Here is a 72,089-nt window from a genome sequence, read left to right as displayed (position 1 = left end):
TTGTAGACGCCAGAGCAAATAAAAGTTTATCAATGCCCGTGAGTTTTTGTTATTTCTGCGATACAATTTACTGCGTTGTAGAAGACAATGAAACGTATTTATAAAAATCTGAATCAGACTTGTTTGACTACTCTCTGGTAAAGTTGGTAGTGATGTAGCACTCAACAGAAAGGTCCTGGGTTCGATTGAACACGGGCCAATTTACGATTTTATAATTTTTTAAATTAGATTTGGTTTAGTCTGTCTAGTGGTAGGCATCGGCCGTGGCTAGTTTCCAACAAAAAAGTACTACTAAGCTACTTACCGTCACAGGTGTAGGTAGAAAAACTTATACTACTTATGTAGATATATTCCAAGTTAAACCGCTGCCATCTTAGACTGCATCATCACATAACACCAAGTGAGACCACAGTCAAAGATTTACTGGTTATTGAATAAAAATAAAAAAAAACTTACTTACTCTACGTGGTAGTAGAGCTTATTGTGACAAAGCTTGTCCGGAAAGTACTACCACCGTACTTATTTCTTTCGCCATTACAATGTTGCCGGTGTAATGAAAACTATAGTTTTCCATTTACCGAAGAAGAAGAAGCTTAGTTTCTTTGCTGCCTTAGCTACAGCGTTCTATCAAAAACATGTAAAATTACATTTTTTTTAACTTACCCCGTTACTTTGTACCTACTAAGTAGGGAAGATACTAATTTCAACTCTCAGTTTTCATCGAATCTCGACGTTTTGATGCCTTAGATAGTTATTCTGACTATTTTTTTATTTTTAAGTAAGAAGAAATGAAGCGAACGTTTTTGCTCTAGGGATAGGCAGGGTGTTCAAGATTGAAGTGAATTTAATTTAGCCAAAGTGAAACGAGCCCGTCTTACTCCGGAATAACTTACTTTTACACCATCTCATAGAAAACGAATTGTAATTTTTTTCACAAATAATAATAACAAAACACATAAAACAAATTAAAATGTACCGTATGCAATCTTTTGCAAACAGTGTCCGAGACCGTCTAGATATCTTCAGTGACTCAATAAGTACTATTAAGACTAGGTTTTCTGAAATATAGATCGATTACTGTTTCACATTTGCTTTTTCTTCATCTTTTTGTTTGTTTGTCTTTTTTCTTTTTGTTTAGAGTAAGTTAATATTTTGTCTTATGTACCCAATTTCAGCATGTTCTGTTTGCTTCAAGTAGGCACAATTACATGAGGATAAATAGAAGCTATTTTTGTTATATGTTAGGTTAAAACATTGTGCCAGTTTAGCAAACCAATAATAATAAAAAAAATAACAAGGCTGTGAAGGTTAGGTACAGTTTTCTAAGATTTCACGTTCTTGGAAATTAAACGAATAATTTCGCTTACGAATTAATTTATCTACGTGACAGAATCCAAATCACTGTCTGTCATTTATTTAATTTCAGAAGTTACATTCATGTGGATTGATAGATAGTAGATACATTAGTAGTGGGATTTAAAAGGGAATGTTTGCTTTTGGTGATTTTATCGAAAACTAAATCGCAGACCTAACAACCATCCGGATTAACGAAAAGGTAGGATCCGATTAATTAAGTCTCGTCCTAATTATTTAAATATGATCATCATTAAACTAAATGAATAAATATTAAATATCGATCAGATATGTGGCAGCATAGAGATACAAAGTGCAAATCCATCCAAGTAAACTGAGAAACGTGCGCTCAATTAGTCAAGAAGGAACGTCCATACAGGGTTATACCATAATTCAATATGCAGCAAGCCATTTAATTAATAGTCCGCCACGTAGTACAGTGGGGCACAATTTGGGGCACAGAGCTCTAGTCTCAGCCTCCAAGCCAAATTAAATAACCCCTGTAGTTGCAAAGAAAATGCAATCACCGCTCCGGTATATTCGCCGATGCAAATCTGAATTTCCGAGTCACTGTGCCCCGCTATTCCTTACGCTAATAAAACGTGCACCCGAAAGGCAACGTCGTGGCCCTTCTCGGGGGAGAGGATATGTGACGACGTTTCCTGTGCTGTGTTCTGGACCAATTGGTCTGTTAATTAATTTATTTATTCCGTACTAGTTGTACGCCGCGATGCGTAGCCTTGATTCATGTGGGGATAATGGGATAAATAAGCTGTGGTGATTGAGTAATAGACATCCTTAAAATAGTCGTGGCTTTTTCTGAATTAAAATCGTCGTTGAAATGTGAATTTTCTCAATTTCTCGTTATGTTTATATTAATTTTAAAGTATAAGAAAATTGACACCATTAAGTATATATAAGCGTCATCAAACAAACACGCAGTTGTAGACTATATTTTATTTAAAAAAATCTATAATGATAACCATATACGGTGCTCTAGTAGAAGTTAGTTAGTGCTATTCGCATGATTTCCATTATCTACAACTTATCACCATAAACTTCGAATTCGAACTATGAAATAATAGTGGTAGGTATCACAAGTTTTTTAATAAATCAACATATTTTGCATGTTCAAACATGTGCCACTTAAATAATATTTTGCAATATTTTGTATTTTATTAACCATAGTGCCTACTCCTAGGTGACAGAATCAACGTTGCTCGATGTATGCACCAAACGGAGATGCTGTTTCGCCCGTTGATGAACGGCAAATGACGTTATGACAGCGCCACGCCGCCATTTAACGCCTATTTGGTTCCAATTTCAAATCTGCCGCGCTTCCCTTCACTCCGGCTATCGCAGCGGGCCATAGATAATACGTTTTTGTTTTTAGCGCAAACAACCATAAACTTTAATGTCAAAATATGTTTTGATGCTATTAAAAGATATACCATGATTTATCTTTCATCATCATTATCAGCCGTTGGACGTCTACCGCTGAACATGGACTTTCAAACACCACGGGCTGACTAGCTCCTTATAATATGTTTGATTTGGTTCACCTACGTTGGTTGGTTGGTTGACCAACGCTACGCTTTTGAAACAGGATCGCCATTACAGCACCTTAGGATGACATTTCTCTCTCGCGGGGTACATAGTTCGAAGACTCTTCTTAATATGTACCCCGTGCAATTTCAGCTTCAGATGAATTTATCCTACTAATATTATAAACGCGAAAGTTTGTATGGATGTTTATATGAATGTTTGTTTGGATGTTTGTTACTCTTTAACGCCGCAACTATTAAACCGATTTGGCTGAAATTTGGAATGGAAATGGACTTTACTCTGAATTATCACATAGGCTTCCATTTTATCCTGGAAAAATCCATGGATCCCGAGGGATTTGTGAAAATTTCACTCGGACGAAGTCGCGGGCGTTCGCTAGTTTTTTTTAATAATTGTATCTCTAACTCGTTGTCTCGGTGGTCCAGCGGTTAGCCTGTGGTTTCGGATTATGAGTTTGAATCCTAAATCGGGTTATATGACATCTTGCGTAATTCTGAGCCCGAAGTGTAGAAGTTACACCCACGTGCCTCGGAGAGCACCTTAAGCCGTCGGCTCCGGTCAATATGAATAACATTTACATAACATTCATCATCATCATCATCATCATCATCATCATCATCATCATCATTGACAACCGATGGACGTCCATTGCTGGACATAGGCCTCTAGCATGGACTTCCATACAAAACGGTCTCGAGCCGCCAGCATCCAGCGGCTGCGGCCATCACATAACATTAACATCTGATAATTTGCTGATAATGAATTTAACAGTATAACCCTAATCCCGCCAACCCGCACTAGAGCATCGTGGTGGATTTAAGTTCCATATCCCCTCTCCTATAAGAAGGGAGGCCTGTCCCTGATAATTTTGAGTGCCACCACCACCCATCAATATACTTATACTGAAATCCCTGAATATACAACATTTAAGTTTGTCGTACTCGTATGTTTTAATTAAAAATGTAGTCGTCCTCATCAAAACCTGTCCACACAAGCTTCTCACATAGGATTCATTGGAATTAAATTTGGATTTGCAAGCTTTGAATTGAGGACAAACAGGAATAAAAAGCCGTGTTGCATGCTGCATGCCGAAAAAGGAGAGGCAAGAAATCAATATCTGCGTTACGATATGCGAGCGGTGTTTGAATAACTTGAAAAATCTGTTCTCTAGGTTGTTATTGCCATGTGTAGAATAGAATAGCACGACACACAACTACAGAATCACAATATATATTTGATCTTTAATGACTCAAAAAGTATTGATTTATTCAAAAAATTTACATAACAAATTATTCTTAGAATTTGTCATATAAATTTTTTTATTAAAATAGTGTTCCACCCCCGAGAAAAGTGTTCCAGCCCAGAGGCAAAAACGCAAGTTGGTACTATGTCACTTTTGTTTCTTAAGGTATTTACCACCTACTCACCAATTTTCATGAAAATCGATGGAGGTTCAACAAAACTTACATTCACTTTTTAATTCATTACATTTTTAATTAATTTTAACTTATAAAATAATTTTAACGTACTTATAGATAATTATGTCATTAGCGCGTCGAAACTAAAGCGAGCAAAGATGGCTAATTGGCTTGATTTCATTTTGTTGCATAGTGAACAACGAATGTTATTTATACAAATAACACCTAAATATTGTTTACAATGACGAGTTGTGTGTTCAGGAAGTGTAAAATAGAATAATTGAGGACCTTTGCGCTTAGTAAAGTAGCTTTTTGATCATTTTTTGCAGTGATTTTATATTTGTAACATGATTTATTTTGTAACATTTTGTAACAACAGTTCAGGTATTTTTTTCCTAGATATCATTCTGAACATCTTCAACGAAAAAATTTGAATATTATCTATATTGTCTTTGGTAAGTTCGCTGCACTACGCGGGGCGATATGCGAATATCCGTTCTGCCATTTTGGCGCGCGGGCGACCGGAAACCTGCGGATATTCAGTTTCGCGGGCCTTTCTGCCCGCCATGACAGTATTCGATATTTTACTCTTATTTACTGCGTTTATTTATGTCGCATTCTTCGCCAGGAAATCGGCCCTTTATATTGTGTTTTGGTATAAACATTTCACTGTATATCTTGTCTAGTAGGACTAGTAGGTGCTATATTATTGCTTTCAACGCTCTGTCTTTCTTAGTATAGAGACTCTACCACCAAACCGAAGTAAAGTAACCACAAATAATCAATATTGACGTTTTAGAAGTTAGCCTACAATATAATTGAATTTTGATTTTGATTTTCTGCCTAAATAAGTCATAAATATGGATTGTAAAAACAATCCATATTTAGCTTGTTCTGGTATTACGTAGGTACCTAAGTATAATCTTCAAAACTTGTAAATATAGTGGTAAAATGATAAACCAAGTGTATTTGTGTGTAGATATACGAGTAGGTACCTACTTAAATTGAAAGATTAGTTTCGTTAAAGAATATTCCTTCCGTTCCAACGTGCTTTCTACTGTCGAAAATGGTAATATTGGTCATAAATAAAGATAAGCATTAGAAATCTATACTAATATTATAAAGCTGAAGAGTTTGTTTGGTTGTTCGTTCGTTCGTTTATTTGTTAATCTCAGGAACTACTGGTCCGATTTGAAAAATTATTTCAGTGATAGATAGCCCATTTACCGAGGAAGGCTATATATGATCCCCGTATTCCAACGGGAACGGGAACCACGCTGGTGAAACCGCGCGGCGTCAGCTATTTTTCTTATAAAAAAAACACTTGTTAGCCACCACTACATCCAAAGCCAAACACACTTCCAAAAGTCGATGAAGTCCACCAGAGACAAATAACCGTACAAGGGCGCATCTATGATTGAATGCCCCCGGCCGCTCTACGTGACCCGACAGTTGAATTACTGATGCTTTTGTGTTGTTAGCTATTTGGATACGTGTGACTATGCTACGAAAAATAACAACTTTAACTTTGCTATAGGTAATAGTGAAGCAAAATCTTTATACCCTGAAATGATAGTCGGACGGAGTTTTATGTTTGGCACAATTAGGTTTGTTTGAGAGAAGTGAGTCAAATTTTTAATTTTGTAAAATAATACTGGATAAAATAGCAATACTGCTAGTATTGGATAAAATATTAAATTATAATAAATGTTGCAGAAATAGACATACAATCAATATTTTGATGATACTCCGACATTTACAGTTTTGCATTTGTCTACGCTTCTTTACCAATAAATGTTTTAGAAAAATTATTCATCGAGTCTCCCTTAGTCCTTTATTTTGCAATCTGTGCCTTGTTACCAATGACCTTTCTAGCAGCGAAATCCACCATAATAATATGTACCTTAATCAACAATTTATTGCCAAGGGATAGCACAGTGCTCCACCGAGTACCTATCCCTTAGTTATCAACCCATATTCGGCTCACTGCTGAGCTCGAGTCTCCTCTCAGAGTGAGAGGGGTTAGGCCAATAGTCTACCACGCTGGCCCAATGCAGATTGGCAGACTTTACACACGCAGATAATTAAGAAAATTCTCTGGTATTCTGTTTCCTCACGATGTTTTCCTTCACCGTTTGAGACACGTGATATTTAATTTCTTAAAATGCACACAATTGAAAAGTTGGAGGTGCATCCTATCCCTTAGTCTTGTGAAATTATGATTCTGTACATTATTTAACGCCTTCTTAAATGAACACGGTGATCCATTGAATCTGCCTTAGTTATGTACTCTATACCTTTGTTAATGCCTTACAGTGATACACCGTATATATCGACTTGTTACCAATGAGCTGTCTACTCTAACTGATTGTATAGTGATCCGCATTGGACGTGGATTATTTATTGGTTGTCCACACCGGCCAAAATGTTTATTAATTCCAATATAACGAAGTCTCTACACATGGACTAGGCATACATATTTAAAAGGGTAAAATCATCAGCATGGCCTATTACATACCGGTCACACGTTGACGATTCTTTTTTCAATGATCCTTCTATAGCAAGATGATCCACAGAATCACACCTCGTTGTCAATAAGCCTTCTAGCACAGTGATCTACCGTATATTTAACGACTTCTTATGTTACCAATGAGCTGTACATAGTGGACGTATTTCTTGGTCGTCCACATCGGTTAAAATTGTTATTAATTCCAATGTTACATCTAGGTGTCCACAATCTAAATGAAAAAGTGTAAAATAATCAGCATGGCCTATCACTTACCGGCCTTACGTTGACGCTTCTTAGTCAACGATTCTTCTATAGTACAATGATCCACCGAATCTGCTTTACTTATCGAATTGTTATCATTGATCTCTCTAGCACGGTTATCCATAAAATCTATACCTTATTTCAAACCTTGTTTAATAAGCCTTCTGGCACAGTGATCCATTGTAAATTTAACGACTTCTTATGTTACTAATGAGCTGTCTAGCATAGTGGGTGTGTATTCTTGGTCGTCCACATCTATATAAGTTTTTATTGATTCCAATGTTACACCTGCACTAGGCGTCCACAATCTACATGTAAAAGTGTGAAATAATCAGCATGGCCTATTACATACCGGTCTTACGTTGACGCTTTAAGAAGAAGAACCACCGAATCTTCTTTACTTATCGAATTGTTATCATTGACCTCTCTAGCACGGTGATCCATAAAATCTATACCTTATTTCAGACCTTGTTGTCAATAAGCTTTCTGGCACAGTGATCCACTGTCAATTTAACGATTTTTTAAACCTTACCAATGAGCATAGTGGACGTGTATTCTTGGTCGTCCACATCGATTTAAGTTTTTATTGATTCCAATGTTACACCTGCACTAGGCGTCCTCAATCTACATGTAAAAGTGTGAAATAATCAGCCCGGCCCATCACATGCCGGTCACGCGTCGTCGTCGCTTCACACAAAGGCCTCAAATTTGCACGTCGCGGCGCGTTGACGCGACATCTCGCATTCATCCCATTCAGCCGCTGTATGCGAAAAATTGCTATTATGGTGACGCCCCGGGCGCCATGACACCGCGCTTTGTCCGAGCTTCACACTTTTGTAGTGCTGTTTGGCAAATCGACGGACCTATGGACTCGCTTTTGGGGATTTGATTAGAACTAATTTAAAAAATGGGAACCTGGGATGAGTTCTCATCCATCCATCCATTGAGAGTTTGGGGGTGGGTTATGCCTTTAGAATTTAACATCATGCTGGTTGTGGTAAAGAAAAATGTATACGTAAAGTCTGTCAATCCTACTTAGTTAATTCTTATTCAGTTATGAGTAATTAATTGATTGATATGGTACGAACTTACGAAGTGGTTGCGATTAAGATTTTTTACAATAAATCTTGCTACATCAATACAGGCATTTTAATCCGTCTAAAATTACCTGTGTGAAACTGTTGAATTCTATTTTCCTTAATAAAATCCGTTAAATATAATTGTGAAACTAGCTTAAAATAAGCATAACCAACACATGTAATTGTTGATTATCTTAATATGATTCATCAGACTTCTAGCTATCAAAAAATTCTGATCAGTTACGAAAGTCTGCAAAATATCTAAAAAAGGGTTCTGATAAACATATACAACGTATTCACAAAATATACCCACCAAATTTTAATCTCCCATTCATGCTAAGCCCAAATCGACTACATTCAGTATCACACAAAGGCGATATGGAAAAATTGACATTCTCTTTGAAGGAGCGGCTCACGCGCGGCTGGCCACAATCGCCGATTAACTCGACAAGCACGCGAATGCTTATAAGCAGACGAGTCCTAATCGGATCAGCGAATAAAAGTCTCACGTCCATACTGAGTATACCGCAGAGTATCTAGTGGCAGGAGCGTGGATGTCTAGCCAAGTGATGAGTCATTTATTTCCTTCTTCGGCAAGTGTTATCTCTTATCTACTTTTTCCGATCGAGTGAGTGCTGTAGGCTCTTTTATGGGACCTCAGCGGCGTCACCGGAGGTTTTGGGCGAGCGTAGAAGCATCGCTTGATGGGACCCGAACACAGAAGCAGAAACTGTCAAAAAGCAGTAATTTCTTCATTTTCTTCTTCTGCTAAGAGGTGGCAGATCTCCTATCTGAGCAATCATTAGGCTAATTTAATTTTGAGACCAGCAGGAATAAAACAGTGATCTGGTACTCATCTTGAACCTTGTTAATGGCGTAGGTTCTTGAGCCAAGATGTATGTCTACGACCATGCCTTTGTTTGTCTGCCATTTTGGTAAGTGAAAATCTTTTTATAGGCAATGATACAAAAAAAAACAACCGACTTCACCTACCTACTGATCACTTTGAAGCCAGTGACGTATTAATTGAGCCGTTTCTGAAAATTTAGTTTTAAAAGAATTGCTAATTGCTAAAGTGTTTAGCTTGATTGTTTTCCATGTTCTAAAGAAACGAACATGTCGGTACTCGTGGAATTTCCCCATAAATTCTTTAGTAGAGATCTATTTTAAAGAGTTCTACTACTAAAACGAGCCTGAAAAATTGTAAATTCCAGATAATTTTTACCTCTATGTAGCCCACTGAATGGCTTTGTACAAAGTGACCGGCACGGCCCGGTGCGCGCGAAAGCCTATCTGAATATAAAGCCTTTACCAGGGAAAGACGCCACTTGGCTTTGAAGAATACGACACGCTTTCTCACTAGAAGCTTTTAGTGTTGTGGGATGTATAGAAAACCGTTCCGGCCTGTTTGTATGAGTAAACCAAGTGTAATATTACCTTAGTAGTAAATTTTGTACTAAATAAATCTATACTAATATTTTAAAGTTAAAGAGTTTGTTCGTTTGTTTGAACGCGCTAATCTCAGGAACTACTGGTTTGATTTGAAAAATTATTTTAGTGTTAGATAGCCCATTTATCCAGAAAGGCTATAGGCTATATATTATCACCGTATTGCTACTGGAACGAGAACCACGCGGATGAAACCGCGCGGCGTCTTCTAGTAATTTATAAAAATGATTTATGGTCATTAGTCTGATTTAGAGAGCACGATCAATCCGAATAATGTTTTTTTTATTTGATTGTTATAATGCTGCGTATGGTCTAAGGTTTGTATGAGAGTTTTAGGTAGCATATTTCTTACTATGCTGAATTGAAAAAGTGGTCAACTAGGCCTAAAGCTGAGTTGGATAAATATTGGCTGTCTTATTCCAGCCAACCTACATTACAGTAGCGTGATGGGTTTAAGTTCCAAATCCCCTTTTCTGTAAAGAGAAATAACTGGCCCTGACCATTAAACATGGGTTTATAATAATAATGATTTCGATCAACACCCTAAGAAGTTTCGCTTAACTGCTGGATCAAGGGTCGGATATAGAAGGCAGTGATTCTTGAGACGGCGCGTATTACAAAAAACTAAAAATGCGGGGGATTGATTTTTTTTTATAAATTTTTAATCATCATTATCAACCCATATTCGGCTCACTGCTGAGCTCGAGTCTCCTCTCAGAATGAGAGAGGTTAGGCCATTAGTCCACCACGCTGGCCCAATGCGGATTGGCAGACTTCACACACACACAGAATTAAGAAAATTCTCCGGTGTGCAGGTTTCCTCACGATGTTTTTCCTTCACCGTTTGAGACGCGTCATATTTAATTTCTTAAAATGCACTCAACTTAAAAGTTGGTGGTGCATGCCCCGGACCGGATTCGAACCCACGCCCTCCGAAATCGGAGGCAGAGGTCATATCCACTGGGCTATCACGGCTGTAAATTTTTAATAGTGTTTTGTATTTTTTTGTATTTATTAACAAAAAAAGGACTAATAAATGAATGAGAGAGACTAAAACGTTAACAAACCTATAAAAATACAAGGCAAATTATACAATTCAATGAAAACTCAAGGCGTTTGTAATCAAAGACCTATCACCAAAATTAAACGAGTAATTTAAAGAAGCAAATAGAGGGAGAATCAAGATTAATGGAATTAAAAAGTTGATTATAGATTAAATTACAGACAAACATCTCGACTGAACACTCGACCGTGCCCACTGAGTGAAAGGAAAATAAGGGTCGTAAATACAACACTTTTGTAAATCGCTCGACGATTTCGTCTTGATACCTACCTACCTATTATATAACGAAACCAACCTATATACAACAAATGAAACAAATTATTAACCACTAGTGGACGCCCACTACTTCGTACGCGGTTCATTCATTCACTCAACACAAAAACGCGGGAACCATTGGTTTTTCCGGTAGTTGGACTAGTAGATAGAGAAGGATATTGAGCAACCTTATTTTTGAGCTCGGAAAAATCCCGGAAAAATGAAAATTCGAAAGATCGAAAACAGAACGACGGCTTCTGTGGCGCAGTGGTATTCGCGATGGATTTACGCGATGGTCCTGGGTTCGATCTTCGGCTGGGCCAATTGAATTTTCTTTATTGGTCTAGGTCTGGCTGGTGGGAAGCTTCGGCCGTGGCTAGTTACCACCCTACCGACAAAGACGTACCGCCAAGCGACTTAGCGTTCTGGTACGATGTCGTGTAGAAACCGAAAGGGGTGTGGATTTTCATCCTTCTTCTAAGAAGTTAGTCCGCTTCCATCTTAGATTGCATCATCACTTACCATCAGGTGAGATTGTAAAGATTTAGAAAAAAAGACCTTGTTTAATAAAGACTACTAAACCCAAAAATATCTTGACCTAGGAATCTTATACAGGACCTCATGATCAGTAACAAACAAATCGAGATAGAGGCACGGTCCATACGTACAGTTTTATAGTTCCAATAAGAATGTTAGTAGAAAATGGAGTTTCTGTCGAGCTTGTTGTTGCAGCCTTCGCTTAGTGTACCTAAACCCGTATTACAAGACATATCTTAAAAACAATTTTGAAGGTACGAAAAAAAATATCTATACTAATATTATAAAGCTGAAGTTCATTTGTTTGTTTCATTGAACGCGCTAATCTGAGGAACTACTGGTTCGATTTGAAAAATTCTTTCTGTGTTAGATAGCCCATTTATCGAGGAAGGCTATAGGCTATATATCATCTCTGTATTCTTACGGGATCGGGAACCACGCGGGTAAAACCGCGAGGCGTCAGCTAGTAAACGATAAAAATAGAATATCAGAAAGAAAGAAAGAAAATAAATTTATTCATATCTAAAAGTTACAGACAGTCAATAAATACCCTATCCTTATGACAGCAAGTCTGTCTGTAACCCTTAAAAAGAAAGAGTGTACAGCTCAGCATATGCTGTGCACTACATACAAGCATAATACATGGACATAATATCATATGGACGGAGTCGCGGGCGTTTAACATAAAAGCTCTCACAAAAGCTAGCGCACACTATTCTCACAACCGTTCATAGTATAAAATGTAAGACGCTCAAGAATAAGAAGTAATAAGCAGTTTTCTTTCGCGCCAAAATTGTCTTCCATAATAGCGCGGAGGCGAGATACGGCCGACGCCATAAAAAGAGATAAACGACCGCACTCTCTATTATTTTTGCTCTTTAACAAAGGCAATGTGTGCATGTACCTTTGTCTCTCTCTAGCCAGCGCTGAATGCGACGAGCTCTCTCGACCGCGAGAGAAAAACAAAAATTTGTCGCACACCCCCTACCCCGCTAATGTTCCGAGGGGTGAGGGGTGAGCGTGAGGCGAAGGAACGCGCCTCCTTTGTAATTTACTTGAAAAACCTAATATGTGTCAATTAAAATTTTATTAAAACCCTCAATTTGGAGCCACTCGGGCGCACTTAATATTTATTAACATTGTAGCTAATAACTCTCGGTTCATTATTCGATACTTTATTAGACGTAGGTATCTAATCTTAATAAATTAATTCGTAGATTTATCTCAACAAAATATAGCCTCATTTTTTATTTGAATAAAACCTCAAACTAGTTCTTAATTGTGACGTCACGTGATATCAAATGACGAAGCAGATGTTAATCCCTTATCTTGGCAGTAGAAACCACTCGTACCTCTGACTGGTTTCTAAGAGGAATCGTACTGGAAAGATATATTGCTTGAAATATCAATTTTAAACGTCCACTGCAGCGACATGCATCCATCCATGAGATGGAATATGGTGGTTAGACCCACCACGCTACTATATTGTGGGTTGATGAGCTTAGCACGAAATGTTTTGACTGTTTGAAAAAAAATATTCTGACGAATTGAGAACCTGCTCCTATTTTGAAGTCGGTTAAAAACAAGAGTGTATAGGTATCTTCTAGGTATGCGTGCTTTTAGATGTTATTTTTATTCAATTATAAGTTAGCGTTTCAGGGTGATCTCACCTGATGAAGAAACAATGCAGTTATGATGAAAGCGGATTTACTTGGAAGACCTTTGACGGTTCCTAGACATTTCCATCGTTCTGGAACGTACAATGGTTTGGTCTTTTGCCACTACCTTCGGGGAATCGAACCCGGGACCTCTCTGTTGAGAATCACAGGACTACCAATTGCACATATACATGCAACATGCACCCCCAACTTTTCAGTTGTGTGCATTTTAAGAAATTAAATATCACGTGTCTCAAACGGTCAAGGAAAACATCGTGAGGAAACCTGCCAGTGAAGTCTGCCAATCCGCATTGGGCCAGCGTGGTGGACTATTGGCTTAACCCCTCTCATTCTGAGAGGAGACTCGAGCTCAGTAATGAGCTGAATATGGGTTGGGTTGGATAGAACATATCAATCTACACATACCATCAAATGAGATCATACTCAAACACACGCCTTAAAAATTCTAAATTTAAAAACGAAAAACCGAGAAAACGAAGAAACGTAGAAACAAGACACGTATCCCTATCTCCACCTGAGCCGAGACGTGACCGTTAAAGAAAAAGGGGCGAAGTCGCGGAAGCGCCTGATAAGCCGCCATAATGGCGCGCGCTGATAACGCGCCCGCCTTTTTCTCCCGCCAAAATACCCGCCATTGTCACACTGAATGCCGACACAAAGGACACCGCCGACACTGCGCACTCGGTGCAAGTTAAGCGCTTCGGAGTAAATAGTTTCACTACTTTATTATGCTTTTCGTGTTTCAGTAGGCTCAAAATCACTCAGCGGGCGATGGAGCGAGCTATGCTTGGAGTTTCTCTGCGTGATCGAATCAAAAATGAGGAGATCCGCTGACGAACCAAAGTCACTGACATAGCTCAGCGAGTCGCGAAGCTGAAGTGGCAATGGGCAGGCCACATAGTTCGAAGAGCCGATGGACATCGAAGCCCCACTAGGTGGACCGAGGACATCAAGCGGATTGCAGGAAACCGCAGGATGCTAGCGGCTCGAGATCGTTATGCTTGGAGGTCCATGCAAGAGGCCTATGTCCAGCGTGGACGTCTATCGGCTGATAATGATGATGATTATGCTTTTCTGTATTTTAGCCCCCCATTCAAAAAGAGAGGTGTTATAATTTTGACGTCGATGTCCGTTTGTGTCTTTCTGTAGCATCATAGCTTTCAAACGAATGGACCGATTACGATGGGTTTATTTTTCATTTGAAAGCTAGTTTGTGGGGGTTTTTAGCTATGTTTGTTTAAAAATCTTTTCTAAAATGAAAGGATCTCAGAGCGCGAAATTTTTGTCAATTGAGCAAGGAGCAAAGAGGAGATTTATTGTAATGTATTAGACAAGTGACAATGTATGCATGATTTACATGACGGAGGTCCTGAGTTCGATCCCCGGTTGGGCCGATTGAGGTTTTCTTAATTGGTCAAGGTCTGGCTGGTGGCTTCGGCCGTGGTTAGTTACCACCCTACCGACAAAGACGTACCGCCAAGCGATTTAGCGTTACGGTATGATGTCGTGTACGTAGAAACCGAAAGGGGTGTGGATTTTCATGCTCCTCCTAACAAGTTAGCCCGCTTCCATCTCAGATTGCATCATCACTTACCATCAGGTGAGATTGTAGTCAAGTCAATTCTTACTTGTAAAGAATAAAAAAAAATACTTGTGTTGTTCGTAGTGACGTTACTTTTTGTCTATTTTATACCTACTCAACAGGTACAATAAACCTACAATTTATTCAAAACTTGAGCATATTATTCCACATCTCTATAATACATTATTCTGAATATAACATTATTCATAGACTCGCCCTTACGGGGAATATTTTCCTGTTACTCTGATTCCTTTCCCCAAAGTATCTGGGGAAGGGCGAGCTATCAGAAAGAACTAAACAGTTACTTAACGCGCTATTGGAGTCGTGAAAACGAAATATAAAAGTGCCGTCAATAAACAAGGGGGTGGGACGAGCGGGGGGAGGCGATGAATGAGCTAATTAAGGCGGCAACGCGAAAGAAAACGCGAAGAAAAGCTGAGAAAACTCGCGAAAACAAGAATACTTCACGCGACCCAGGGACGTAATCAGATTTTTGGTTGACTCTTAAACTCGTGAAACTGTATTATGATATATGATGATTCCGATATCTTCTATGAGTACGATTATCGTTTAGTTCCTACATATAAAGAATTATTCTAATAGATAAACTCCCCTTGAAAATAAATGTTCAAAGATTCCGTCCATTGATAAAAACGGTAGAAAATTAATTCAGTGGATAGGATTTGTTCGAATACTAATAGACCTACTTGCTTTTAAATATTCGTGTTTGAAAAATTGTTTCAAGATTTTGTTTCATCGATTTAAGGTTCCTTCACCTTAGAAATCGACTACAATTTTAAGGATTTAAGGAAAATATATCGATTCTTTCATGATATTTCAAATTCTGAATAAAAAAAAGTAAATTAGGGTTGCTATTTGTATCTGAATTAAAATTCAAATTAAACATTAATTTTGTATATAGCCGGAATAGCCCAGTGGATAAGACCTCTGCCTCCGATTCCGGAGGGTGTGGGTTCGAATTTGGTCCAGGGCATGCACCGCCAACTTTTCAGTTGTGTGCATTTTAAGAAGTTAAATATCACGTGTCTCAAACGGTGAAGGAAAACATGTGAGGAAACCTACATACCAGAGAATTTTCTTAATTCTCTGCGTGTGTGAAGTCTGTCAATCCGCCTTGGGCCAGCGTGGTGGACTAATGGCCTAACCCCTCTCATTCTGAGAGGAGACTCGAGCTCAGCAGTGAGCCGAATATGGGTTGGTATCGCACCCAAATTCACGAACAAAGTTTTCTGCCATTTTCTAAGGAAAATGAGCTTAGATTTCATACATATCTTATACTAAACTACCAGTTATGGTTCGTTTTTTACACCATATAACTACACAAAAATGTATTTTTACGGAGGTTTTTAACCGATGGACACGATTGTAAACTAAGAAACAACTAAGAGACAGTGTTTTTAATCGCATAAGATCGTTGATCATATACTTTGACAGAAAAATAATGTCTCGCGAGGCAGGTCTTTATCTAATTAGTCTGAGGTTGATAACGATTAATTGTGTATATGCCTTCATTTATTGCCTTAAGCGTTGTATCAAACTCGGCATTTCTACTTGCAATTTCATCCAAAAAATAACCTCACATATTTTCATTGGTACCTATTTTTAAATAACCGACCGCAGCATCCGCCCCTGGTCTCGTATCTCGGCTGAATGGTAGCTAACAAACTCTTTCACAAAATGCAATAATTACTTCGAGCGGAATAAAAACCGCTTTCTTCCCGCTGTGCCGGACACAAGGGCCCTAATTTCACCTTCGCACCCACTTCGTGTTTTGTTTCCAAAATGGAGTTTTTAACCTATGAAAAATATTAGATTTATTTGCAAACTAGAGACTTTAAGGAGTTTTAAGCATTATAAGTTTTTCAACAAAGAATTGATATGAAAATAATATTTACTTTAAATTGGATTTTTCCATCCTATGAAAGAAAATTGAGTACTTTTTTACAATCACATCCTTTTACCGAAGCAGCTGATAAGATGTGTGATGCTTTCATATACGAAGCGTATCGTTCTCACAAAGCAAGTAACGGTCACTTTAGACCGTAACTTGCTTTGTGAGAACACTCCACCATTGACTTGACTATTTAGTTCGATATCTCTGGATCTTTTTACCTTACATCTGGTAATTACATATCTCCCGATGGACCTTTTTACCTTCCGCCGGGCCCTATATCCAAACGTAATTATTGGTAAGGCTAGGATAGAATCGATTAATCGTCGGTTTTCAATTCACGGATTCCCATTAAGAGTTCCAAGTGGTGTGAAGCGATCAATTAGATGATATCGCTTTCAATCTGTGGAGTGTACCGCTAATTACTGCGAGGCGCTGCCTCCTATCAAACTTACCCCATTAGATGCTCAGCTCAGCTTGGAGGTTATTACAACTCAAGGTTTAGCTGCAATGCTCATCTTGGAAATGATCTTTGACGAGCTGAGTTTGTGACTTTTCTTTAAATTAGGACCCAGTATTTAAGTTAACTGAAGCAAGTATAATTTCTAAGGCTAAGGTAAGGTACATGGAACACTTTTAGTTCCAGTGTTACATTTACCAAACGACAAATTCGACATAATTATGTAGCTACGAGTAGGTATACCTTTTCGCCTCTATGAGTATATCTCTACGTAAGAAACGTTAGCGACACAGTCCAGCTATTCTGAGGTGACTCTTAATACTGTGGTAACAGCATTCGGTGATGGTAAACGAGTTTTTTGTAATAAATGTGAGCTAGTAGATACCTATTCACTTTCGCCATAAAGGTATTCAAATGCAGGTGGTGGAAATACAGACCCTGAAAGGCAATTCCACACTTTTGCTGAGCTACGAGATTACACGTTTTAGTTACTAGTATATAAACTTAACTTTTCTAATTTATAAAATTTGAATATGAATAACAAATCAAATTTAATTTTGCGTTAAACACTCTCGAAGGAAAAGCGTCTAAAACACTGAATTTTCAATATTATAATGACAAACATTACTTTCTCGACTACTTTAGTTCGCTGTGAAGTCGTCCAAATGAGGCTCTTTCAAGGGGCCATTTGAATTTCATATTTAACTTTTATTTAACTTTTAAATAGCAATAGACCGCGCGGCATCCGACCGATATCGTGGCGGTTTATTTTGCTATTTCATCTTTTATACTGTTTGATAAGTCTTTATTGTGGAAATTATTTCAAGTTGTTGCATTTACACCATCGCTAATATCTGTAGGTACCTTTGATAGGAAAATGAATTTTCATCAGACTTCTAAAAAGGCAGAAAGTCTCAGTTTGGCGCAATTATTGTTTACATCGATTTCTCTCATATTTCTATTAAATTTACTTTTAATTATACTTCTATCTCAGTGGTTAAATCATTCTGGACCATAGAAATAATGGAACTTTGATAGTGAAAAGGTTTAAAAGATAGGTACATTAAAGTGTTGTTTAGTATTATGTAAGGAACACGTCTTACAATGCGCTGACCTCCCTTCGACTTGAGGCATAGGGATAGGTCATAAGCCTCATATGTCTATAGTCACTTCTATTCTCATACCCTTCGGACTTTGACTAGTGGGTGGCTTCAGCCGAAGCGATTTAGCGTTCCGGCACGATATCGTGTAGAAACCAAAATGAGTGTAGATTATCATTTTTTGCCTAACAAGTTAGCCCGCTTCCATCTTAAATTGCATCATCACTTACCATCAGGTGAGATTGCAGTCTGTGGCTAATTTGTAAAGAATAAAAAAAAGACAAGAATACTAAAAAGGAAACTGTATTTTTTTTATTCTTTACAACTAAGCCCTAGTTTATATTTAGTCACACCGCTGTAGCTGTAGACTCGTAGCCAACGACATATTGTACCTACGGTACGTCGTTGCTCGTAGCAGTACTACGAAAGTCGTAGATGCTCCAACGCTACATTGCACAAATTCAAATCTACAAACCATTTTGATTTGTTTATATGGGAAATTAGTTTTTTTTAATTCTTTATTTCTATTAATTGACCACACCGCTATAGTTAAGAATCGTAGCAGTACTACGAAATCCGTAGACGCTCCTTCGCTATATTATACAAAATTAAAAAAAGTACAAAGCATTTTTATCATCATGTAAATAATGGAGACAATTATTTACTTTTCATTTGAAGTTGCTGTCATATAATGTTTGTACTATAGAACGAGAGCCTGGATTGCCAGACCTCCGTGATTTTAAAAAAGCTGAACGATTGTCAGACCTTGTTCATAGCATAGCTAAGTAGTTTAGCTTATCCCAAATACAAATTAAAAAATAATAATCAAAGGTCTGGACTGAACCCTTTAAAACCTGCTATCTCCAAAGCCGCCTCTAATCTCATTATACCTACTGCATGGGTATAGATTATGCAAGTGTGGATGTGACTGAAGATCAGCTTTCAGCTTTTATAAAATCACGAAAGTCTGACCCTTACAGGCTTCCCCACTAACAACGCAATAACAATTTAACTTATATCAACTTTCGAATGTTGTAGGTACGTTTAAAATTTAAATTAATCTAAAACAGCATCATATAAATTAGCCGGCAACGCGTTTAGTTTCACGATAATCGTGTTTTATTGAAAAACTTTGCCCGCGGCTGATTAAGATTAGTTCGCAAGTTACACAATAATTTAGATTGAGCTACCCGCGTACGGAGACGACGCGCCGGCATCGCGATTCGCGGCCCGAAGATAGCGAAACACTTGATGCACTAACTTTGTGGAATTTTGTATCTTCGAGAAGTTAATGAGTTTTGGTAACTTATCATGAACGCTGGTAGCAGAGTGCAAGTAGATTACTTAAACCGCAGTCCAGAAAAAATAAAGGTTTAAATTTTTTTTATATAATATATCAAATTGATATTTTATATAAAAAAAATATTATAAGATTTTTGTTTTTGAACACGCATTTTTTTTTTAAATAAAATATAATGCAGCATTGGATCGAGGAGTGAGAACAACTAGATTCCCTAACATTTTGTATTTTCGAGAAGTTTTTTTAATTGAGTAACTTTAAGAGAGTTTTGATAACTTATCATGAACATGAACGATTTCCTACTGGAAAAGAAAAATTAAGATGATTTGCAGATGCTATGATTTTTTTGATCAAGGATCCGCAACCACTTTATACTAAAATATAAAGTGCTTGCAAAACATCTTAATTTTTCTTTATATTGTATTTAAATATTATATTATTAGTAAGTGAATTTCTTTCACCATTAATAATAATAATAATAATAATAATAATAATAGCCTTTATTTCCAAGTAATTACAAAAAACATATAATAAAAATAAAACATTTCATTTCAATAATTATTATTAAACATGTCAATTCTTAATTTGATTAATATTAATTTCAAAGAAAAATGTTTGTGTCAGAAAGAAAATTCTCAGTCATTATTCATTATCATTTCGTCAATTTTTATTTTTAATATTATATTGTCATATTTATTCTTGGAACGCCCATTTTTGGGCATAGGCCTCCTCCATTTTTTTCCATCTGTCCCTGTCTCTCGCCAATCTGGTCCAAATAGTCCCCGCTGTGTCGACGATGTCGTCGCGCCAGCGTCGTCGCGGCCGGCCTCTCGACCGGCGCTCTTCACGTGGGTACCAGTGCAGTACCTTTTCTATCCATCGCCCGTCTGATGTTCTTGATATGTGTCCAGCCCAACGCCATTTTAGAAGACATGCCAGTTTTGCCGCGTCTATGATTTTTGTCCTTTTTCTTATTAATTTGTTTTTAATTTTATGTTTAATTTTTAGGCCTAGCATGCTCCTTTCCATGGCTCTTTGGGAAACCTGTATTTTATAAATTATGTCTCTAGTAATCGGCCACGTTTGACAACCGTATAAAAGAGTTGGCGTTACTATAGAATCCATTGCCTGTTTCTTCATTTTTATGTCCATACGTGACTTAAATATATGTTTTAAGGACCAGTATGTGGCCCAAGCTTTTTTAATCCGCCTTTCGACTTCATCAGCATAGTGTCCTTTGAAGGATACGTTTTGTCCCAAGTACACATACTCGTCTACATATTTAATATCTTTGTCTTGTATTGAAACTTTTAATTGATCACTATTTGACATTACGCAAGTTTTTTCCAGGTTCATTTCTAAGCCACACTCTTTGCTACGGGAATCTAGAGTATTAATCATATATAGAAGCTGTTCGTGATCTTTTGCTAATAAGACAATGTCGTCGGCGAAGCGAAGATTGTTTAGATATTCTCCATTTATATTTATTCCTAATCCCGTCCAATTTAAATTTCTAAAGATATACTCCAGGAGAGCAGTGAAAAGGTGAGGTGAGATTGGGTCCCCTTGTCTTACTCCCCTTTTTACTTCGAAGGCTTTTCCTCTTTCACCATTACTTTCGCTTAATTGTCAGCAAGCAACATAAATCCACGTACTCTCACGGGAGCTATGTCGGGCGTCGGCATAGAGTAACCCACACAAAGCGTAGTAAAAATAATCCTGCCATTGTCCATAGACCTAAGTGCCACATCCAGTCCTCTCTATTCGCACGTACAAACATCTTGTGAAGTTGTGCAACAGCTTAACACGCGTCGCAATGAGCCGCTAATGAATTAAGCTTTGCTGTAAATTTACTTACACTTCGCGACTAACTCGTACCTACTCCGCGAGAGCGGGAGATAAGCGGAATTAAATTATGTCGTAAGATTTGTGTACCTGATTTCATAAGTCATAACAATTAAGACTGTTACTCTGAGTTGTATATTTTGTACTTATGTCTATATATTATAACTAGACGCCCGCGACTTCGTCCGCGTAAAACCCTACCGCGCTCGCACCCTACACCTACCCTACCAAACCCCTAGTCACCCTACCTCTAACCTATCCCTATCCTACCCCTACCCTAAGTATCATGTGTATCCTGGTTCTAAACCCCGGTAAAAAACGGTCCAACCGGGCTAATCCTTGGAACTGTCGTCGGAACACACAGACAGACAGACAGACTAACAAGCAAACAAACAGACAGACAGACTAAATTTTTAAAAAACCTTGGTTGTTTTTTTGGAGTCGTGTACTCCATATTAATATTATAAATGTAAGTGTGTGTGTGTTTGTTTGTCTTTCACGGCAAAACGGAGCGACGAATTGACGTGATTTTTTTTCGTGGAGATAGTTGAAAGGATGAAGAATGACATAGGCTACTTTTTGTCTCTTTCTAACTCCCCACTTCCCTAAAATGGAGGGGTTGAAGTTTGTATGGAGCATTCCGTTATTTTCAAGATAGAAAGCTAAACATTGATATGCAGACTATTCGTGGAGTGGACGTCTATCGGCTGATAAGGTAGGGTAAGGTATATTTTGTTAAAACAGTTAATCTGAAATCACAGACAGACATATAAGGTTGTCCAATAAGTCAATATAAACCCGTATTACACTGTGTTGAAACCGCGAAGGTAAATAATAAAAAAAACTACTACTTCACACCATTTTATTGTTAAACAAATCATAAAATGCATAAAAACAGCAACATAAAGTGTTTAATAATTCATATACAAATATCACCATTTACATTACAAAATGTACATTCCTAGAACCATTATCCTACTGATGGCAGGCGTCCACTGATCCACATCGTACGTATCGCATCAAACGAATTTTCAATTTTACGGAAGATAAAATACGTTCGATGCTACGATCGAGATAATGTACCACGCAATTTGTAGGTCATTGTGGCTGTTACATCTTTTCGTAAGAAATTCCTCATTGCCTGACGACGAAAGTCTCCGAACAGTGTGTGTTGCCAGTGATGACGCTAACTATGGGCCTTATTAGAAGGCTCAAAGTCACTCAGCAGGCGATGGAGCGAGCTATGCTTGGAGTTTCTCTGCGTGATCGAATCAGGAATGAGGAGATCCACAGACGAACCAAAGTCACTGACAGCTCAGCGAGTCGCGAAATTGAAGTGGCAATGGGCAGGCCACATAGTTCGAAGAGCCGATGGACCTCCCAAGGTGCTGAAATGGCGACCCCGCACCGGAAAGCGCAGTTTGGTCGACCCCCCACTAGGTAGTAAGGAGGTCCATGCAAGTGGCCTATGTCCAGGAGTGGACGTCTATCGGTTGATAATGATGATGAATGATGATGTTAAGTTGTATAACTATTAATTAATCAACAGTAAAAAACAACTTTTAATAAACTACCCTCCTTCCAACTCGTATCAATAACGACGGTATTTGACAATTTGTTATACAATAATTGCTGTGCTTGTAAAATAAATTTGTTAATTCTAAAAAAAAAGAAACTAAAAACCAAAGTTGTTACTAACCAACTGTTTTTTTTTACTGATGCTGATCAGTGGACGCACTTGTATAACTTTCTATACAAAGAATACTAAAATTCGTTCGATGCGATGCGTCAGATACGATGCGGATCTGTGGACGCCTGCCATTATTGTAGCTACTTATTAGAAATAATTTACTAACGTGTCAAGTATTTGTTTCCGAAGTCAAATACTTGACTTACTTATCATCTTGTTACACACATAAAATTTGCAAAATTAATAAAATAAATAAAGTTACATTAACCGAAGGCCTGGCGAATGTTAGTCTACAGTGATGTCATTGAGTTATTAAATTATTTGTGACATTTTCTAAGTTTCTTTACATAACTGTAATATTTTTGGAATGCATATTCATACTAAGCCAAAGTGACTCTCTGTTTGTTCATAATCTGAGACAGAAGCCTCTGTTCCGGCGGTAAACTTTCTCCTCGGAATCTTTTATATCTGTGAAATAAAAAAAAAAGATATTAAAATCAGTATTCAATAATAACTTCATTTTATTGTTTGGTGTCTGGTTTTTTTGGTGGTGCCTTTCCTATATTTGATGATATTTCCTATATAATCTATACTTCATATAAGAATGAATCTTGAATCTTCCTAGCGTTCCTCCTGGGAAGGAGTTGGGTAGGGTAGGGTAGGCGTAGAGTAGGGTATAGTTATGAAACTCACATCATGTCGTAAAAGAGCCTCTGTTCCGGCGACAGCGACGGCTTCGTCTCGTCGAGCGCGCTCTGTATGTCCTCGGTGTGCACCACCACCGTCTCCACGTTCCGGTCTGCACTGGCCACCTGCATTACGTACAAATATATCAATAAACTATCTACAATCCTTATAAAACAGCAATAGTCTGGCTGACGAAACTTAAGTGCTAAATATGAACCTTAAGAAAACCTTGAATTTAAGTGTTGCTTTATTTAAAATTAAAATCAAAGAACTATTGTTAAAAAAACGGTATTATACAATCAAAGACTATTTAACTGTCAAACAATAATAATTAACGTATAACGGACATAATAATAAATTAATAATTTTAACATCTACATTGTAATTATTTGTAATTATTGAACTGAATACACTATAATTATTGAAATTTACTTAATGACTATAAGTAAATTTCAATAATTATAGTGTATTCAGTTCAATAATTACAAATAATTACAATGTAATTTAGTTATAAGATTATTTTTAAATTTGCATGCTATTTTGTAGCAAATTGTATGCCAACATTTATATCAAGATCTGTAATTAACAATTTGCAAATAAAGAATTATGAATTATGAATAAGATGCTATCAGATTTCCCAATATGACACTACGCTGGTTAGGTTTAAGCAGCGCCTGCAGGTCGGCACACAGTACATACCAGCTGCCGCTCCAGACTGCCCAGCTGCGCGGTGACCAGCAGCGCCTGCAGGTCGGCACACAGTACATACCAGCTGCCGCTCCAGCCTGCCCAGCTGCGCGGTGACCAGCAGCGCCTGCAGGTCGGCACACAGTACATACCAGCTGCCGCTCCAGCCTGCCCAGCTGCGCGGTGACCAGCAGCGCCTGCAGGTCGGCACACAGTACATACCAGCTGCCGCTCCAGCCTGCCCAGCTGCGCGGTGACCAGCAGCGCCTGCAGGTCGGCACACAGTACATACCAGCTGCCGCTCCAGCCTGCCCAGCTGCGCGGTGACCAGCAGCGCCTGCAGGTCGGCACACAGTACATACCAGCTGCCGCTCCAGCCTGCCCAGCTGCGCGGTGACCAGCAGCGCCTGCAGGTCGGCGGGTGAGTATCCCTCTGTGCGCAGCGACAGCTGGTGCAGGTCCACCGTGTCGTCGATGCTCACGTTCTTACACAGCGTTTGCAGGATCTCGAGCCGGTCCGACTGGAGCGAATAACATAACAATTGTTTCGTAGTAGCTAAGGTCAGACACAGAGCATGACAATGTTCAAATAACCTAGTAAAACACACAGCATGATAATGTTATATCCAAGTAACCTGGTCAGACAAGGTAAGTATATGTCGCCGAGTGACTTATTTGAACGGTTAGCAAAATCTACGTTAATTATTGTGATAATATTAGAATCAGGTTTCTTGTAATTGGGATTTAATTATTTACTGTTTAAATAAATAAGACTTTGAAAGATTGATCACGTGACTCTCGTCCAATAGTATTGCGTTGAAATGGCGAGTAGGCCGCTGAAAAGTACGCTTTACGGAGTGAAGGTGCCCTCTGTAGTCTGTTGGTTGATTAGTTCAGTGTAATCAAGTTCTTGGAATGGATACTCGTCTTCCATTTGTTAAACAGTAATGGTGCAGTGTTAAAATAGTGATAGTGTTTCCGAACTTCAGTGGGTGAGTTAATAGAAGTAAGGCCATTGCATTGTTAATTAATTAGCTGAGAGCCAACTGTAGAAGACATATCAGAAGTGGAATATAGTCGATGCCCCGATATATACATTGTTTCATGTAGTAAGTATCCTGTAAGCATCCAATTTATCTATCTATCGGATATCCGATAAATCATTCCCGTACAATTGAAAGAGAATCCATGTGTAAGTTGGCTGGGGCCGATGTTTCTTCAATACCTGGTCCGGCAGGGCGCAGTAGACGTGCGTCTGCAGCCGGCCGGGGCGCAGCAGCGCGGGGTCGACGAGGTCGGGGCGCGAGGTGGCCGCCAGCACGGGCCCGCGCGCGCCGCCCTCCGCGCCGTCCATGCGCGCCAGCAGCTGGTTCACCACGCGGTCCGTGACGCCCGTCGAGTCGTGCCCGCGCCTGGTGTAGCAAAAGTCAAAGTACAGCAGCCCTTATTGTCATGCCAGCTAAGCGATAATAGGGATGATGACAGTTTTTTAAATTGTATACAAATTAAGAGTATACCAATAGTAAAGCAATTTTGTAAAAGGAACAGGGTATCTGTGATCATTACTTTCGGAGCTACAGGGATTTAAAGAGTCAGATTTGCGGCGCTGCCGCGGATCCCTGAAAAACGCCCCATACAAAATGGCTCGAAATAATGACGTCATAGGCAATGCAATGATCGTTAGATTTGTATGCGCGTTCAAACAAAATTACTAATATCTTTGTTATTTGTGCGTTTATGCTTATAGTTCATATATTAAAAAATGTCACATTTAATGTAAGGAAGCTAAAACTGTATAAATTTTCATCTAATTACGATAAAATATTTTTAATAGTTTTTGAAATTTTATAATCTCATTTATTTTGCAAATATCCAGACAATCTTTGCTTTTTATGTATAAATTAGTTAACATTAACCTTATTTACCCGAATGTATCATAAAAATCAATATATTCAAACCTAGTCATTATCCCCATTCTGTCGCACGTTGGCCAATGCATTTTAAATTAGTCAATAGAGTGTTTTTCAGCTAGGAAGGGTACGGTGACGTTTAAGTTTTGTCGTTACTGGTGATGTAGTAAAAAAATGGAATGAATGAAAAAATCGATTTATTCGATCCTATCGAGATCAATGCTGAATGAGAATGCCGAAGTAAAAATATTCTTAATCATTTCCAGATCTTCACTTAGGTTCACTTCAGTTATAGAACTCAAAAGTGATTACAATAATAAGAAAACTAATGTCGAACAAAGGTTATGATTCACAACACTTGTCAGGAGAACTTAATTACAAATCAAACTGTAACTAAAACCCTAGAATGGCAGAGAATGAACTTGAGTGAAGTCACGCACTTGTGAACGATGTGTGTAGGGTTAAAAGATCCTTTGACTGTTAACAAACACTACCCTTTTCCACTCAAGTCACTCTCCCCGCCTATCCCAAGTAACCCATAAAGAATTACACAACAAGAGATGTGGACGGCTCGAACGCCACGAGCACACTGAAGCCGTCCGTACCTCAAGTCGTTGCAACGCGGCGATAACAATTTCTGTTGCACGTTGGTCAATGAATTTTAAATTAGTCATTAGTTGATTTTCTACTAGGTTCGTTTCGGCTCCACAGTCCGCACAGCACGTAATTAACTTTAACTCTACCCTACCCAAGCTACCCTAACTCTACCCTACCCATGCCCTACGTTACCCTTACCCTACCCTAACAATGAACTTTTGATCAAATAACCAGAGAGGGTCGCTTTAAACTGGGATCCTATACTATTAGTACGACATCCGGCATAAGGTATATATATATATATACCGTCATCTGTTATTCCTTATGCGGAATCTTAGAACATATAACTCGTATAGCAGCGCAAAGTCATTGACAAATGAATGATGATTGGTGAAAAGCGTAAATGTGGGTACTTACAATATTACACTTACTTGGGCGCGAGACTGTCGAACTCGTCGAAGAACAAAATGCACGGCCGCTGCATGTCCGCCCTGACGAAACATACAAAAATATACGCCCTTCAAATTTGGAAATAATAATAATTAAAATTGAACTCTTTATTACACCAAAAGAACAAAAATTACATTAAAATAAAAACTAAAAACAGTTGTAAAGTGGCCAACTTTCTTATAAAAAATCACACACAGCCAACCACCATACTTTTGAAGTCAAAAGCTGTCTTTATTCGATAGAACTTATTACTTCGTTTTGAATTATTGTGATATATTTGTCATTATTTTCTACATTTATACTTCTATACTATACTTCGTTTATTATAAAGAGGTAAATTGTGTGGTGTTGCAAGGGGTAATTTCCTGGAACTACTGTAGCAATTTTGAAAATTGTTTAACAACTATATTAACTAGACTAATAACGTGACTACGTTATCTGTGAGTGAGACGAATATCTTAGCATTCCATGGATTCACCGTGCAGGTGCCAGTTCCATCGCGTGGTAGAGAGAAAAACACCAAGAAAAGTCCAGGACTCGTTACTACTGGATGTAAGGTTAAGGAATTCCTTGACAATCGATAAACACTCCCCTCCTCTGCTCGTGTTGTTCTCCCTGCCTAGCCAAATTTGGTAAGATCCTATTAGAGCAGCTTTAATATGAATATAATTTAATATAGTTCTAGAGAGGACAAGGTCTTTAAGCAAGTTATAGAGAGATTTTGCTGGTAATCCTCTCGCACCTACTTCTACGGCTTACAGACTAACTACATAGCCATTTTTAGTTATTTTCTATTAGGTTTCATTTGTTAGGTCATAATATTTATTCACTTTTATACTATGGTCCTTCGGAATGTTAGTCTCCCACGGCACAGTAAGCTCAACAAGTACTATACGCTTAGTTTGTTTGGAACAAAGGAAAATGTCTGGTCTAGATCTTGAATTTTTTGTTTTTCATATGTATCCATTAGCAAAGTCCAATCCGGTGCAGGACCTAGGATTGAATAGGGTTTACTAGAGGTAATTGATTTTGAGCCTGCTTTGCATAGGCTATATTTTATCCCCGTACTGTCACGGGAATTACCTGTCATTTTACTCACTTATCAAAAATATCCCGGACAGCTTTTTCGCTCTGGCCGATGTATTTGGACAGCAACTCGGGCCCTTTGACGGTGATGAGTCGCATGTTGTGCAGTTTGGCCAAGCACGAGCCGATGTGGGACTTGCCTGTACCGGGGGGCCCGTACAGCAGTATACCACAGGATTGGGACGGGAACAGAGCTGGGTACTAAAAAAAAGAGGTCATCACCTTTACTTTATTTTGGATTTACAAGAGGCCCTGGGTTTGAAGATGAAAGCGGGCCAACTTTTTACGAGGAGCATGAAAATCAAAACCCCTTGCGGTTTCTACACGAAATTGTACCAGAACGCTAAATTGGCGGTAAGTCTTTGCCGGTAGGTTGGTAACTAGCCACGACCGAAGCCTCCCACCAGCCAGACCTGGACCAATTAAAGAAAATCTCAATCGGCCCAGCTGGGGATTGAACACAGGACCTCCGTCTTGTAAATCCACGGCACATACCACTACGCCACAGAGGCCATCAAAAACATACGAAAACATATCTGCGCCTATCAGCGTATTTTATTATCAGAGCGGTCTATATGTTTGGCGTATACTTTACAGTTTTCAAACTAATTGTAGAAAAAAACTTTTATAACACTAATATCTCTCTGAATAGAGCCTCAATAGCTCAACGGTAAGAGCGGTTGAACTCATCACCAAGAGGCGCTGGTTCGATCCCCGCCCTGTTGGTCTATGTCTATTGTCGTACCCACTCCTAATATACTGTCTTTCCCGACTAGTTGGAGGGGAATTGGAATATGGCAAATATTGTTTTAAAAAAAATTTAGTCACCATAATAGGCCAGAATATGCTCTCAGCGATTTGCCGCTTGACGTCCCTCATTCCTCCCATAGCCTCCCATACGTCGAAGACTTTGGACTTCTCAGAGTCTATTGTCACGTCCTCCACTAGGCGTGGCTTGTCTATAGCATGGGAATCTGAAAATAAATTTGAGATTTAGAAAGAAAGAAATATTTAATTTATTGTTGTAGAAGATGAAAATTAAATTAATTTTGTCAGATTTGAATAGTTAAATTATCATATCATTTTCTATTAAAAAGTAGTAATTGCTCACTTTTCTTCTTTACTGCCTTGAATATCTTCTTGTTGAGGTAGTCCACCAGTTCCCTGACGGTGCAGCCGGCGGTGTCCATGGCCAGCCTGGTGACGTCGTCCTCCTCCACCAGGAACGAATCCCGGACTTTGTCGTTCAGCAAGTGTTTGAACAGTTCCGCCCTCTCGTCCTACAATTATACATTATTTGAACAATTATATAAGGGGTGTGGATTTTCATCCTCCTCCTACCAAGTTAGCCCGCTTCCATCTTAGACTGCATCATCACTTACCATCAGGTGAGATTGTAGTCAAGGGCTAACTTGTAAAGAATATAAAAAAAAACAATTTTTTTAGGAAAATGGATGATAGGAAAATAGTGAAGGACACTTAGAGAATTTGCAATTTCCCTTTTTTTTACTTTTGACTTGAAAATTGGTTTTTACTTCTTGTGAACTTTATTTAGGATATTTTTATTCTAAATATGAAATTAGGGTGCTATTTGCTTACACAATAGCTATAAGAATATTAAAGCCACCTAATCTTATTGTGTAATTAACTAGTAACTCTGTCACCAATAGCTTTCTTGCATTTCTTCTTGCAAAAAAGCCTCAATAGCTCAACAGTAAGAGCTGTCATGCTCATCCCCAAGAGGTGGTGGTTTGATCCCCGCCCTATTGGTCTATAATTGTTGTACCCACTCCTAGCACAGTCTTTCCCGAAAAGTTGGAGCGGAATCGCAATATTGGTCATATTTAAAGAGATATGACAAATATTCTTTTAAGAAAAAAATTATAAAAAATTAAAAAAAAAAATGTAACTGTCAAATCTGTTTCAGTCAAGTTTGACTGGATCCACTAGTTCGGCAGTAACTCGTCTATTTTTAGCTAGACTCGGGCCTAATCTTACTTGGTTCAACTCGACGATATCAAAATGTGCAGTAAACAACGGTTTCCCACTGAACTGCCTCAGCGTAGGGTGCAGGGCTTTCATGTTGAGTGACGTCATCAGCACGCACACGCCCGCGCACGTCTGCAGCATGTGCTTTATCACTGTCGCTAACCTGGAATCAAAACAAATCTATACTTTTAGCGTTTTTACGTCACATAGGGTATATTATTTATTTCCGTTTTCTAATGTGAACGAGAACTACGCGGATTAAAACGCGGAGCGGCAGCGACTAGTCTATACTAATATTCTAATGAGTTAAACTATGTGGTATTGTAGTTAATCTCTGAACCCATCTTGAAAATACTTTTACCACCAGAAAGTCACGTTATTTGTGAATTGTGAGTGTCATAGTTTTATCCCCGTATTTTTACAAGAAAGGAAACTAAGTGATATAAATAAAACTGAAGTATCTTTCTGTCCGCTAGAGTGTAATTTTTACTCAGTGGCTAGGACTAAATTTTAATGTAGTTATTTTAATGTAAATACCTATAATCCATTAGAAACAGGGCGAAATCTGTCATTTGAACTGTTTTCTCAATTGCTTATAATTATTTACACGGGTTATTAAGAAGAATCTAATAATTTATCTCAATTACGTAAATCCGTTCAGCGATTTGGAAGATACGAGGTAATAAAGCATATTACATACATACATACATATTACATACAAGATACGCGCGAAAAACATAACCAGCAGTCTGGTAATAAGACATACATCAAAATAAGTTTTTTGAGTACTTCATTTTATTATTTACCTTTGATAATATGCAATGTCCTGGGGAGAGCCCCCCTCCATATTAGGCGGCACCAAAGCATCCACATCATCACATATCAGCACAGCGGGACTGTGTTCCTGACACAGCAGTATCGCTTTACCGAGCACCTCAGTTATGTCCTTCCTTCCCTTGAGGGACCGGCAGTGCAATATGTGGGACCATACTGTCAGTTCTTTTTGTATGATATGGCAAATAGACGATTTGCCTGCACCACTTTGACCTGAAAGAACACTATTTATTTATTTATAGTAGTTAAATTTTAAAATATGGGACCCTTAGTGACTGGTTTAGATTGTGCCATGTTGCAAGAACCAGCTCATAACTAAGGGCCCCGTATGGGTTCGAAACTAGTTGGGCATACTCCGATTTTGTATCATGTAAGTTTAAATTAATGTGTATGTCTACTTACCAGTAATTAAAACATTACTCTTTATTTCTGAAACACCTTTGAAGCTAGCTTCCCTCTGTATTTCAAAGTCAATATGTGATATTACCTTTTCAACTAATTCTTTACTTGATTTTACTGTTCTACAATAATTTTTATAGTCATACTCAATTTTTGATGAGATAGATTTTGGTAGAGATAAATCTGTGTCATTTAAGCACTTTGCAGACACTGTGCACGTTCGAAATGATTCAGAATTCATCATTGTGTATTTCAATTTCTCAGGTTTAAGCTTAAATCTTAAGAAGCCATTTGTTATTTGACTATTCTGTTTTACCATTCCATCATTTATTAAGAACTTTCTCCCCGAATGTGTGCTTTTGACTACACAGTTCTTAAATCTTTCTATCACATCAATTTCAGTATTAACTTTTTCTGAATATGTTATAATCTCTACATGCTCTGGTTGCTCGACTTCATCGCCTATCACATTAAACATCACTTTCATACCATTTTCTATATTGATTATCACATTTAAAGACTTAGGTATAAGTACTGTAGGTATACTTTTATTATAAACTTCTCTAGACAAGCTCCTATATACCACACTATCTATAGGTTTTATTTCCACACACAAACCATCAATTTGTATGTTATTTTCAACTTCATCTTCATCTGAAATATCATTAATGATGGAAGGTATATTCTTCATTGTACCAAGAATAATCATTAGGTCTTTTAACTTATCATCAATCAAGTCTTCATGAACAAATACAGTGTATGGATGTATAAGGTCCTTTTTACCATCACTATCTATCGGTAAAGCTCTTAAAACTAATCTCTTTGGTGCATTTAAATATGGCTGAAGCAAGCCTCTGTTGATAATTCCAATATTATTAAATTTATTATTGCCTTCTTTTGCTACATTAGTATTTACATATGAGTTTGTAAGGCCACCACAAAAACTATTAAAAGCATCCACTTTCACAATTATTCTACTATAGTTTACAAGCAAACCAGTCTGTTTTGGTGTAAAAACAATTGGAAGAGAAGTTGATATCCATACTACAGCTTTTTGGTTGGCAACTACAAGTCTTAGTTGATCTAGTACTCGTAGTTGCAATATTTCTGCATTATGTTCCTAAAATAAAAATATAGTTTTAAGCTAAGCATAATTTTTAAGATATTTCTGTGTATATAGACAGTAAATGCATATTTTCAAAAATGATTTTTTCGTGTTCTGCCACTCTTAGAACATCATGAACAATTTAATTGCTCAAAGTAATAGGTACAAAGTATAGACATGAATTATATTACTATAGGTTGATTCTAAACCCTGTTTAACACTCATTGGGTGGGTGGAATATTTAATTGATCATTAAATATTGCACCCCTAGCAGTGTTAAACAGGTTTTGGTTTCAGTTTGATTTACATGTTTACATTAGAGCCCAAATAAAAATTTTTATGAATATAACTTGAGAAATGTAGAAGATTCAAACAATTTATCATCTGTGGGAAATTAAGACAACTAGCCTATGTTTCTCTGAAGCACAAGATGTCTTAGTTGTACAGATAAATGTATATTTGTAAGTTAATTTATTGCATTGTTAGGAAAAATACTAGAAGAATTATTTTTTATATCTCACCAGAATCTCCTGATCATCTGGACTATCTGTATCAACATACAACTCGTCGAGTACCTTTATGTCACCATATGGAGCCACAAATACCTCAGTACCCTCCTCCAAGCACAGCTGCTTGCTGTAGATAGGGTTACAGGCTATGTGACCTTCTGGAACATTGCTGCTGAATACCACCCAAAGGAGAATCTGTTTCTCTCTTGACAAAACTTGGACACATATTGACTGAAAGTAAAAAATAACACCACAAATTCAAATAGAGCAAAAATATTGTTTTTATTTAAGGTTTCCTTAATATTTTTTATGTAGATATCTGTGGACTATTAGATTGTGAATATATGTGGACTTAGCTGATCTCTTCCTACTTAAAACAACAAATATAATAAAAGTAAATAAATGCAGTTTAAATTTCAGAATATTCTTTCTAACAGAGTATCTAAGTCAGTATTCACAAAAGAAAACTATTTTCAGTTTTATATTTCAGATGTATTTTGACATAATATCAGTGAGTCAGTTATCTGTATAAATATTTTAAAGATTATTATAGATAAGATACATGTATAATATATTCCATTTTTATTTATATATTTAGGTATTGATTATGTGGCAAAAGTTTGAAAAAATATATTAAACATTGGACATAACATAATATGGACTAAAGGTTATGATAATTTAGCTTGTAATACATGATAATGTGTGTCCCTTTACCTTTGCTAACAAATCTTTATATTATAACATTGATGTTGAGATGTAATTTGTTGTTTTAGTCAAAAAATTCATAACACCTTCTTACACCAAAAATTCAAAACTCAGTGTCTTAAGTGTACAATATTTTTAACATTTACTTACCAGTTTCCTAACAAAAACAAATACTTAACCTCAAAATACTCAATTACCAGGAAATACCTAATTTATAGATATAAGTTACAAGCATTTGATAAGTTCAACTTGTAATAATATTTACCTGTTCATTGTTTGTGCTATATTTTGGACTAATATATCCAAAACATGATCTTTCATGAGTAAAAGATACTTTTAGCTTTACACCACCTAACATTGTAAAAACTGTATTATATGAAGACGAAATCTGAAAGCCAACTTTATGCTTACTTATTACGACATTATTAAAACACTGGTTAAATTTTTATATTAAAACAATGCGACTAACGTAGAAGGAAAAATGAAAATAAAAAAGGAAAATTTGAGAGAAAAATGACATTGACGTTTATCTGTTGACAGATAATTTTGACATAGCAAACGTTTTTTGTTTCTTTCAATGCAATAAAATGCAATCGTGCTTGAACTAAAAAATAATTTAAAATAAAAACATAACTTTAATAAGTATTTCAAAAAAACTGTAAATTAATCATAAAAATCAAATCATAATAGTTTCTTGTAACTACAGACGTAATATTCATCTATATTACGAAAAGTAACCAAAATTGTCTAATCCCCTACCAACAACCAACTTGATAACGGAACGTCAGGTGTGCGATCGTCTCTGATTGGTCAAACGATCTAACAAAGCTGCCAATAGAAATTCAAGAATTAATGCAACGGTTTTTGTAGATTGCACTGTTCGGTTGCGAGTTGAAATAACGAAATTTGGACAAAATATTAACTTTTAATTTGCTGTTGTAGATCGTGTGAATTCTAAAATAAGTTATTTACTTGTAAAACGGCCGCCCCCATCTACACAGCGTGAGTATATTTCGTATTACGTTAATATTGATATGACGCTGAGTCGAGCAGTCGTTCAGTTGTTTTGCCTCCATTTTTGGTCGTTGGCATGAAACTTTTGAACCGTTGTTGACTATTTAAAGCTTTTATTTCCTCTTTATTCGACTTCAGTGCAGTGTAGGAAGTTTGTTAATTTGTAACACGTGACTCGAACGTATTATTTCCAGTAACTAACAATGGCGCCAACAAGGTTGACATCGAAGTCAGTCGGCGTCAATGAGAACCTGAACGGCATCATGAGCCGCGGGATCACGACGAGGAGTAAACAGCTGGCTACTCTGAAAACATACAAAGACAGCTTGAAGGCGCCGAACAAGCGAAAAGCCGATAGTCCGGTAAAGGATACCACGGCTAAAAGGGCAGCCTTCGGAGACATCACCAACGCCTTCAACAAAGCCTGCGTCAACACAGACAAGGATAAAGCCATGGTCGCGAAAAAAGTCACTGTAGAAAGCAAAATGCTTCCAATTCTAAAGGTTAACATTTATTTTTTGCATGGGTAAAGGGTACTTTAATTATTTTGTCTTGATACAATTTCAGGAAGTTATTTACTATTTCATTGATTCTTCTCGATGTCTACGGCTGATTTAGCTGATTCTTGCAATGTTTTGACTTGATATTTGCCAATATTTAGGGTCAATGAACTTTCCCTCCAAAAATGAACTTCAATAAAAACTTACTTAAATAAGTAGGTACTTGGTGAATGATTGTTCTGTTTCTACCTATAAAAGTATTATTTTCAACAAAGCAACATTGTGTTATTTATATTGTCATAATTTAACCTAGAACTTCAATTATAAATTTGTTTGAATTTATTTTTATACCTACATTTTGAATGTTTGGAATTCTTCTCTTTGGATCTAAAGAGAAGGAATTCCAAGAATAATAGTAGGAAGTATTGATAAGAGACATCTCTCCTAACAATACTGATATAAAACATAGTTCTTTGATGTATTTTAATAATATTGTATCATTTTTTATTTATTTTGAATTCAATTTCATGATTATAAAGATTTCTGCTTAAAGGTAAATGGAAACCGTTTATTAAGGCGAAATTTCAGTCCAAAGCTAGTCATTGATAATAATTAATTAGTTGTGATCTCTTTAAATACCTTATTATTTACATACATGGAATACATTGTGCAGGAGTATCCTCCATCCAGTATCCTCTCTGACGCTTTTGGTAATGCTTTGGCTTACAATATAGCGGCGCTTAATCTCTGGTTAAGTCTGGTGGGTGGGTATTGTATTGTATTGGCTGTTGATAGGTAACTAACTTATTAGTTCCCTTTACATATTATAATCGAACTCTTCAGCTTTATAAATGTTAGTAAGTTCTTATTGAAACTTGATGTTTATTTTTAGTTTTTAATGTCTATCCATTTATGCTGAGTTGGGGCCATTTTCTGGGTCATGCCACACATTGCAGGGTATTGTCCTAGATGACGCAGTATACTGGAGATGTGTAACATAATTTCGAAATAAACAAATTTTTCTTTCTAAAACTATGGAGAGGTAAAGGTTGTGTTGTAGGGGGTATTCTCTGGATCTACTGAACTGATTTTGAAAATTCTTTTACCTCTAAAAAGCCACGCTATTTATGAGTGCCATAGGCTCTGTTTTATCCTTGTATTCAAATATGTTTACAGAGTAGGTATCTATTATCCAATGTCAATCCAGGAACAAATTTTATCCAAATCTGCAGCCATTTATGTGTACTGTGTGTATACAAAAATGGCTGCACAGTTTGTCTGTACAGTAGCAAACATCCAAACATATTATTTCCTGGGGCTTTTCCGCACTTGGCCACTAAGGGTTGGCCGTTGTACATCAGTACTTTGGGATCTTATGTCCTCTATATATCAATTAAAATAGTCATTGTATAGTTATTTTGAACATCGAAGCACTAAAGTTACAAATCATCCTAACTTAGTATTTTAAAAAAAAAGAAAATCTACATTTCACATTGCTGTTAGCCCTGGCCAGACATGCACATGGCAAGTTTATTCTTTGAAACTGTGTTAATCATGCTAATTACAACTATTACACAAATGGCACTTTTTGATAAAATTTTTTGTTTGTAAAATATTTTGATAAATTAAACTCTAAATGCCTAGATCTTGCCACTACACATTTAAAACACAATTAAAATTGCTAAATTAAAACAGACAAATTTCTAAAAACTACTTTTTGGGCTCTGTAATGATTTGTTTTTGGACTAAATACCTACTATGTACTTTATTGTAATTGTTAGGTTTTTTTGGTAGTTCATGTGTCTGTACATGAATAAAAAAAACGAACGAACCTGTTATAATCTTATTGTAAGCGGATTAAGTTTGTGTGTCACAGTTAGCTTATTGGTTGCTTGCGTAACTTTTAGCAACAAGCGCGCAAAGTAAGCGACAGTTTAGGGTAGGGGTAGTGAAAAAGTCCTCTAGTTTTAGTCTATGTATAGAAGTACCATAAAGATAACTTCCACAATTTTAGAACATCAAGCCACAAACCACAACATTGAATGGTAAGGCATCCAAAACAAAGCAGCTACAAAAAGCTGCCACAAACGCCATAGAGACAGTACAGAAGCATTTTGCCAAGGATCCTCCCAAACAGATAGCCACCAGAGCACAGAATGGCATCCTCAAGAACATGATTAGACGTTCCATGGGAAAAGAAAACCAAAGCACTGCCAGCTCTAACTCTGCGAAATCTGCTAGAAGTGATGTGTCCGGCGAACCTTCTCTCTATACGACCGCTTTGGAAAATATGTAAGTATAAAATGTTTAAATATATTAGTAGTTAACCAACTTTGGAAAATTAAAAGGAGGAAGAAATTTGACCCATACATATCAACTTTGAAAAATGAGAAGGAAGAGAAAATTTAACCTATATGTATGTTTATGTATGACCCATATGGATGTATATGAAATATTGTCAGAATTGCAGTTATAATATATTAGTCTATATCAGTTTTTAAACATGTAACATTTGGACCTGTTACCAAACAAAACAGAACCCTTATCATAAACATGGATCCTTATAGTTTTGTCATGCCGTCTGTCCATCAGCCTGCAATTTAGCTCAGATACTAGTTATATTATATGTATTAAAAGCTGTACTTGGAATGTAAATTTTTTAGTCATTTATCTCCTTATAGGCATGTTGCATAGGTCTTTAAAAAATATAGTTGTATTATCATCACCTTTCGATTTAGGGATCTGTTTGTGATCTGTCTAGCTGACTTGTTAGTAATAGTAGTAGAGTTTGCAATAGTTTAAGGATTGTGAAATTTCAGAAAATTGTATATAAAATATCAAGGGAATACTGTCTCAGCTAAGAAGTCAGCATTGTTGACATAATACTGTGGTTCAGTACACTTCGACACAGTCATATTTTTTTTTATATTTTTTAGCACTTGATTCATTTGTTTTCCATATCTGAATACCTATATAAAAAATTAATTAATTCTACAAAAAAAAACCAACATTTGCAAATCATATGACATGTTTTCAGCAGCCCAAATGAGGCTACAAAAGAAGGGTACAAGGTGATTAGCGAAAAACTCGACAAGGTCAATTTGGATGACTCGCACCGATCTTTGGACGAACAGACTAACTGCAAGCTCCCTGATGGAGTGGTGGACTTTGACAAGGAGAACTGGAATGACCCACTGCAGGTGTCTAGATACGCTATGGACATATTCAACTATTTGAAGAGCAGAGAAGTAAGTTGTTCTTTGCTGCACAACTATCTAATTACTGTAAATTAGAGCATTGCCCCTTGACTTTTAATATAATTGACATTGTCAAAAATAATGATACCTAAATGTGACTTAACTTTTTCTCTTTTTAGCCACATTTCCTCATTGACGACTACCTGCAAAGGATGAAGGGAATCTCATCTTGGATGAGAGCTTTGCTTGTGGACTGGATGGTGGAAGTTCAGGAGAGCTTTGAGCTGAATCACGAGACTCTGTACTTGGCGGTGAAGCTGGTGGACCTGTACCTCACCAAGTCCAGCCGGACTCAGCCTGAGAAAGACCACCTCAATAAGGAAGAGTTGCAGCTACTTGGTGCCTCAGCACTGTTCATTGCAGCTAAGTTTGATGTAAGTGCTAATGTTTAAGTAATCTAAAATTTTATACAGAGTACAAATCAATCAATTTTAATAGATCCACAGTTACGCCAATATCAATATGTCATGGTCATAATATTATGAGTTTGATCACAGCCTGTTTGAATTATTGTTGATGTTTGTAAAAGTACTTTTAAAGTTTTGTTTTATGTAAAAGATTACTGTTGAAAAGAATCTAAATCATAAAAAGATATTAATGTTAATTGCCTATGAAGTAGTGTTTCTCGTAGGAGATAGGTGTGAGACCTGCAAATGGCTTATTAAAAAATGTGCAGGTGGTGATGATAATAAAAATATAATATAGTAACAGATGACTATGTCCACCCTTAACTCTCTCAAGTTGAAAACATTCCAATAGAACTGATTCTATTATGTTATTTTTCAAGAACACTAAACTCTATGCCAAAATTAAAAATCGGTACTACAGTACAACGCGCGACTGGCGCCTCTCTTTGATGCCATCTTTATTGATCTCTTCATCAGTTCTGATTGTGACATTTATTTTGTGCCACTATAGTGTATTATCTGTGCAAATTTAACAGACATACATACTTTCGCATTTATAATAGTATGGAGGTATGTACTGTGAGTGTTTGTATGCACAACTATTCTTATAAGTTAATTAAAAATTCTAATAAGTAAAATTTTATTTTCCAGGAGCGCATCCCTCCTCTGGTGGACGACTTCCTTTACATTTGCGATGGAGCCTACTCGCTCAGCCAACTCCTGAAGATGGAGATCAGCATCCTGCGCATCATTGACTTTGACCTGGGCATCCCGCTGTCCTACAGATTCCTCAGACGATTTGCAAGAGTGAGTCATTCATCATCATTATCAACCCATATTTCACTCGCTGCTGAGTTCCAGTCTCCTCTCAGAATGAGAGGAAGAATGGAAGGAAGGAGAATGTGGATTGGCAGACTTCACACATGCAGAGAATTAAGAAAATTCTCTGGTATGTAGATACCAGCTCACGGCTCATTCTTTTATTTAGCATACAGTTGCCTCAATCTTACACACAAAGTAATGCTACTATAGCTTGGCAAGTTCGAAGCATCTCAGGAACTACTGTTCAGATTTGAAAAATGTTAGATAGCCCATTTATCGAGTAATTAAATTATATAAGAAATTATTTTATCCCCGTATTCCTACGGGAACAGGAACCGCGCGGCGTCAGCTAGTTACTAAAAAAACGTTTTTAATTCTTAATTGCAGTGCGCGCGCGTGTCCATGCCCACGCTGACGCTGGCGCGGTTCGTGCTGGAGCAGTGCCTGCTGGAGTACGGCCTGCTGGGGCTGCCCGACAGCAAGATGGCCGCCGCCGCGCTCTACATCGCGCTGCGGATGAAGTCGCTCGGCGGGTGGACGCCCACCTTGCGCTATTACACAGGTCAGTGTACACTGCTGCAGTACTGTTGACAAGTCTCAATGTAACTTTTGTTGTATTCATTCCAAAACTGAAGCACCAGTGGGTAAACAAGGTAAACAAACACACCTCTGCATACCTCTGGTTGCTACATTTAATCTTCGATTGCTAACTGAGGTTGGATCACTTTTGATAAGTATTGTTCTATATCTAAGGGTCTATTACATTCTGGCTAATAGTTAGGTCAAACAATAAATAAACATAGGCTCTACTATAAAATCGCTTTAATCTCTACCGCCTTATGCTAACCTGGGACAACTATCGCACCAAGCTCAAATAAATAACATCATACAATTAAAATGCATTTCACATAAACGAATACTGCACTCCAAGTTCATTTGCAGTTGACAATCTATACTTGCTAGTATTATAAATGTGAAAGTAAGCCTGTTATCTTTTCACGGCTAGATGGCTGAACCGATTAAGATGAATTTTAATATAATGGTTAATGGCACCTTGGAGCAAAACATAGGATACTTTTTGACCCTAAAATAAAAATAGAATGGGTTAAATAGGGGTTGAAAGTTTGTATGGAGAGTACTTAATTTTTAGAGTTACAGTTTTAAAAATTTGTTCATAGATCATGGAAAAAATACGAAATATAATGTGATTCAGTAATTTTTAAATTTCAACCTCTAAAGTAGTGAAATAGGGTTTTTTTTTTTTATTCTTTACAAGTTCGCCCTTGACTACAATCTCATCTGATGGTAAGCGATGATGCAGTCTAAGATGGAAACGGGCTAACTTGTTAGGAGGAGGATGAAAACCCACACTCCTTTCGGTTTCTACACGGCATCGTATCGGAACGCTAAATCGCTTTGCGGTTCGTCTTTGCCGGTATGGTGGTAACTAGCTACGGCCGAAGCCTCCCACCAGCCAGACCTGGACAAATTAAGAAAATCTCAATCTGCCCAGCCGGGGATCGAGCCCAGGACCTCTGTCTTGTAAATCCACCGCGCATACCACTACGCCACGGAGGCCGTCAAAGGAGGAGGAGGGTTTGAATGTTTACATTGATTTGCACGCGCACGAAGTCGCGGGCGTTCGCTAGTCATCATCATCATCATCATATCAGCCGATGGACGTCCACTGCAGGACATAGGCCTTTTGTAATTACTTCCAAACATCACGATACTGAGCCACCTGCATCCAGCGCTAAGTTCGCTAGTGCCAAACTTAAATTGGTTGTTCATTCTAAATTAACTTCCAAAGTATGTACTCAATGTTCAGTGGCATTTCTTTCAGGGTACACACTTAAAGAGATCCTGCCAGTGGTGCTGGCACAGAACGCCACGCTCCACAAGAAGCCCAAGTCTGCCATCAGCACCGTGAGGAACAAGTACTCGCACACAATATTTTTCGAGGTGGCCAAGATACCCCTAGTTGAAGACTCTGTACTGAGTGACGTCAGCTGAAATACAATATGGCGCTTTACTTAAATAGGTGGGTCCAAATTTAATATTAACTTATGACTTTTGTGCAGTGATCTGTGGGCTGTTATGCTATGACAAAACAACGTATCTTGAGATACAGTGTTTTGTCATGTTGCAGCGGCGGTTAGGATATAAATAACTAAAGCTGAAAGATGTTATGTGCAGTTGTTTTAACCAAAAAAAAATATATGAAAAAATACTGTTCATTATTCCTCACTAAAATTTTAATGTATATTATTTATAATAATATATTGTTTCATTAACACTTTATCCTTGACTTTAGCTATTCATTCCCTAGCTGCTATGTGTGATTTATTAGGCTAAAGTTACATAACACAATAATGCCAGAAACACTTATAAGACATGTTTTAAAAATGTGATAGTAAATGATCTGCAACAACCTTTAGAATTGTTGTTATTTGGCTATAAATGTAACTTTAGCCTCATTTGATGCGTTGTAATTAAAATGTAAATGAATGAAATACGGAGGGTGTACTTTGTATTATAACTTAATTTGGTGGAATATGTCCCAATAAATTATTTATTAATTTGACTTTATGACAAATTTTCTGTGTGAGCAGTTTATGCGTTACGCGATCTAATTTCTATATAAGTAACCTTTGTTAAAACCATTTTCAGGACAGTATTGAAACATACATTTATATGATGTAAAACCGTTTATATACTAATTTGTAACTTATTGGGATAATTTACCTTGAAAAAAGTAAATAGTCATTATTTTTTGTAAAACTTGCATAAGTTACATTTACGACACTAATGTAAGACGCCATAATGGCTGCCTATTAGATAATATAAGTAATTTTAGAATAATTGTCGGCTAGAGAACATTTAGGACAATCTAGACTAATTTAAAAGTAGGAGATTAAACGAGTCGACATAATTATGTGTTATGATGACATTCTCTTTGTCGTGCATGTTACATAAAAAAGTCGCATATTGTATATGTGAATTATTTATGTCGTCCACACACTATTCATTTATGTCTTTTGCTTGTAGAGACTACAGGTCATATTTATAAACTTGGCTTCAATTTCATTTCCATTTTAAGAAAATTTTAGTTTTAATATATGGTACAAAAGTGTCTAGAAGCCAAGACGTGAGATAAGCGTGTTCGCGTCAACCAAACAAACAAACTCTTTAGCTTTATAATATTAGTAATTAGATACAATTCCAATGCGTTAAAGTGCCAAATAATGTACATTTAACTTCACGAGAGATGCAATCTCTGATCGAAGTTACATTTTTTTTTAATTTGTATGTATAACACGCGGAAGGTTCCAATATACAATAGCACTAAGACGCTTTGTGCGCTGACATAACACTGTATCTTCAGTTTCTCAGATACAGTGTTTGTGTTGAAGTAACAATGGTGGCTTGTACTGGTATGGTAAATATTTTTCAGGACTTGTAATTACTATAGATATAGAAGTTCTTAATATACACTTATAAGAGAGCCAAGCCCAGTGGATATAACCTGCCTTCGATTCGGAGGGCGTAGGTTCGAATCCAGTCCGGGGCATGCACCTCCAACTCCTGTTATGTGCATTTAAAATAATTAAATATCACATGTCTCAAACGGTGAAGGAAAACAGAAAAACATTGTGATAAATCCTGCATACCCACCTAAACCTTCTCATTCAGAGAGGAGACTCGTGTTCAACAGTGAGCCTAATATGGGTAAAGTGTATAATGATGAATATACACTTTATCTCGGAAAATTTGTTTTTTTAATAGTGTTTTGTCAGTATGTATGGCAGAGCAGTAAATGGAAGCATTTATTTTGAATTAATGTTTACTTAGTTATAAGTATTTTTAGAGTCTAAATTTTTCGTACCATATTGCATTTAACTCGAACGAAATTCGAACCTTATAACTTGATATAGCTGATTAAGTCAAAATTAAAAAAAGACATGGCATTGAAAAAACATTTAAAAACTGTCACTGTCTGTAATAGTCCTTATTTAACACAAAAAAAATTAAGACTGATGTAATAATGTTGTATTGGTATTACATAGACCTACTACCTACTACCTACCTAGGTGTGCTTTCAAATTTTTTTTATTTCATTCTAAAAAAACAAAATAACTACCCTGAGATAACATAACAAATGTATAACGCTTACCCTAATTGCAAACCTTGTGCACACCGCTATTTAGAACTTAGTCTAGATGGTGTAGTAATGCCATTAAATGGCACTCACTTAAAATACCACTGAATTGATCTGAGGTGGTCATCCTCAATGGAGATTCGTGTAGAACTATTTTTCTGCAAGCATTTTTTTTTTATCTAAGCAAGTACAATGTGAATAATGGGACTAGGTCAAGTACTCAGGCTAATTGCATATGGACCTGCCTCGCTAGTTAATACCTGGCACTGACTCTGACATCATCATCATCATCATCACCATCACCATCACCATCACCATCACCATCATCATCACCATCATCATCATCATCATCACCACCACCACCACCATCACCACTATCATCGTCATCATCCATCACCACCATCATCGTCATCATCTTCATCCATCCCCACCATCATCTTCGTCATCCATCACCACTGTCATTTTTTTTTTATTCTTTACAAATTACCCCTTGACTACAATCTCACCTCATGGTAAGTGATGATGCAGTCTAAGATGGAAGCGGGCTAACTTGTTAGGAGGAGGATGAAAATCCACACCCATTTCGGTTTCTACACGGCATCGTACCGGAACGCTAAATCGCTTGGCGGTACATCTTTGCCGGTAGGGTGGTAACTAGCCACGGCCGAAGCCTCCCACTAGCCAGACCTGGAAAAATTAAGAAAATCTCAATCTGCCCAGCCGGGGATCGAACCCAGGACCTCCGTCTTGTAAATCCACCGCGCATACCACTGCGCCACGGAGGCCGTCATCTTCATCTTCATTACCATCACCATCGTCGTCGTCGTCATCATCATCATCATCATCATCATCATCATCATCATCATCATCATCATCATCATCATCATCATCATCATCATCATCATCATCATCATCATGATTCTCTTCTTCATCACCATCATCACGATCATCGTAGTCGGCATCATCACCACCATCCATCATCGTCGTCGTAGTCATCATCCAGCATCAAATCAGTTGATGGACATCCAGTGCAGAACACTGGTGGTGGGGGTCGATCAACACTGCATTTTGTAGGGCGGTGTCGCCATTCCAGCACCTTGGGACCCCAATGTCCATCGGCTCTTCGAACGATGTGCCCCGCCCATTGCCACTTCGCGTCGTGAGGTTATACCTGCTTAAAAATCTCAAACTTCAATTAATTTTAACAGTAATAATCTTGATAAAACTGACTCAGTCTTAGCCTGGTAGAAAAATAGACTTCAGAATTACCAAAAGTTTTTGTTCTAATAAACACAACCAAAAGAAGACCAAATCACATCACTATGCGAGCATTTGTCTAATTAAAACCTCAATAAATTTATGTGCATTCCAATATCTAAGTAAAACCAATGCTTTTTACGAGTATGTGTATTGTGTAGTTATAATTTTATAAATACAGTCTTCCTATATTATCGAAGGTTTATATGTTTGAGAGGTAAAGATTTGTGTATATTATACTAGCGGACGCCCGCGACTTCGTCCACCCTTAGACCTCTTTAATCCGGCCCCATCGCAAAATCTGTTCTTAGTGGATACCTACTAAATATAAACTACCTCCCTGCCAAATTTCAGCTTTGTACATAAAGCTATTTTCGAGATTTCGTGATGAATGAACTTTTTGAATGAATGAGCATTTATATATTAAGATTATTTAGCGGATGGTCGCGGTGTCGCTGTAGTTCCCGTTCCCCTGGGAATACGGGGATGGAATGTAGACTGTTACTAGCAAATAATGTAGTTTACCATTGGTGTAACAATTTTAACAATCGGTTTAATGGATTAGGCGGTTAAGCGTTACAAACAAATTCACATTCGAATTTATGATATTAGTTTTGTGTTCCAGTTCCAAAAAACTGCAACAAACATTTTAATATTTTTTAAACCATATTATGTCGTGTACACAACGCGTCCTCTATAATTTAATTGATACAAAAAACACGTGTTTGGATTAATTATCAAGTATATTTGTTTAAATATTTTCTGCAAACTGAATTCTTATACATATTAATAAGTAAATTCATTTGTTATTTAATTGACGTGTATTATCATTAATGCATGTAACTAAATAAAACTTTGTTTAATTTAATCGGACTACATTGTTTGTGAACTGTAAATAGACACAATGTTTTTTTTTTTAATTTAACAATTAATTGGGGGATGCAATCCTTGAAAATGTTTAATGACATTTTAAAACGATATCTCTCTGAACATTTTTTATAATCTTATTCATACTTGATTTATGTTTGCTCTTTCCTTTAAAGGAAACCACGAAAATGGTGATTTTTGTATGGATTTATACTTTCTACATTAACATGAAGCCTTAAATCTTTGTACAACACATTTTTACAATAATTTCGGCGATTTTTTTTGTATAATCGTGTTTTACATTTCACTCTCTAGGTAAAAGCACAGAATACATATTAAATGAAATAAATATCGGTTTCTTTTAACTAATAATTTGAATGAAGAAGTTTTATTAAAACTAAAAATAGTAAAAGGTAGTGTAATGTCACAAATTGTAATGTAAAAGGTGATATTTACTTAAAAAGTGACAATAATGGTATCAAAGGTAGGTATCGTAAACATTTTTTGTCTGCGATTTTAAAATTGTGGCAATTTGTGTTAGATATATAAAAAAATAATGCTAAACTAAGTACTTTAGAATTCTTTAACTTTATTTGAATAGCTCGCTGCCGACAGGGCAATTCTGTTTTGTAAATGATATATGTTCATACATTTTGGCATACTTTGCTAACACTGTTTTAATTATAATAATTATTATTATATTTTAATTATAAATGGATTTTGTAATGTTTTAATTAGTTTACATAGTAATAGTTGCGTGATTGAATCGCAATCGATGTCGTGTTTTGTAATTTATCACATTTTAATTTAAAGAGTACAAAATATTGGAATGTTATTATAATAAATGTTGTTCACTAATGCTATAAGTTTTTAGAATAATAATACAATTTTTTAATATTGTTTTTTTTTATTTGTATTTCGTAATATCGTCTCAAAATATACAAGGTCATGTGAAACTACACTGTGTAAATAAAAGTGATTTTGGTTTGGTAAATGTTTTTGTTTTATTTTATTTTTAACCAAGTTTCCATTCTGTCCCTTAACCCTGATAAGGGTAAAGATTGCAATAGACAGCTGTTAGATTGAGAGTCAGACCTAAGTTTGTAGGACCCGTTTTGGCTGGTGGGTGGCTTCGGCCGTGGCTAGTTACCACCCTACCGACAAAGACGTACCTGTAGGAAAACTTACAGTTTTGGCGGATCGCTGGGTTTCACCTTCAGTTAAATACTAATTATTATCACATGCTTCGTGTCACGTTTTTTCTTGCGCCGGCCGGCTTCTTCGCGGGTTGGTAGATACACTTCTTGCGGTTTGTATATTGTAAGTTGTAAGATAGGTTTAGGCGATCAGCGGATATGGAGCTCCAAGTGAAATAAAAAGGACAATTTGCGGATTAATCTGATAGAGGTTGTTGAACTTGTGTAGGTGACGCGGAAGTGAAGTGAATCAAAAAGAATGCGTAGTGATTTCATAGACTAAATGTCAATGTTTCATAGACTTTGTTTTTTTTTTTTTTTTGATGGACTCGTGGTCGAGCTCTTTGATATTAAGAATCTTACAACTCCCCCGGGCGTAGAGGTACCCTCTACATAAATTAATAACTGAATTATAAGGTTTGAGCGTTGAGCTTGAAGTATATGTGAAAATATATTTATAACTATAATGTACTAAATAAATGAATTATCTTTAATTAAAACAATTTGAATGAAATTAAATATTATTGCAAAGGTAAGGGACTAATCCGTACAACAGGACGGATATAGCTTCCGGAGTGCGTTCTAACTTTGACTGCTCTGACTATATTATCCTTCCCTGGATACAATTGTTCTACTATTCCTAAAGGCCAACATAAAGGATGAGTATTAGAATCTTTGATCAATACAACAGTTCCAGTAGTAATAGGATTAGAAGGTGTATTCCATTTCTGTCTCTGTTGTAAAGAAGTTAAGTACTCTTGACTCCACCGTTTCCAAAAGGAATGAGTGATCTTTTTTAATAATTGATAGCGTGATAACCGAGTGTCAGGTATGTCAGTCAAGTCTTCTGATGGTAAATACTTCATAGGAGTGATGTTGAGAAAATGATTTGGAGTTAAAGCAGATAGGTCTGAAGGATCAGCACTCAAGACGCACAATGGTCTACTATTTAACAGATTTTCAATTTGAACTAAAACTGTATTTAATTCTTCATAAGTTAGAATTTGTGTACCTATAACTTTATACAAATGAGTTTTTATACAGCGGACGTTAATTTCACTTAGTCCATTAAAGTGTGGACCATATGGTGGGCTATGCTTAAATTGAATTCGATGCTCTGCTAGTTTGTTTTCAATATAATTTTGATGAGCTTTGGACTGTATGAGAGAATAAATTTCATTTAACTTGCGCTTTGAACCTAAAAAATTTGTAGCTCCATCACTGTAAATTAAGCTAACAGGTCCCTTTCGTGATATTAATCTTAAAAAGGCTGCTAAAAATAAATCTGAACTTAAATCAGAGACCAATTCTATATGTATTGCCTTAGTAGTTAGGCAAGTGAATACACAAACATATGCTTTTTGGCTTTTTATGCCTCTACGGCGTATATGAGTAACGAAATAAGGTCCCATGTAATCTACAGAGCAAAAAACGAAAGCTTTGACTTGTGCTACTCTAAATGCGGGCAACTCTCCCATTTTAGGGTAGGTAAATTTAGGATTAATGCGATGGCAAATGTTGCATTTGTGTACACGATTACGAATCAAATTTCTAGCACCAATTATCCAGTATTTCTGTCTAATTAGTGCAAGTAAAAGAGCAGGTCCTGTGTGCAAGTTAGTTATATGATAAAAATCAACAATGAGATGAGTAATTCGTTCCTTTGCAGGTAAAATAAAAGGATGTTTTTGACCAAACTCTAATTGTGAGTTGGACAAACGACCACCAACTCGAATGAGGTCATTATCCATAAAGGGGTTGAGATTTAGTATAGCTTTAGAGCAAATTTTGTTAGTATTAAGAGCGCAAATGTCACTTGAAAAATGTTTATTTTGAATGTAACGTATAATATAAACTTCAGCAAATTCCAAATCTGAAACTGAGACGAGTCCTCGAGAGCTAAGACGTTTTGAAAATCTTAGAATATATACTGTAATGCGGAGTAATTTAGACCAGCTTGAAGAGCGTTCGGCTAAATTTTCAATAGGATGTTGAGAGTTGGGAAGAGAAACTTCAACTTTTAAAACTGTTGTTTTTGATTCCTCAAGGTTTTCATTATTACTTCCAACAATGAACGTTTTTACAGGCCATTGAGAATTAGGGTAAGTAATCCATTGTGGACCTTTAAACCAAAGGTTGCGTTTCAACAACTCTTTTGGTGTTATAGGGCGAGAAATTATATCGGCGGGGTTTTCGCGACCATCTATATGAAACCAATGTTTAGAATGTAATTTAGAATTTATTTCTGTTATTCTATTAGCAACGAATGTATGAAATTTATAAGCGGGTGAATGTATCCATGTAAGCGTTACTGTTGAATCTGTAAATGCATATATTTCATTTAATTTACAGCGTTTAGTTAGAACCTCTCGTACAGAGTTAATTAAATTAGCTAAGAGTAAAGCGGCGCAAAGTTCTAAACGGGCGAGAGATATTTTCTTAAGCGGTGCTACTCTTGATTTGGAAGTGAGTAAATGAACACATCCCTGAGATTGTTCATTAGAGCTTACACGTAGGTATACCGCGGCTCCGTAGCATTTCTCACTAGCGTCAGAAAATCCTAATAGTGTGATGTGTACATCAGAATATATACCTACATGACGTGGAATTTGAATTTTTTCTAAATATGAGAGTTCATTACAGAATTGAGTAAATTGGTGGGAGATTGAGATGGGTACTGGAGTATCCCAGTCAAGATTTAACTTCCAACACTCTTGTATAAGAAGTTTCATGAAAGTTATAACAGGGCCTATAAAACCTAAGGGGTCAAATAAACGCGCGGTTATAGAAAGAATTAAGCGTTTAGTGTACTGTGTGTTTGAGTAAGTGTCATTATTTAAACTAATTTTAAAGTTGAATGTATCTGACTTAGGATGCCATTGCATACCTATAATCTTTGTAACATCTTGAGAGTCTGAGTCGAAATTGATAAAATTTTCATTTTTATGAGCAGAAGGAATTTTAGCTAAGAGTTCAGTGTTATTAGAGATCCACTTTACTAGATTAAAACCACCGGAGTTGAACATTTTAACCATTTCTTGATAAGTTTCAAAAGCTTTATCCAAGCTATTGACTGAATTTATGTAATCATCCATGTACATATTATTATTAGCTTCAATTGATGCAAGTGGATATTTGTCTTTACTATCTTCAGCTAACTGACGTACAACTCTCATAGCAAGGTACGGTGAGCTTGACACTCCAAATGACACAACTGTAAAATTATAAGTATCTATTGGTTGTGTAGAATCAAATCTAAAAAGAATGCGTTGATAAGCGTGATGTGCGGGTGTGAGATTTAGTTGAAAATAATGTTTTTCGATATCTGCTGTCAAGGCGACAGAGAATAAACGTAAATTTATCAATAATTCAAATATGCTATTTTGTAAATTGGGTCCTGTATATAATAAGTCATTGAGTGATTTTCCTGATGTTGTTTTTCTTGAAGCATTGAGTACAATGCGAGTTTTAGAAGTTTTTTTATCTGGGCGATAAACAGCTCTATGCGGAATGTAATAACAATTAGTGGTGCGTGATGGATCCTTTACTTTTGTGAGATAACCTTTGTCAATGTATGACTGAATAGTTGCGTTATAGTCTGCGCGAAGAGCGGGTGTAGAGTCTAACTTTCTTTCCAAGTTTGTCAGAGAGCGTTTAGCGTTTATGAATGAGTCACCTAGTTTCGCGGGATCTTCTTTGAAGGGTAAGTGTACAGTATATCTACCTGTTTTATCGCGTGAATATGTATGTTTAAATATGCGCTCACAAGTCTCCTCATCTGGGCTTACATGGTTTCTTTGAGGAACATTTTCTAATGACCAAAAGCGTTCTGTTAATTTTTCAAGTAATAGTGGTTCTGTGTTGCAAAAAAATGCTTTACTGTTAGATTGGTAATGATCGTTCATGACACAATTAGCTTTCCCCATAAGTATATAGCCGAGCGTTGATTGAATTGCAACAACAGAAGAATGCGGTGAAATAATTTTATTACTCCCAATTAAAAATGGAAACAATTCATTTCCAATCAAACAATCAATTGGGCCAGGAATATGATAGTTATCATCTGCCAACGGCAAAGAGTGCAAGTGATTTAATTCTGAGACATTAATATGGGCATTAGGCAAGTGGTCAGTTATTGTGTCAATGACCCTAGCATTAATTGTGTAAGAACAACGGTTATCAAAACGAGAGTGAATTTTAAATGTAACGAAACCTAATGAAGTACTTTCGGTTTGACCAATACCCTTTATGGTAGTGGGAGCAAATTTAATTTTCAAATTGAGCCTTTGACAGCAGTCTTTACTTATGAAATTGGTCATCGACCCAGTATCTAAAAATAGGCGTATATAATGGTGTTCATTATTATTGTAAACACTAACAGCGGCTGTGGGAAGCAATACTGTTGTATGATTAATGTTACTGTAAGTACAAGCTGATGTTGTGACAGAGAGAGCTAAATCATTTGACTTTTGAGGTGGATTTTGATTTTCAGAAGTATGTTGAGTTTGAAAACTTGATGCTAATGGTTGAGCTATTGAATGTTTATCAGATAAGTGAGTTGAAGTGTTATTAGTTGATGTGTCCCTATGGTTCAGTGAGTGAGAAGCGGTATAAGAACGTGAAGTGCCAGGTTTAGCAAATGAGTCACATAACAGAGAGTGATGTAAATTGGAGCACTTCATACATCTATTTTGACTGCGGCATTGGAACGTCTTATGAGATCCTAAACAATTTTTACAATATCCTGTCTTATTTACTATGTCAAGTCTGTTTCTAGGATCTTGATTTATGAAGAAATCACATTTATATAATGGATGAAAATCCTTACTTTTACATACTAAACAAGAGCGTTGATTAATTTGAGAATTTGAAGAATAAGTATTACCACACACTGTACTTGTGAACGTTTGAGGCTTAGGCTTGTAAGTAGTGTTGGGTTTTCTGTTATAGTTTTCAGTCTTAGCATATGACTGAGTAGTTTGTGCGCGCAATGTAATTATTTTAACCTGTTCTTTAAGAAACTTATTTAAATCTGAAAATTTAGGAATTTTAATGTCCTTGTGAGTTTGTTCAAATAAGATTACAGTGTCTTTATTTAACTTTGAGAGAGCGATATGAGTTATTATAAAATCTGCTAAATCATCTATATTTAAACGTCTAAGAGCAGCTTCTGCTGAACAAAACTGTTCTAAAAATGATTCTAAAGAAAATGTATTTTGTTTGTAATGTAGTAGGGATTCTACATATTGAGACGCCAAGACCCTTGTATCCTGATACTTTTCTACAAGAGAATTAAAGATTATGTGGTAATTTTCGCCAGTTGGCCTTATACTGGCACAAATATGCAAAGCCTTCCCAGTTAAGCATCCTGTCAGATACTGGACCTTTTGCATATCTGAGATTTGATTATTGTTGTGAATTAAACTTAGGAAATTTTCATAAAAGACGGGCCAAGCACTGGGACTCCCATCGAACTTCTGAAGTTGTATGGGTGGCAATTTTGAATTCAACAAGTTATATTGCTCTAGTCCTTGAGATTTGCTTTTTACATTGGATAAAGCTTGTTGAATTTCACAATATAATTGATCAAATGCTTCAAGCGCAGCATAATTTGGTCTGATGTTCTCATCTTCCTTGAGTTGCTCAGTGACTAGCTCATCTACCGTGTTTATAAATTGTTGCCTAGTACTTTCTATTGAAATGACTCTAGTTAAAAATCTACTTCTGTTTTGATCATCGTCTAAGCAGCGGCTCAAATCGTATAATTGTTGTATTATATTAAACAGGCTTTCTTTGCGTGCTTCTAGTTTTAATATATTTTTATTTAGCTTCGACATGTTGTAAGCTCAGGAGTTGTAAGAAATGAATTAAATTGTTTATAGATATGCAAGTGTAATATTTTAAGGTTAAGTAACTAATTCTTCTTGTTAATAGATATATGTATGAGAAAAGTAAGCGGTAATTTTTAGAAAAATGTATTAAAATGCGTGTATTGCGTTATAATCTGTAGGATGCGATTGGATTACGAAAGATGTGAAAATAAGAACCGGTCGAATGCAAGATGGCGCGTGTTGTCTTTGTGTAATTGTGTGATTAAGAAGGAATTTAGATTGAGATTACGGGATCCGGGAACTCGAATGGACCAGAAAGGTTGTAGGAAAACTTACAGTTTTGGCGGATCGCTGGGTTTCACCTTCAGTTAAATACTAATTATTATCACATGCTTCGTGTCACGTTTTTTCTTGCGCCGGCCGGCTTCTTCGCGGGTTGGTAGATACACTTCTTGCGGTTTGTATATTGTAAGTTGTAAGATAGGTTTAGGCGATCAGCGGATATGGAGCTCCAAGTGAAATAAAAAGGACAATTTGCGGATTAATCTGATAGAGGTTGTTGAACTTGTGTAGGTGACGCGGAAGTGAAGTGAATCAAAAAGAATGCGTAGTGATTTCATAGACTAAATGTCAATGTTTCATAGACTTTGTTTTTTTTTTTTTTTTGATGGACTCGTGGTCGAGCTCTTTGATATTAAGAATCTTACAGTACCGTCAAGCGATTTAGCGTCCCGGTACGATATGAAGAAACCAAAAGGGGTGAGGAATCCTCAAGGTATGCTTTGTTTAAGCATTTATGAAGTGCACGCCACTGGTGATGGCCAGACCTGCGTTATTAAAAGCTGAAAGAAAGGACTTGCCACAGGTTACTGAGGAATTTATACTGGTAGCTTTGGGAAGTAGCTGGTAGTTTAATCTAATTTACCGATATTTTCCATGGGACATCATGAGAAATCCTGTCACAGTCGGCCAACCACTTATATTCGTAACCTTCGAGAGAACCTTAAGTTTTTTCTACTCGTTACAACAGTTTGATTTCTCATATTATGTAGAGAAAAATATATGAGTTCTGAACTCTTAAGACCTCCCGAAGCCATTGTAGAAGGGTTTTTTTTATTTTGTATTCTATACAAGTTAGCCCTTGATTACAAACTCACCATTTGGTAAGCGATGATGCAATCTAAGATGGAAGCGAACTAACTTGTTATGAGGAGGATGAAAATCCACGCCCCTTTCGGTTTCTACACATCGTACCGGAACGCTAAATCGCTTGGCGGTACGTCTTTGTCGGTAGAGTGGTAACTAGCCACGGCCGAAGCCTTCCACCAGCCAGACCTGAACCAATTAAGAAAACCTCGATCAGCCCAGCCGGGGATCGAACTCAGGACCTCCGTCTTGTAAATCCACCGCGCATACCACTGCCCTACGAAGGCCGTCCTGTGTTAGGAATCGGTACGACAATAGGCCAGCGGGGCGGGGATCGAACTCGGTGATCAGTCCGACCCCATTACCGTTGAGCCATTGAGACTACTGAATATTAAATTCCCAATATATATATTTTTTTAAAGGAAAAGGCAAGGGAATCAAGGCAAAAGGGGATTTTGTCAGTTGTATTGTAAAATAAAAAGTTCTTAATCATGTCTGTGATTTAATCACACTTGAAAATTTATTATTTCTAGAAATCGTAGGTTTGATCTGTTACATTCCCACTGCTGTAAGACTATAACAGACCAAGCCAAACCTTCTTGACTCACTTAACGAATTAAATACAATAAAAATTATATTCCTCAATATATTTTATACAAATAAAAATGCAGACAATATCAACAATACAATAGGTAAACGCTTCTATGCGAGGAATATCCCAAACATTCTTCATGTTAAATTAATTTTATGCGATTAAATGAATTGGTTAAAATAACCAATTTTAACATAACAAACTATTGAATTAAATCATCTACTTACAGATTCACGATCAATATTATTAAGAATTTTTTTCTTCAACGAATAGTGAGATTAAAACTTATCTGGCAAGTTAAATAATATTTGTTGATAAATACATGGCGTTAAAAATTCGAACAAATAATGGGTAAGGGTCTATAGCCACGTGACGTCGATTTTATTTCTACAAACGGTAACGCTTCGAAAATTTAAAAAAAATGTATGGGAAGTGCAGATGCGATCGATAACTTGATCCCTTGACCTGTCGATAGGAAATGTCATTCCCATGCATTTTTGAAGTGTTAAATTATCAGGGGAGGGTAAACCGCTTCGTAACGTAACGCGTTACGGCGCCACTCTGCCTGGCATGTTTCCCTTTCTCTCATGTTTACGGCAGCAGGTTTAAATTAAAACTTCTGTTGAGCGTCCCTAGACGCACACATTTCTTTTGTTAATATTCAGGGTCATATAAAATGACAGGGTCACGTGATCAAGTTGTTGACCGGATCTGTCATTCCCATACATTTTGTTAGTTTTCAAAGCGATAGCGTTTGTAGAAAGAGAATCAATTAGTTTATTCCAAATTAATAATGAACACATTACAAAAAACTAAAATGAAAATGATATTTGACACACTGCACTGCAGTGATACAATAAATTATTCAATATATTTTGTTTCATTACAATTCAAAAGTTTCATTAATGATTAATTATATTATTATTGCATGTCAAAAATGTACCATGTCGCGTTTGGCCACATTAAATTAAATTAAATTACAAATGGCGGAATAAATGAGCAAATCTTGTTTTTATTAAAATAAATTATTTTATAAATTGATTTACCACAACACAATAGAGCAAGCGATTGTAAATAATTGAATAAAAAAAACATAATATTCCTTTACCATAGCATAAAAAAACTTTACTATTATTTTTTATCATATTATCCTGCCAAATGATATTTTTTGTCTTTTTTGCAAAATTCGTCAAGGTGAATAATTAAGGTTGTATTTACGTATTAGAAACGTAAAAACAACCTTAGTTAGGTACTCAAATACTCTATTGTGTTTCGGGACTGCCCCCCTAGCCAAGTGGCACGTCGATTCTCTTTCTACGATCGCTAACGCTTCGAAAACTAGACAGATGAATGGGAATGACATTTGCTATCGACAGGTCACGTGATCAAGATCTGTCATTCCCATACGTTTTTCTAGTTTTCGTAGCGTTAGCGATCGTAGAAAGAGAATCGACATGCCACTTGGCTAGGGGGCTGTAAACATAAAAGCGTTACCAGCGACGATGAGACTAAACACTACTTTACTTGATGTAAAGAATAAAGGCGGGATGAAACGAGTCTACGCGACTCATCGAATGAGCTTACAATACAATAAGTGCTGATTTGGCTAGGTACCAATCCTAAGCCAAACGAAGTCATATTACGCATAAGTTTGTATGTTTGTTACACTTTCACGCCGAAACTACTGAACCGATTCGGCTGAAATCTGGAATGGAGATAGATTATAGACAGGACTATATATATTTAATATTAATATATATTTAACGGTAGAATATTTAAATTGTAAAATATGTAACTGAAACCCTATTACCCTATAAAGTTTAGCAGAATATGGACACCAATGTCATCTTTGTGGTTGTCTGTGTTTATTTTTTATGAAGGTTAGATTTAGGTTTCTATATACAAAAACAATTTGGTTTTGGTAAAGTCGGCGTCTTTAGCATTTCGGCTCTTCGTGCCTGATCCGCAATGCCAAGTTATGGAATGCCCTTCCAGCTTCCGTTTTCCCCACCACCTACAATATGGGTATCAAGTCAACAGTGAATAGGCATCTTCTAGGCAAGCGCATTTACCATAGGCTGCATTGTCTAGCATGATTGTAGCCAAGCACTCTAATATTTAATTTAATGTAAAAAAATAATACTAGGCTAGTTCGTAGTTTGTCTTAGGATTGGTCGTAGTCAATCGGCACCGATGGCTACATTTCACTTACTATACTAAAACTATATACAAAACCTCGAGAACGCGTCTAACATATATTTACAATAAAGTTTTGGATGCTTTGGCTATTTAAAGGGCACTCGCTTTATATTTCTACGATTTTTTAAGTTTCCACATTAACAGATCCAGTATAGTTGCATGAAAGTAACTTTGAAGCGTACTACTGTGGTACTTTTATGATTGTACCAGTTTCTAGCTGACGTTTATTGTAAAAAAAAGTTGTTCAAAGACTCTTGTCTATTTTTGGAAGACGTGTTAGTCTTTGGACGTGTGGTCTGATGAAGAAAAGTCAGAAATGAACAAACATATCCATCGTTTTTTATTAAAAAAAAAAAACTAATTGTATGTATTGATTTTGAGAATTCCGTTTGTTTGTTGTGCACCAATGTTTTACTTCTTACTTGTATATCAGATCTGATATTGTGGAAATGCCTTATGTAATATGCTACCATTTACAAGTTCACTATTAGGAACTATATAATTCCATAGGGACACTATATTCATTATGTCACAAAAAGGTATACCACCAGTACCAGCTTCCATATTGTAATAAACAAATTGAATATAAATTTGTGACGTAATCAAGATATGCTCCACATAGGCTTCTTTGAATGCACCTGTACTTAACTGATCATTCATTAGTATAATTTCTTGTCAAAGTGACATATTGTAACAACAAATACTATTACAATGTATGGAAGAGTTCAGAGACTTGACAATAGTGACAATTAGTTGTAGCAAATGAAAGCATCTACAGTAGGGAACATACATGTATTTAATTTTTATATTTTTAACCAAATTGTGACAGAACAAACTATGATAAAAGTGAAATTCCAAGATATTATTACATTATTCTGCATTATAAATTCTTTAAATATCCAACATATTTCAACCTATTTTAATGCGCCATACTAACATGTACTGTGACGTAACAAATGTCAAGACTCTTTTCTATGGGTATTCAAAATTTGACAACACGTAAAATGACGTCACTTCTCAAACGGACCAATAGCGAACGTTTAACTATTATTGAATTTTTCGGAGGATTTTTCACACTTTTAAATATCTATTAATTCGTAGCAATAAGTAATATAATTACGTGAAATTATCCTTAATTTGAAACATGCATATTCCCTGATCATGAGAATTTAAATTAAAAGCATTGAGAGATAGACAGTGACAAACATCACAATGACAAAAAATCATAGTAATCAGTCCTTATGAAACAACACTGCACTTTACAGTTCCATTTCCTTCAAAAGTTCCAACGACGTTTGCAATAATTGCACACTATACACACATTTCAGCAGCTTTTCACATATTCATAAGTTTCTTCCACTAACCAAATTCACATTTTAGTGTCTATATCTTTTGTTTAACAACAAAATTATACTTTAATGTGTAATTCCCTCTTTCTGTAATATCACTGTACATTTCTACATCAATTATCACGTTATGAGCACACAACCACGTATCAGGCCCAGCTTACTACTATTTAGATGAAAGCAAATGACTAATATAGGAAAACATTCTCTTGTTATACCTATAAACTGCTAAATCAGGTTTTCGAAGGTAAAGAACCATTATGCACAAATGAGCAAAGGACCTCCGCCTTGAATAGGGATGATAATAGTTTTTTAAATTGTATCTAAATTAATTATGCTAATAGTAAAACAATTTTGTAAAAGTAATAGGGTATCTGTGATTATTACTTTCGGAGCTACAGAGATTTAAAGGGTCAGATTTCCAGCGTTGCCGCGGATCCCTGAAAAATACCCCATACAAACTGTTACGATACTGATCTGATATGATATGATACTGATCTTTAGATTTGTATGGGCGTTGAAACAAAATTACTAATATCTTTGTGATTTGCACGTTTATGTTTATAGTTCATTTATTGAAAAATGACACATTTAATGTAAGAAAGCTAAAACTGCATGAATTTTCATCTAACTACGATAAAAGATTTTTAATAGATTTTGAAATTATTTTGCAAATATCCAGACAATCTTTGCTTTTATGTATAAATTAGTTAACATTGACCTTATTTACCCGAATCATAAAAATCGATATATTCAAATCTAGTCATCATCCCCATTGGTATTTCCCATTGTCAGATTATTCAATGCAATATGGAGTATATTGCATTCCATACAATATAAAGTAGCATTTAGCATTTATAAAGTAATGCTCTCTCAAGATGAAAAATACAAAAATACAATCGTTATTTTACTGCAGTTACACATAAGAAGATTGTTCATTTTACTGTAGTCTCTGACCAATTATGAAAGGATCAGTACTGCACCCATATTCACAAATAAAATTGTCTCTCATTTTCTGTGGAAAACGAGCTTAGTTTTAGTATATATTTTATACTAAACTAGAAGTTTTTGCCCGTTTACACACTATTCAATTACACAATAAGGTTTACTAATTTTTACGGAGTTTTTTAACCGACGAACACGATTACAACTATAAAACATTGACTCTATAGAGACAGGTTTTATAATTGCATTAGATCGTTGATCATATACTTTGACAGAAAAGTACGTTACTTTTCTAGTGAGGAATATCATATACAATAATTGGTCTGAGACTATTATTCTACACTATTGGAGATAAATAAATTTCATTGGGTTTACTACTTTATCTTTTTGTCAGAGCGTTATCGTACATCTTATTTCATAACAATTGTCAATAATACTTTGTAGTTTTCTATTGTTATACAAAGCACCATAAAACGATGTTTATTATCGCAAATTTTGACCTTAAAACCTTGCTCTTTTGTGTCTCAGAAGATCTTAACACGGGATAACCCTTATTGTGCTCTTTATCCAGCAATCAGGGCGTATTCCATACTATTTTCAGCCCTTTATGCTATACAGTTGACAATTCACCTCTTGGTTCATGATTCTTTGAATTTCACCAGTAATTCATTTCCAAGATATAACCAATTTAAAGTTTACATTCTATTAGCTCGGGTTGGGTGACTTGTGGTTTTCGTGTATGTCGTGCGACTCGTTGGGTGACTCGTTCATGGGGATGGACCGGGGTGACACTGGCCTGAATGTGCATTCTAAGGAGTCAGAGTCAGGTGTTCCAGGGGTTGAAGGGGTGAGTCGGTCGGTCGTGCACATCCGTTTTGAGAATGGGGTGTCTGAGTCGTCGCATCGTCTCTTCCCTATCAAAACGTTGGGTCTGCTGATGGGGCTGAAGGAGGACGCTCGCAGTGCTATCGGCGAGAGACTCCGTCGCGTCGTGAATTTGGGTTGCGAACGCGTTGACGACGGTGACACCGCTGGCGAAAATCTGTGGAAATGTAGATTTATACATTTAATATGGTACCAAGTTATCACATAGTATAGTTAAGTTTCTTGAGATTTCAGAATGCACCTGCACTGAGAAAAATGAGTCTGACAGATGAGAGAGCTCACCTGGGCACTCTGGTGGGCGAGTTGGCTAGGCCGAGGTCCTCGTACGACTGGCCCATCTGCATGGCGGTGTGCACCTCGCGCTCGTGCGCCACCTCGCGCGTGTTGCTCACGTCCGCGCACTCCTCCGCGCGCAGCTGGTTCACGCGTGGAGTCAGCCGCCGGTTGCAAGTGCTCTGGGAAAGGGACCGATAGGGTTTAACCCAGCGATTTGCAACCATATCCCGGCCTACTGGCCTATAGGTCTACACTCTTCGGCTCCAACGCCAACCCAATGACCCATTGCCGTTTTTACGGCTGGCGTCTGATACCACGGCAGAGAGACTACCTCGAAACCGTCAACCCCACACCCCGACGGGTGTGAGAGAAGAGATAGTGATTCACTGTCGTGAATTTCTCGCTGCACAGTTCTGACTTCACGTTAACCTTAGTCAATAAACAATAATTCAATCAAGACAAATATCTTATCCCCATAGTAACACCAAGTACTTGGCCTAGGCTACAAGAGAGTAATTTGTCCAGTAAAAAGTATTGCTGTGTAAACGAGCAATGCAGAGCCCTTTGGACATGTTCTGAGGAATGTGCAACGCTTGGGAGGGGCACTTCAAAAATAATATTGGTTAAGATTTTCTTTTTTTGTAAAGAAACTGCTGGGCAGACTTCAAAAATTCTCACATGAACACGAACTACGCGAGAGAAAACATGGGTAGTCCACTAGTATAATAATGGAAAAAAATCATTGATTATAGCTATTGAATTCATATACCCACTGAAGCACACGCCTTAACTTTTTACTTTATCTTCGAAAATAGCAATGAAGTAACACTAATTAATCAAACAAATATCACATTCTTAATATTAATCTGAGTAATACTTTAGATAAAATTGACAACATGACTGTATCAAACACTACAAGTATTTATTGCTCCACCCATAATATAATGATGAAGAATGATTAATGGTAATGCTTTTTGGAAACCAGGAATTTGCAGTGCACATCTTGCATAATAATAGTCTAGTATTTGCTACTACTTAAGATGCTTAGTAACAGAGTTTGTCTAGGGAAGTGCAAGTGTGAGATATTGGCATTGCAGGGTTAAGGTAACTTGATGTCCTAAGCAATCTACTTTTATGTTATAGTATGTTATTATATAGTTGTTCTTTGTAGTTCACTTAAGGATAGTGGGGGCCACTATCATACTATCAAAAAAAACTGAATCTAATGTGTTATATTCCTTCAACACCCCTTTAATGAAAGGGTTAAAGTACCAACCTGCAGGGTGGGGATGCTGACAGCCGCCGACAGCGGGCTACAGCTGATGCTGTTGCTGCGCGTGCGCGGCAAACTGTTGTTGAACATGTTGAAGAATGACGTGCTCCTGGTAACAAAGTACAACGGTTATTGTAGAATATTCGGTGAACATCCTTATTTAATTTATATTTAATCTCTTAAAATACACATTACTGAAAAGTTGAAGGTGCCATGCCCCAGACCGGATTCGAACCCACGCTTTACGAATCAAATTCAAAAGTCATAACTACTGGACTATCATGACTCCTGTAACATGCTGGGCCCAAAATGATCTCCTTTTTAACAAAATATTTATGATGTTTTTCTTTTCAACTTTATTATTACTTAGTGTTGTTGACATTTCAAAAGTGCTTGAAAACTAAGCCTACCTGAAATAAGTGAATTTTTAATATAATATAACTAACTGAATTTGATAATCCAATGGTTAAAACTTGAAACCTCTCAGACTTAATCTAGTCCCATAACAATTGAGCTACTGAGGAGTTACAATTATTAACTACATAATTAATACAAAGAGGTAGTTTGTGAGGTTGTAGGGGCAGTAATATCTCCGGAAATCTACATTTGAGAAGACATAGGTTAGTATTATCCCTGTACTCCCTCAGGAATAGGAACTAATTAAAAGGTTAATTGTCTGCTGGTATATAAGATTTCCTATATAAATAAACTTGCATGTTCTTATCATACCTGGTTTCAAAAGATGGCTGAAAACATTTAGGCAATGATAAAAAAAAACATTAGCATAATTCATATCAAATGTATATTAAAACAGCCATTGTATAATACAATAACTATAAGATGTTTGTAAGCAAAAATCTACAGATTGCTTATCATGCAATATTGATTACAATACACAAATAAAATCTTACTAATAATACGTAATATATATATAATAATAATAACGTAATATGAAACTTTGCCAAAGCAAAAACTGTGTGTATTCATAATTTGAGACTGCCAACATGTTATGTAACTTTACCAACTTGAAATGAACTGTAAACTGATAAATATAGCTATATAGAATATGGAGAATGTTACTTCAGTGTGAAAATCTATTACTTATCATCAATACATATAAATAAATTAAGTCTGTCTGTAATCTAAAACATTCTATGTTTTGCCAAGTGCTTATGTACACAATACCTAAATACTTTAATAAAATTTTTGTTTGTCTGTTGTTTTTCCAATTTTTGGAACTTTTGAACTAATTTGAATGGGACTTTCACTGAAAGAGGATTTCACAGTCGCGGGCGTCCACTAGTTTCATATAAATATTCATTCCTTTATTTTATTGAAACAGACCAGAGAAGAAAAGAGAAGTACAATGAGTAATTTTATAACTATCGCCCAGCGCATAGCAGTATCTTTGATTACTAGCAGTAACTTACTCTCCTTTAATTGCACAGTTTTTGCCTAGCTTATCGCTACTAAATTCAGCTTCAAATAATTTTCTGAAATTTAATTAGTATAGTATCTTGTGATTTTGCCAAATTTAGTTCTAGGTCAATGGGAAGATTCCCTAGAGAGTATGGAAGTATGTGTTTTTTACTGAATAAATGACTGTATCTTTTTTATGCAAACTAAGAAGTTTGATTTTTCACAACTTCATGGAGCCAATAGTTGGCGCTAACATGGAACCAACGAGATAATCTCATGGAAATAGACAAAATTCAACAAACAGTGCAACCAGAAATACCGCTATTTCTTAAATGGCCTCCATTAGACCATTTCTCTTCAATGAATTACATTTTTTTATAAATATAGAAAATGTAATTATTGTTGTTATATATAGGTATTTACTAAATCGAGCCGTGATAGCCCAGTGGATATGACCTCTGCCTCCGATTCCGGAGGGTGTGGGTTCGAATCTACCCTAAATGCTATTACACGGTGAATGACTACTTGAATGACAAATAAAAACAAAAAATAAAATCGGTCTCCCTATCACTCACTCGACAAAAGGCTACGCCCAAACTGGGTATCCATAACTTGCATTATGTAATAAAATGTAACTTGTAATTATTATTACTATATTGTATAATGTAATGTATGGTATTGCTTGATATTCAATAAATAAATAAATCCAGTCCGGGGCATGCACCTTCAACTTTTCAGTTGTGTGCATTTTAAGAAATTAAATATCACGTGTCTCAATCGGTGAAGGAAAACATTGTGAGGAAACCTGCATACCAGAGAATTATCTTAATTCTCTGCATGTGTGAAGTCTGCCAATCCGCATTGGGCCAGCGTGGTGGACTAATGGCCTTGCCCCTCTCATTCTGAGAGGAGACTCAAGCTCAGCAGTGAGCTGAATATGGGTTGATGACGATTTACTTAATATAAAATGATGATAGAAAAGAGAATTGAATAACCAGACATGTAATGACAAAGGTTTTTTAAACTAATAACTAATCCTTTTTAATTCATAATACTTTATTGTTTTGTATTGTTAACTATTTTCATTTTTTTTTTGGTTACTACTATTAATATTACTTACGCAATAATTAAGAAGACACTGGACCCGTTAAGATACTGGGCTAGCTAGTTTAAGGGTCAGGATACCATTAATATCAAGTAATTTATGTTTTTAAAATAACTATTTGGCAACCCTTTAGGAATCTATCTACTTAGCACATATGAATAAATGCATCCAAAGTATTTGATTAAATTCCATTCTTGATAATGAAGATTGTAGATCATTAGTGCCATGTTAACACAATTCACTCTCAGTAATATTTAGCCAAACGGTTTGGAGCAAAAATATTTTTACTATCTGATGTTTTTTAGCTTTAAATCTAAGACCTAGTACTTAACTTAATAATACATTGTGGTGTAAAAGAATCATAAAAAAGTGATAAAACATTTTATTGATCTTTACTATGTACTACCATTACTTAATGGCTTTGCAACTAAATGCAAAGTAAAACAAAGCACATTAAATTAAATAAAGAAATAACTTTAAAGGAATTTTAAAATTCCAGTTATCAATACCAGGAAATAGATTGCCTGCTCACTAAAACTAAAACTTGGTATGTAGATGGGATTTAAAAGACTGTGTAGTAATGTAAACAAATGGAGAACACGCTAGTTTTTCGCCTTACCTCAAACAAACACACAATCAATTATTCACATTATCCTTAGATGACATCTGCAACTTATAGAGCTGCTCCTAACTATGATAGATTTTATTATACCAGTGTAAAAGTGCTAAATATGTGCTCGGCACCCACTGTGATCTCAGCAGCTGTCAAAAATAGGCAGGCAACGTCGCGACAAGTTATAAGAGAGCCGTGGGAGGCGTGTCGATTACTATTAGACTACTAGTGAATCTAGACTTTACCTGGGCGCAGTACTCGTGGTGGGCGACGTAGCCGCCGTAGATGCCGCTTCATTGATGAGAGGTGCGCTACTGGATCTTTTTAGTATGTTCGGAGTATCCACATCCATTATCTTTCACCCAACATTCATCAACTGACGTATCGCAAACTTAAATGCATAGGAATTGCCGATACGGACTATATTGTTTATGTAACACTGTAAGTGCACTTAGATACGACCTAATTCATAGTGTACACTACATTAATGTCTACGTAAATATTAATTGTAACACGTAAATATAGATACAACGTAAATTAAAACGAAAATACGCTACTCAGAAAGCTAAAAAGAGTGCTCGAGGCTGACCTGTCAAACCGCCGCATTAAAGTTGCGTTCACGTTTACAATTTTACAGACCATATTTTGAAAGCAAAACGTAGGTATGGATACGTTCAATTTTCATTTTTTACTGATTTTGTAGCTCAGTCTAATTTATTTAATTCCTCTGAGATGAGTGGTCCTATTAGTAATACAAACAAATAAAACAAATCTTCCCCCTTTATAATATTAGTATTAGATCTCCTTAAAAAGCAAAGTAAAAAAAGAGTAGGTATAGATTGGCAACTTCGTTTGTAACACTTTCGATGTTCCGCGCGGGCCGGAGGGCGTGTAGTGATGAATAAAAAAAGGCACGACTGATGCACCTCATTTCCCTGCACACACGATTTCACTCCCGCGCAGTCTTTCTCCCTGTCGCCCGCATAATATCATGAGAGCCGAGACTATTTTACTAACGATTTTTAGGCGGTAAATCCAAAAATTGTTTGATTAAAATACTATAGTAGTCCGAACTAATGAATTTTAAATTCCATAGATACTCCTATCCATAAATCAAAGCTATACTCCTCAATGTACTCTATGGTAGTATCTATTAATCTGTGGCTATAATTATTTTTTTTTATCAAAAGTGTAAACAAATAATATCATCAATTCAACATTTGACGTTTGTGATTAATGGAAATGGATTACGGACTTACACACAGAAAGTTAATATCGGACAACGATCAATGATTGAAAATGAACAATTCCGAATATAAGAACTACCATGAATCCTTCATGCAAAACAATCACGGGTCTACAGCAGTTCATACTTTTTTGAGTGTATTTTTTACAGTGCAGTGTGCTTTATTTTGTGCTATTAAAGTCCCTAATCACGGTTTAAAACAGTATGTATTAGAATACATTATAATCGTCCTCCCAACTATAGTAGCGCACACGGTATTTTCCAATTACATTAATGAACTCAACCTCTGTGTGTCTGTGTTATTATTGTATGAAATATTAAAAAATATTAAATACAGTGAAGTTTACGACGCTTTCAGATGTATGAACAACTTTAAAAATGACAAAATACTATCAGTATCTTGTCTGAGGGGCCTAACTTATCTAATAACTGTAATTTGTATTTTGGCTGTTGATTTCAAAGATTTTCCCAGACACTTAGCTAAAACTGAAAATTATGGGTACAGTTTGATGGATACTGGTGTTGGTCTTTTCATATTAATAAGCGGACTTGTACACAAAGAATACAGTAAACAGAATTATGTGTCAATTTTAAAGAGCAATACAAAATTTGTTAGTATTCTTTTGATACTCGGTGTGACCAGATACTTGTCTATAAAACAGTTAGATTACCAAAATCATATCACAGAGTATGGTGTGCATTGGAACTTCTTTTACACTCTTGCTGTTTGTAAATTTGTATCTTGTCTCCTCTTAATATTGCCATTTGATCCCTTGTTTTTGAGTATCACTATATTAAGTTTTCATGAGTTTTTATTGTACAAAAATTTAGAGGCTTGGGTGTTTAGTGACACACCGAGAATTAATTTAATAGATGCAAATAAAGAAGGTATCACATCAAGTCTTGGTTATGTAGCATTATATTTATTTGCTGTCAAATTAAAAAAGATACTCACTAATAAATCTGTTACTCGATATCATGTGATACAAACACTAATTATCAGTTCCGTTGTATTATTGATTTCCTCCTATATTTGTAACTTGTACCGACCTGTTTCAAGGACTTTAGCTAATGCAGGCTATTCTTTATACCTGTCAGCAATAACTGCATTAGTTTTGTCTCTGATGTATGTTTTAGAAATAGTATTTGGCTATAAAAACATTAGCTTCCACATTCCATTGATATTAGGTGCTATAAATGATAATGGATTACTGTACTTTCTTATTGCCAATGTTGCCACAGGCATAATAAATATGTCCGTAAGAACATTGTTTGTCCCGGCTATGGCAACATTTGTCATATTAAATTTTTACATGATACTCAATATAAGTATTATTGTTTATGCTAACAGGAAAGGTATAAAATTATAAAACAATTTTTGTAAGAAAATAGTTTTATTTTATAATAAAATATTATTAAAGCCTATTGTATGTTATACAAATTTATAATTACTTGCTTTACCAAAAAAAATTGTAAAATAATGTCATACATTATGCTAAATATGAATTAATTAGCATTGGAATATATTGGCAAGGAGTTTTCTATGCAATCTACTTTCAATATATCTTTTAACATACATATATATAAAAAACAATTCTATAGAAATGTGAATATAAAAGCAATATACATATACATGACATATAAAATTAAAGACAAATATAATCCCTGTATCTGACTTTGTGACTTTCATCTACATTACGTCTTATATTTGATAACAACTGGACAATTCACTAACTAACTTTGACATAAATGTTAGCTACCTAATTCAGTTAACATCAAATCAATAAGAACCACATTTTTTGATAACCTTATATCTTGTTGTTAACAAAATACACAATGTCAACTGGGCAATATCCATTACCTACTCTATGATATCCACAAAGGGTTGTTAACCACCGGATGACATTTTTTACCTAAAATCTCAATTTTTATCAGTCACATGACTTGAGAATTACTAACAATAGCTTGTTGGTAAAATTCGTGAATGTATTGTCCACAAAAGTTACTTAAAGTTAATGTGCTGACTGGAGTATGTTGTTGTATAAATGTTTCATATTTCAAAGTTTTGCCATACTCAACACTAAGGTATACAGTGTGACTGGTGTAACTGACACTGACACTACAGTGACACTGGTGTCTGTAGTTTTCTATCCAGCATCAACAGACACCAGTGGATGGGTGTATCTATCTATAGGATTGTTATAACGATTTCTATGTAATAAGTATTATATCTACAGAAGACAGTTTGACTTTGGATGTAGTAGTAAGCTAGTAAGACAAATATGTATAGCTTGGCAACTTCGTTTGTAACACTCCCGATGTTCCTAGCGGGCCGGGGGGCGTGTAGCGACAAACCCACGACCCCGCACGCACAAATTCACACCCGCGCAGTCTTTCCCCACGTCGCCCGCATATCATGGGAGTGTTACCAACGAACTTGCCAAACTATAGTGTGTACTACTAAAGCAATGTCAGCATAACAGAAAAGCATTGTTAATTACAAGGACATCTAAACCTGTTAACCTAAAGCCTAACTCAATGTCAAAATAAAGAAATTTTTATAAAAAAAATATATATTTTGTTGATACTTTTAGTTTTACATACAATCGTACCTGTCTGAACACCTAAGACTACAACCACAGCTAAATAGGCTTCCGAAAATAGATCATATACCTATAGTAAAAATCGAATATAACAATGGATTAATAATACTAAATGGCAAGGTTCCAGCTGAATTCCTTTTTAAACGCTCAAGATAAATTACTTTCGATGTAAAAGAGGTAGAATGTCGTCATTCCGGACTAGTCGGGGTTGGCGAGATATCAGTCTCATCAGAGCGAAGCAGCCTACATAGCTAATTACTATTATCACCACAACAAGGTAAGCCAGGAGGTGTGGGAACCTCTGCGGTGACCAGAACACAGTATATTTAAGGCTGTGCTGGCTTTCTGGAAGAAAATGAATATTATTTAAAGAAAAAGACTATTTTATCTACTAAGACAACTTTTGTATAGGACAAGATAAAAGCAAAACTGAAAATGAAATAAAAATATGCAAAGGCAGTCATTATAAAAAGATAAATATGAAAGAACGGCCTCCGTGGCGCAGTGGTATACGCGGTGGATTTAGAGGACAGAGGTCCTTGGATTCGATCCCCAGAAGGGCCGATTAAGGTTTTTTTAATAAGTCCAGGTCTGGCTGGGAGGCTTCAGTCGTGGCTAGTTACCATCCTAGTTAGGCAAAGACGTACCGCCAAGCGATTTAGCGTTCCGGTACGAGTCGTGTGAAACCGAAAGGGGTGTGGATTTTCATTTTATTCCTAACTAGGTAGCTGGTTTTCATCTTAGATTGTATCATCACTAACCACCAGGTGAGATTGTAGTCAAGAGCTAACTTGTAATGAATGAAAATATAAATGAAGCCCTAGCCCTCAATAGCTCAACAGTAGTGGATAGTGGTTCGATTCCTGCCTGCTGGACTTTTGTTGTAGCCACTCCTAACAGACTTCCAACTATTTGACAGGCAAATATTCTTAAAAAAAAAATTAATTGATGTGTCTTATAAGTATATCTAATTTAGCTACATACACTAACTACTAATAGAACTAACCACTCATTTTAAAAAGTGTTTGTCTAACTGTCTGTTATTCCAGGCAAATCTTAATACTTCTTAATCTCTAAACACTTATTATAATAAGCCACAATTTATTATATTAAACTAGCGGACGCCCGTGGCTTCGTCCGCGTGGAATTTAGTTTTTCACAAATCCCTCGGGAACCATGGATTTTTCCGGGGTAAAAAGTAATGTGTTAATCCATGCTATAATATATCTCAATACCAAATTTCAGCTAATTCGGTTAAGTAGTCGAGGCGTGAAAGAGTAACAAACATTCATATCATTAAAATCATCAGTTTTCGCAAATATCGGGAAACCATGGATTTTTTCGGGATACAAATACAAATACAAATACAATCCTTTATTTGCTGATACAGTTTACAAGGTCTTAACAAATAAATATAATCTGTTCTGTATCACGCCCGATTGGCATGCAAAATATTAGTTACATTTACAGTAAATATGATGTCATTCCAGAAATTACTTTTAATAATGAATAGAAGAACAATATTAATTAATTTGAAAAAAAGAAAATACAAATAAAAAATAAATGAATCAAAAATCAATTTACATCATATTGTCAAAAGAATAAATTTATATTAAAATGTCAAAGTTAAAAATTCATTTATGTCATAAAACGCATTGTCCAGGAGAAACCTACGCAGATTATTTTTAAAACTAATTAAATTGTTCTCCTGTCTTATACGCTTTGGTAATTTATTATATATTCTAATAATCATCATGCAGATGCTCTTATTTAGGAAAGCAGTGTGGTGGGGAGGAAACCGAAATCTATCTCCGCAACGCTCACGATTATGCCTTTGAAATAATCTGTCGTTCGTTCTCAGAAATAATGCGATTTCAAATATATATAATAAAAGAATAAGATAAAAAGTAGCTTATGTGTTAATCCAGAGTAAAATCCATTTCCATTCCAAATTTTAGCCAAATCGCTTCAGTAGTAGCGGCGTTAAAGAGTAACAAACATCCAAACAAACTTTCGCGTTTATAATATTAAAGTAGGATTTCAAATCAACTTACCTAAAATAGCAGCTCCATATCCAATTTTATTAGTGCCCATTCTATATGAACAGGTTGGAACAAAAATTTCGTACATGCTGTCATCGTCGAAGGACACTTCTAACACTGGAGCTCCGCGCTGCAGCAAATATGTGTGTTTGGAGGAAAAGTCTTTCTGCTGCTTCACATACTTGGACACGTGTTCGTGAGCGCAGAAGTATATGTCTGGATGTAACGCATTGTTTACCTAGGACAAGAATAATTTAATCTCTAAAAATGGAGAATATAATTATTAAACTTATTGAGTTTATATTATCTATACTTATAATAAATCTGTAGAGAGGTCAATTCTGTACATGAAACATATTTCCAAAATAATAACTATTAGGGGGTGATTAGTGGTCGATACTGATGCCAAAAATGCAATCAGTAAAATTTTTATCTGTCTGTCTGTCTGTATGTTCTTTATAGAAACAATAATTACTCGACGGATTTTAACGAAACTTGGTACAATTATTCTTCATACTCCTGGGCAGGTTATAGTATACTTTTCATCACGCTACGATGAATAGGAGCAGAGCAGTGAAGGGAAATGTTGGGAAAACGGGAGAAGTTACTCAATTTTTTAAACTTTCGCCGCATGGTATATTCGTTATTGAAACAAAAACTACTCGACGGATTTTAACGAAACTTGGTACAATTATTTTTCATACTCCTGGGCAGGTTATCGTATACTTTTCATCACGCTACAAACAATAGAAGCAGAGCAGTGAAGGGAAACGTTGGGAAAACGGGAGAAGTTACTTCATTTTTTAAGCTTCCGTCGCGTGTGCAGCCTTAATGGGTAGGGTAGTGAAAGGGTAGGGTAGGGAATTAGTAGAGTAGGGCAGGGTAGGGGTAGTTAAAAGTTTACATCTACCTTCACGCGGACGAAGTCGAGGGCGTCCGCTAGTTTAAATAATAAATTGGTAATTAGGGATGCAATCTTTATTATGTCGACTGCAGGTGTCGCTACGCGCATTTTTATTGATTTTTCGTCTGTCTGTCTGACTGTCCGTGTTTTTGTTTACCGGGTATCAAGC

At 36.3% G+C, this 72,089-nt stretch overlaps 6 protein-coding genes across 8 annotated transcripts in view; 2 read left to right on the top strand and 4 right to left on the bottom strand.

Moving 5' to 3' along the window:
• Positions 1-22,216: 22,216 nt before the first annotated feature.
• On the bottom strand, positions 22,217-34,704 carry LOC112051873 (peroxisome biogenesis factor 1). 2 transcript variants are annotated; one of them, XM_052891348.1, is made up of 13 exons: positions 34,282-34,704; positions 33,324-33,542; positions 31,701-32,817; positions 31,271-31,511; positions 30,474-30,627; positions 29,587-29,755; positions 29,304-29,449; positions 28,489-28,676; positions 27,371-27,430; positions 25,658-25,844; positions 24,795-24,953; positions 23,752-23,870; positions 22,217-23,526 (listed from the first exon to the last, which is right to left on the bottom strand). In XM_052891348.1, the coding sequence occupies exons 1-13, from the start codon at positions 34,372-34,374 to the stop codon at positions 23,439-23,441; spliced, it is 2,940 nt and encodes a 979-aa protein (XP_052747308.1). In that variant the 5' UTR covers positions 34,375-34,704; the 3' UTR covers positions 22,217-23,438. The 2 variants fall into 2 exon arrangements, with proteins under 2 accessions (XP_052747308.1, XP_023946457.1); XM_024090689.2 differs by lacking the exons at positions 22,217-23,526; positions 23,752-23,870; positions 24,795-24,953 and having other exon boundaries at positions 25,704-25,844; positions 27,357-27,430.
• Positions 34,705-34,862: 158 nt separating this feature from the next.
• Positions 34,863-42,354, top strand: LOC112051872 (G2/mitotic-specific cyclin-B3). Of its 2 annotated transcripts, none has more exons than XM_024090687.2 (8): positions 34,863-35,018; positions 35,225-35,533; positions 37,545-37,822; positions 38,571-38,778; positions 38,907-39,161; positions 39,846-40,001; positions 40,404-40,578; positions 41,860-42,354. In XM_024090687.2, exons 2-8 carry the CDS (start codon positions 35,234-35,236, stop codon positions 42,027-42,029), a joined length of 1,542 nt encoding a protein of 513 aa, XP_023946455.1. In that variant the 5' UTR covers positions 34,863-35,018; positions 35,225-35,233; the 3' UTR covers positions 42,030-42,354. The 2 variants fall into 2 exon arrangements, with proteins under 2 accessions (XP_023946455.1, XP_023946454.1); XM_024090686.2 differs by having other exon boundaries at positions 38,568-38,778.
• Positions 42,355-43,877: 1,523 nt separating this feature from the next.
• Positions 43,878-54,052, bottom strand: LOC128199907 (uncharacterized). The gene has a single exon (XM_052891347.1). The coding sequence runs from the start codon at positions 53,330-53,332 to the stop codon at positions 48,017-48,019; it is 5,316 nt and encodes a 1,771-aa protein (XP_052747307.1). The 5' UTR covers positions 53,333-54,052; the 3' UTR covers positions 43,878-48,016.
• A 902-nt stretch (positions 54,053-54,954) lies between these two features.
• Positions 54,955-65,749, bottom strand: LOC112051871 (uncharacterized). The gene is made up of 4 exons (XM_024090684.2): positions 65,371-65,749; positions 61,992-62,097; positions 60,722-60,894; positions 54,955-60,596 (listed from the first exon to the last, which is right to left on the bottom strand). Exons 1-4 carry the CDS (start codon positions 65,475-65,477, stop codon positions 60,260-60,262), a joined length of 723 nt encoding a protein of 240 aa, XP_023946452.1. The 5' UTR covers positions 65,478-65,749; the 3' UTR covers positions 54,955-60,259.
• A 558-nt stretch (positions 65,750-66,307) lies between these two features.
• On the top strand, positions 66,308-68,941 carry LOC112051864 (phosphatidylinositol-glycan biosynthesis class W protein-like). Its single transcript, XM_024090676.2, has one exon. The coding sequence runs from the start codon at positions 66,425-66,427 to the stop codon at positions 67,739-67,741; it is 1,317 nt and encodes a 438-aa protein (XP_023946444.1). The 5' UTR covers positions 66,308-66,424; the 3' UTR covers positions 67,742-68,941.
• The window catches only part of LOC112051865 (uncharacterized), a 9,054-nt gene continuing 4,711 nt past the window's right edge, over positions 67,747-72,089 (bottom strand). Inside the window, exons 5-6 of the mRNA XM_024090677.2 lie at positions 71,029-71,254; positions 67,747-69,319 (exon numbers count right to left, since the gene is read on the bottom strand). Of these exons, the coding sequence (XP_023946445.1) occupies positions 69,132-69,319; positions 71,029-71,254 (414 nt within the window). The 3' untranslated portion in view covers positions 67,747-69,131. The remainder of the gene's footprint in view (positions 69,320-71,028; positions 71,255-72,089) is intronic.

The sequence above is a fragment of the Bicyclus anynana genome, chromosome 3, assembly GCF_947172395.1.
Source record: "Bicyclus anynana chromosome 3, ilBicAnyn1.1, whole genome shotgun sequence".
NCBI classification, from domain to species: Eukaryota; Metazoa; Arthropoda; class Insecta; order Lepidoptera; family Nymphalidae; genus Bicyclus; species Bicyclus anynana.
The sequence above is the reverse complement of the archived record's forward strand: the minus strand, read 5'-3'. Positions and strand labels throughout refer to the sequence as shown.

Bases quoted from the DNA above. Each gene is read 5' to 3' on its own strand.
- LOC112051873 (XM_052891348.1), bottom strand. From the start codon at position 34,374: ATGTTAGGTGGTGTAAAGCTAAAAGTATCTTTTACTCATGAAAGATCA. The intron at 29,756-30,473 runs GTAAGATTAGGC...GTATAATTGTAG, and splicing joins ATATCGTCGAGTTGAACCAA to GACGAGAGGGCGGAACTGTT. The intron at 24,954-25,657 runs GTATTGAAGAAA...TATTCGCTCCAG, and splicing joins ACTGCGCCCTGCCGGACCAG to TCGGACCGGCTCGAGATCCT.
- LOC112051872 (XM_024090686.2), top strand. From the start codon at position 35,234: ATGGCGCCAACAAGGTTGACATCGAAGTCAGTCGGCGTCAATGAGAAC. The intron at 39,162-39,845 runs GTAAGTGCTAAT...TTTATTTTCCAG, and splicing joins TCATTGCAGCTAAGTTTGAT to GAGCGCATCCCTCCTCTGGT. The intron at 40,002-40,403 runs GTGAGTCATTCA...TCTTAATTGCAG, and splicing joins TCCTCAGACGATTTGCAAGA to TGCGCGCGCGTGTCCATGCC.
- LOC128199907 (XM_052891347.1), bottom strand. From the start codon at position 53,332: ATGTCGAAGCTAAATAAAAATATATTAAAACTAGAAGCACGCAAAGAA.
- LOC112051871 (XM_024090684.2), bottom strand. From the start codon at position 65,477: ATGGATGTGGATACTCCGAACATACTAAAAAGATCCAGTAGCGCACCT. The intron at 60,895-61,991 runs GTTGGTACTTTA...TCCCTTTCCCAG, and splicing joins TCAGCATCCCCACCCTGCAG to AGCACTTGCAACCGGCGGCT. The intron at 60,597-60,721 runs GTGAGCTCTCTC...ACATTTCCACAG, and splicing joins TCGCCCACCAGAGTGCCCAG to ATTTTCGCCAGCGGTGTCAC.
- LOC112051864 (XM_024090676.2), top strand. From the start codon at position 66,425: ATGAACAATTCCGAATATAAGAACTACCATGAATCCTTCATGCAAAAC.